This window comes from Mercenaria mercenaria, chromosome 12 (assembly GCF_021730395.1).
Source record: "Mercenaria mercenaria strain notata chromosome 12, MADL_Memer_1, whole genome shotgun sequence".
NCBI classification, from domain to species: Eukaryota; Metazoa; Mollusca; class Bivalvia; order Venerida; family Veneridae; genus Mercenaria; species Mercenaria mercenaria.
In genome coordinates this window covers 54470645-54537550 of record NC_069372.1, presented here as the reverse complement: position 1 = coordinate 54537550, position 66906 = coordinate 54470645, and the positions used below count along the sequence as shown (strand labels likewise).

The following is a 66906-nucleotide window of genomic DNA, read 5'->3' as shown; positions in this document are numbered from 1 at the left end:
GTGAAAAATGATGAAAATAAATCACAAAGATTTGAGACTTTGAACAAGTTCCTAGGGATGTAGATGTTTCTCTAAATTAAGCTATGGAACTAGAAGAAAGCCGAAAGAATCGTCGGAAAGAACACCTGTTCCTGGACACAGCTATGGAACCAGAAAGGCTACTAGGAAGTTCTCAACTACAAAGTCTAATGGTCACACATATGTAAATGAAAATATAAGCAAACACAATAGGTTGACTTTGACAAGTAAAAAAAAAACAAGAAGGAATATCCAGCAGGGAAAGCCACGTTTCTTAAACGCAGCCTCCCCTTACGTAGACCTACCATGCGGAAGCGCGCGCACACACGCACACGCAAAGCAAAGCAAACACACAAGGACAAAACGAACAAATAAAGGAACACAGTTGGACACAGCCTTCGAACAGTCAGTGGCAAAACCACCACTGGGGAGCTAAAACCGGTTAATGGTGCACCTAACCTCACTTTTACCCCCACCATGTTCCAAAGTCACAGGACAATGTAAATAAAAGTTATCTCCGCCAGGTGAAACCTTAACATACGCAAAAGCTTGTAAATTTTAACTTAGAACAAATGGTCAAAATCCCTACTAGAGATAAGAATGTCCTTGATCTTTTCCTCACTAATAATCCCTCAGCTGGCCACAATATCCAAACACTCCCACCCCTTGGGTCATCAGATCACGAAGTTGTATTTCACGAACTAAATATTAAAAGGGGATATCCTGTTCAGGCATAGAGACCGGTTACATCATGCAATAAGGCTGATTGGACAAATTTCAAGAGAGACATGAAGATGTACTCTGATAAATTTATTCAATTAGACCATGCTGATCCAAACACCTCTTGGGACAGCCTGAAAGCCGAAATAAACAGGTTATCATCTATCCATATACCCAGTAGGTTATGCAAGTCACGTGCTGACCTCCCTTGGATATCACAGGGCATCGTCGGGGACATTAGAAAAGGGATTAACTTTATTCCAAACTTAAAAGGTCAACCTCCAAAGACCCCACTAAAGTCCAAAAGTTTAAAGCCCTCAGGTCTAGCATCCGGAAACAAATCAGAAGTGCTTATTGGTCATACCTCGAATCCATAATTTTTACAGACAACTCTGGTGAAGGTCAAAAGAAAAAGTGCTACTCTTTTATTAAGCACAACAAAACTGAAAACTTTGGTACAGCCCCACTTAGTAGCAATGGTCAGATACATTCAGACCCAGTCATCAGTTTGAATCTGTTTTTTTTCACGTCCACAACCACTCAGCCTTGAGCAACTAGCGAAAAGTGCAGCCTCTACTCCTACCCGTCCACCTATGTCTCCAATAAGTATAAGTGTCGAAGGTGTAGACAAACTACTACTAGGTTTAACCCTCATAAGGCATCTGGGCCAGATGAAATCTCACCTAGGTTACTAAAAGAACTACATAATGAAATTGCCCCTCTACTAACGGTCATCTTCCAACGGTCACTTGAAACTAGCATTATTCCGAACGACTGGAAACATGCGGTCATAGCACCAAGAAATAGCAGATAATCTGGAAAAAGGTCAACAAACTGATGTAATTATTATGGATTTTAGTAAAGCCTTCGACAAAGTAGATCATCATAAATTAATTCACAAACTCAAATACCTAGGTATCGATAATAAGGTCACGACATAGATTAAGTCATTTCTCAGTAACAGATCTCAGCAAGTCCTTGTTGAGGGTAAAGTCTCTGAAAGGTTACCTGTCCTATCAGGGGTCCCCCAGGGCTCAGTCCTTGGCCCCATGCCTATATTTCGCCTACATAAATGACTTGCCCAATAGTATCAAAAGATAATAGGTAAGGGTAGATTTCTTGGATGCACAAAGCACCAAAAACACAGCTCCAGAGCCACGCATTTACATAGTAGGCCCACAACAAAAAGAAGCTGTAATGGAAAAATATTTCAGACGGGTTGCTTCAAACATCCAACAAGTACATATTAATATAAGCTAAATATTGATAAAGGGGAAGGAAATGGTAAGGGGCGAAAAAGTTGAGCCCGTCTCTTTGCTGATGACACCATTGTCTACCTTACCATCAAATCTAAATCCCCTGCAGAAAGCTTACAGTAAGACCTCTACTGTTTAAAAAAATTGGAAGAAGAATGGTCAATGGAATTTAATCCCGATAAATGTGAAGTTCTAAGAATACATCGTAAAAGAAATCCTGTTATATATCCTTACACCCTACATAACGTCCAACTTCAGTCCACAGACCATGCAAAATATATTTGTGTTACCCTAAATGATAACTTGACCTGGTCAAATCACATAAATAACATACCATTCAAGGCCAGTAATACCCTTCGCTTCATCAAAAGGAACGTAAAGACTACCAGGTTAAAGAAATGGCTAACAAAACCTATGTCCGCCCCCAGGTCGAATACTGTTCCACGGCCTGGCACCCCTGGCAAAAATATCTCACTTATAAAGTGGAAAGGGTACAAAGATCTGCAGACCACTATGTTTTTAATGACTACCAGTATACCAGTAGTGTCTCAGATATGTTATCAGAACTGAATTGGAAGACCCTAGAACAAAGAAGAAATCATTTCTCCCTGGTTTTTTTCTATAAGATAAGAAACAAATTAGTGGCAGTGGACCTTTGTCATCTCACACAGACACGAAATCTAAACTTCTTAATTCCACAGTCCGAAACATTGTACCATGCAAATTCCTTTTCCCCCAGGACTATCAGACTATGGAACAGTTTACCAACATATATCCAGTCCATGGCAGACCCAATTTGCAGACATTTGTCAGCGGGCTGGACTCGCAGTCTCTCTAAATACTATAATCTGCTGCTTTTAACTGTGATACTTTGGGTCTTTTATCTTTTTAACTTTGCACATAACATTTTTACTAAAACACTGTTTCCTGACAGCGCCTGCCAGACATAATAGCACGATTGTTCGGCATTAGATAGTTGAAGTTAAGTTGAAGTTGAAGCAACAGAAGGCATGTAGTGTAAAACACAAAAAATGCTCTAACTTGTATATCTATATAAATGCAATCCTTAAGAACCTAAAACGTGCGTACTCAATGCTCTTGCAGAAGAAAGAGAAACTAGGGAAACACCCTTAAGGGCCCAACGAAACAGACCAGGAGATAGAAATCAAAATAGCGCAGTCATGATGGGATTTTAAGAACTACCTATCATAGAGACCTCCACCTGTTCCGTCAGACACAGTCAAAAAGGAAAGCTTAGCGTCCAACTGTAAAAGGGCTGTTTGTGTGTCTCTTTTTTTTCTACATGTATTAAATATATTAATTCCAATATAAAGATTCAGAATCTATACTACGTAAAACTCTGAGCAGAGTTCAACGTTGGTGATCCTCACTTTAAAATGAAATATCACCGGAAGTGCAAGAGATCGCTGGGTCCTGCAATATACCGCTAAGGACCACTAAGGACCGCTAAGGACCACTAAGGAGGTACAAAGGACCACTAAAGATCTTTTAGTGAGCACTAAGGGTTGACTTAGGGTTCAGTAAGCACCCTTAAGAAAAATCTAAGGAATAAATCGTAAAATAAAAAAGATATGAGTAAATTATTTCAGGCAGTTTTCCCATTAAAGACCTCTAAGGAGGCACTATGGGCCACTAAGGACTATTACAGATGCACTTTGGACAAATTACGGGCAATTATGATAATAATTATTGAAAGCAGTGCCAATATATTGTATTTAATTTTAAAGTTTAAATTTTAATTATAAGATAAGCACGGCTAGCTAACTGAGTGCTTATGTGTCATGAATAAATATACATTTTAATTGTATCACATAACAACATATAAAAAATTTGTAACTTTATTGTCATCAATTTACAATCATAAAATCTTATTTAACCTTATTTATTGATATAATAATATATTGATATAATGCAACTTAACAAATTCATATACTAAATGTCATATTAAGAAATCAGATAAATATTTACAGAACAATAAAGCACACAATTGCATTGCTTATGAAAAGTTCTATATACATACATACTAATCAATAAAGTCATTGAAAATTTTAATTAACCTTATTTATTGATATTATTTACCTTGATATAATGTACCTTAACAAATTCATATACTATATGTGATATAAAAAAATCAGATAAGTATTTACAGAACAATAAAATACACAATTGCATTACTTTCAAAAGTTCTATATACAAACATACTAATCACTAAAGTCATTGAATATTTTCATTTATTGATAACCTTATTTATTGATATTATGTACCTTAACAAATTGATATATTAAATGTCATATCAAGAAATCACGGGGCCTCCGTGGCCGAGTGGTTAGAGTCGTTGACTTCAAACCATTTGCCCCTCATCGATGTGGGTTCGAAACCTCATTTGGGGCGTAGAATTCTTCACGTGAGGAAGCCATCCAGCTGGCTTACGGAAGGTCGGTGGTTCTACCCAGGTGCCCGCTCGTGATGAAATAGTGCACGGAGGGGCACCTGGGGTCTTCCTCCACCATTAAAGCTGGAAAGTCACCATATGACCTAAAATTGTGTCGGTGCGACGTTAAACCCAACAAAATAAATAAAACAAGAAATCAGATATATATTTACAGCATATTAAACACACAATTGCATTGCTTATGAAAAGTTATATATACAAACATGCTAATCACTGAAGTCATTGATAATTTTAATTAACCTTACTTTAATTTTGTACCTTAACAAATTTATATACTTTATTATATATCATTTCAAGAAATTAAATATATATTTACAGAAAAGTAAAACACATATTTGTATTGTTTATATATATACAGACATACTAAACACATGGCACTGCACATTTAGTTAAACACATGGCAATGTTTGTGATTGTTATTATTTCCTGAAAGGAAGTGAAACTTGCTTTGCTTGACAAAGCATGAAGTCTGTTGTTTCCAACAGAATCAGTACACAAGTTCACTTCCTTTGTGTAAATGTTCTTGTCACTTTGGCACGGCTTTTTTGACCTGGTTTCTTAGCGACTGCTGGGGTCTGACTGATTGAATATGTACCATCAGTGATACAATTCTTGACAGTAGTTCCATTTTTGAAGTGGCATTTAGAAATTTCATTTAATATGCTTTTTTTTTCAGTATCTGACTTTGATCGCAACACCCCTTCGGTTAATCTGAACTTAGTGAATTTGGGATGTAGTGAATAATTCCCAGTTCCGTAAAGCGCACGTCTTACATCCACATGCTGAACCCTGACAGCATCATGTAGTTTCTCGACAAGAACAACCGTTTTTTGGGGTTTCCAGTCTGTGGAGATTTTCAGCCTATGGTTGATTGACTCTGTGTTATTATTTGTCCACAGCTGATCATTCTGATTAACACAATGTTCTGAAAAAACATTTTCAACAAATTTCTCATAATACTCTAAAAAGTCTAGATGGTCTTTCAAGGACTCTTTTAATTCGACATTTCTATCATCGAATATTGCGCAACAATTGCCTTTTGTGTGTTTGGTACAGAGCCTACGTTTGGCTTCTGGAAAGGTTTGATCAATGGCATTGGTCATAGCTTTTTCATCATCTGTTCCGATCAACATTTCAACATTCTTAAGCTCAATGTCTAAAATACCACGAAGATAGGAAAAGAACCTGTAATACGTTTTTGTTTTGCCATCCCAGTGCAGCATGAGTGGACCTATCATAATTGGGGGCTCACCTGTTTCTTTGCTTACAACTCTGGCTTTTGCATACTAACAATGTCACATAACACCGGCCAAGCAAGAATGTTCTGTTAATACCCACAACACCCCCATTTGACTTGATGAAAGATCTTAGATCGGCCAACTGTTCTTCGGTACAACAAAATATGAGAGGTTGATCACTGTCCCTTGAGTGTATAATTTCACTGACAAATTCATGACCATTTAAAGACTTTATAATTTATAAAATTTTATCTGCAGCATTTTTTGCTTTTTTCTTACTACCTACAGATTTTGATTTTAAATACCGACACTGGCGCAAATGCTTTGGATAGAGAGTTGAGTTGTCAAGTTTTGTTAATTTAGTATAAGCATTAAATTGCTTATCATGCTTAACTGCTTCTTTAATTAGTTTGATAGCTTCAGGGTGTGTACGTTTGTAAGGCTGTTCATTTGTTTTTTGAATTTCCATGAACTTTTCCATATTCTGAGTCTCCATTTGTTCCCTGATTTTCAACAACCATCACATACTTTCTTGTGTCAAGTGCTGCAGGTAAGTTCTCAAACCAACTTACACGTTTCTTAAAGTCTTCATTTTCTTTTAAGACAGTATAGTACCTGTGAAGAGTCACAATGTTACCTAAATGTGGTTGCGGATTCAATGAGGTTTTAACAACTTTCCCTTTCACCTGTTTCTCAACACTTACAATACCATCTTTGACATGAACAAATTTAATGTTTGTTTGACCATTTTCAAGTTCTTCCAAAAGAAAGTTTGTCTTACAAGTTCTAGATTTCCTACTATTCCAAACCCCACAGTCATCATAGTAATTTGCTTTTGTCCCCGACAAGTTACTTTTAATGTTCTCTTCACCATCAACTAGAACAAATCCCTTGTCTTTATTTCCTCTAGGAACAGACAACACAGCTGTTATGTCGCCATGAATTATGTTCAGTAGATCTTCAACCGACATGAACTTTCCATTTGGTAACAGTCGCATTGATTGATTACGTTGTCTTTAAACACTTTCTTTTTCATTCAAATCATCAATTTCACAATTTGATCCTATATCACTTATTTCACATTGATTGATTTCTTCTGTATTCATTTCAGACTCACTTTCACTTTTTTCACACAGATTTACAGACTGATATGATTCAGATGTTGAATTAAGGGGTGTGTCACTTTCACTTTGTTCACACTGATTTACAGACTGATTTGATTCAGATGTTGAATTAAGGGGTGTGGCACTTTTAAATTCACTTTCACTAGATTCACAATTTGTATTGTTATCTATTGTTACAAAGTCAGGTAGATCGTTGATACAGATAAGAAATAAGAGAGGCCCGAGGACCGAACCCTGGGGAACACCTGAGGAGACTGGTGTGGTGCCTGATGTGGACCCGTTTACTACCACTGACTGTGACCTGTTATCAAGGAAAGCTTTAATCCATTTAAGAGTTTGACCCCTTACACCATAGAAATGCAGCTTGTAGAGTAGTTTTTCATGGTTGACCATATCAAACGCCTTTGAAAAGTCAAGGAGTATGAGGTCAACTTGACTATTGAAGGATATCTTCTACTAACATTAGTTACTGAGTTTGACAAGACCTCTTTTCTCGGAAACCATGCTGCAATTCATAGAACATATTGTTCTTTGTGAAGTGTTTTGTTATGCTAGAGGATACAATATGTTCCAGGGTTTTACACAAGATACAGGTAAGAGTTCTTGATATTGGGCGATAGTTGGCTGGGTCTGACCTAGAGCCTTTCTTAAAGATGGGAGCGACATTCGCCATTTTCCATATATCTTTTCGATACCTTGTGTTGAAATTTCAATATCAGGCATAGGTTTGTGTGGGCTGTACGTTTCTTTTCTGGGATCTCTTTACCTGTATCTGCGATATCCTGGACCTTCATATCAGCCAAAGATTTCAGAGAGAGAGGAGAGTTTGAAGTAAAAACTGACTGAAATTGCTTATTGAGTACTGTGGCTTTGTCAGGGTCCTGTGTGTGAAGTTTGTTGTCATGTTTGAGTGTGTCAATGCCAGTGGAATCTTGTTTTGAGTGCTTGAAAAGGCTGTATAATTTCTTGGTATTTGGTCTGTTATGTTGTGCTTGCATTTGATCAGTTTCGACGTTCACATTAAGGATGTCTTCAAGGTACTCTTCATGTGCTAATTTGGTTTCTTTCCTACATTAATGTTTGAGACTAAGGTAAGTTTCCTTGGGAATTTTGTTTGTCTTATATTTCCTAAAGGCTTTATCCCTTTAACAACTTAGTTCAAAACACTAATTCGTTGGTAAAGTTTAATGCATATAAAAAGAATTTTGTACATTTGAATTAAATATTTAAAGATGAAATGTTCTTGTGAAAGATGGGCACTGGATATCTTTAATGAGAATTAAAGGGGGGTAATCAGTGTGTCCATTTCGCAAAATTGACTCCATTTCGCTTAACGGCATGCGTGAAGATAGCCGCAACAACAACAACCACATCCAATTTTCTGGACACAAAAAGAGACATGGAATGCGATATTTCAGAAGTTAAAGAAGAAATTGTGCCTGTAAGTAAATTGCATAGCAGTTAATATAATCTTGTCTCAGCGTTCTTACAGATCTATGTATGGGTTCAGTGGAAACAGGCTGATTCGGACCGTGGCTGATTCGGACCATGGCTGATTCGGACCAAATTTTTTGGCTGATTCGGACCACATACTTTGAATAAAAGTAGATAATGACCATATATTTTGGCTGATTCAGACCTCAAACTTTTAATTAACAGTCAATAATGACCATGAATTTAGGATGGTTCAGTAATTTTCAGAAAATAATGTTGATTATAGCGTTATATTGAGGTTTAACTTGAAAAAAGGACATTAAATATACACAGTACAAGCGGGCAAGAAGTTTTGACAAACTAAAATGCATCATTTATGCGTTTAAATAAGGACTTTAATTATTCTTTGCATTAGACATTAAACTTAATACTCATAAATTTTATTTTTACTCATGACATCAGTGTCAGGAAAACTTAGACAATTTGGGCCGAATAAGCAAAGTAAATTTGGTCCGAATAAGCCATGGTCCGAGTCAGCCTGTATTCAGGTTCAGTATGCGAATCATCGATTAAGAAATTGTTTGCCTGAGGAAGTACCGGACGCCAAGCCTGCATTCTGTTTGGATAAAAGTGAAACGCTTAATGAACGTTATAAATTTTGCTCAAATTTGATTAAAATTCGCATCCACTCGGCCATGATCTTTTGCCGAAATTTCGACTTTTTGCTGCAGTATGGGACGGAATAGCTCAGTGGTTTGAACGCTGGCTTTCCAATCCAGAGGTCCGAGTTTGATCCCCGACAGATGCCTTAGGAATTTTCAGAAATGCTTTTCAGTGTTTCCCACCCAACTAGAGGTGTTCTGGTCAGAAACCTAGGCAATCCTCACGTGTACTGGTGCTATACACTGGGCACGTTAAAGAACCAATGGGTCTATTAAAAAAGAGCGAAGGTGATAGATGGTGAATGATTCATTGATTACGCATCGCATCAGTGGGGTTCTCCTACAAAGGAAGGAAAGGATTAATACATATATACATAATATGTCCCTAGAACAGTCAGGGGTGTAACTGTTTTAAGTTATGTAACCTATTTCAGTTACTTTTTCAAGCATTTCTTAACCTGCATTAGTTATAAAATAAAGTTAACTCAGGTAAGTTATTCAAAAAAAAGTCTTTTTGCTGTTCTCACAAAATGACCTTTAAAGTGAAATTAGTAGCAAACTGTGGCTAATCAAATTCTCTTTTAGTCTGATCATGACCTGATCAGCATAATGGGATGTTAAGAGTTTTATAGCTTTAAAACTTTTGCGTAAACCTTTATCAGCCTTGCGTAAAATTTTTTATAGCATAGCTGGAAAGATAAAATTCAAGGACTCAGGAAGTAACTGCATTAGTCTCATTCAAAATGAGGAATTGGCAAAGGAGGGCTTTGTAATATTTTATGATAACTGAAACAAGTTATGAAAATATAAGCAATAACTCAAATGAGTTATTAACTGCAATAACTTGAAACAGTTACACCCCTGACTGCAGAATTACTAGAATAATAGTGAATTTAGCCTTGTCCGCTTCTAAGTCACAGTTTTCATCCGATCTTCACCAAACTTGCTGACAATATTTGTGGGCATAATATCTTGGCCAAGTTAGATAACCAGCCAAATCGCCCCAGACACTCCTGGATTATGTCCCTTGAATTACTTAAAAAACAGCAAATTTAGCCTGGACCACTCTCTAAGTCAAAGAGTTTTCATCTGATCTTCAAACTTGCTGACAGTGTTTGTGGATATAATATTGTGGCCAAGTTTGATAACCAGGCTTATCGCCCCAAGTACTCCTCGATTATGGCCTTTTAATTACTCTAAAACTGTGAATTTACTATTATTTAGCCTTGTCTGCTCTCTAAGTCAAATATTTTTCATCCAGTCTTCACCAAACTTCCTGACAATGTTTGGGTATAATATCTCAGCCAAGTACGATAACCACCATGATCGCTCCAGACACTCTTGGATTATGCCCCTTGAATCAGGCCAACTTCGTGTATTTTGTGACAGTCTGGCACTCCTGTTACACTTGGTGTGAAGATGCCAGGAGATGCTATATGTTCATACTGGTGGTCATTTAGCAAATTAAGAAAACAATTTTACCAGTTTGGTAGGCCTTCCTTTCTATACATGTTACCCTGATTAAAAAAGTCATGAATTCAGCTATTTATCCCACGTTGAAGGCGGAGGGATATGGTTTTGGCATTGTCCATCCGTCCAGAGCCTTATCTAGGAAGTGGTTTTAAATATTTTATTTATTATAAAACTTCATATATACTTGTTCACCACTATAGAGAAATGCAGCCTGTTAAGTTTCAGTCAGATAGCCCAAACACCAGAGTGCTGGCCCATAATAGTTTCTAGTTTTAAATATTATAGGGTACTGTATGGTAAATATGGCGATTTCTGCTTCATAACTTGTGACATACTTGTATTTAAATGTAAAACTTAAATTGAATTTAAATTACCATAATGTGGTAGTGCACATACAGTTTCGTCAGGATCTCTTCAGTTACTTCAGAGTTATTGCCCTTTAATTGTTGAATAATCCACATATTTGTTTATAACAAACCAACCAATTTGTAGCACTTCATTAAACTTTTTTCAGTTTTTTCCATGGACATTATTTTATTTTCATTTATTATTAACACAACTTTGTGAAGATGTGTACCTAGCCATCCCCAGTATTTTTTCATTCTTTTTTTTTCTAATTTGTCAAAACCTTCATAAATATTTAACAAGACGTCATGTGAAGTTGTAACCATTGTATATAGTCTCGCCTATTTGAAATATGCATTTATACTTTTTACAGGTCACCTATAAGGCATGTCTTGTCGATGGAAAAAAAAACTCTGATTATAGTCATATGTTAATTTGGAACAATGACTTTATGGAGTGACTTTTATTTTAAGGAAAAACTATCCATTTGATTTGTTTCTAGCTTTTATTTCTATTGTCTGTTTTCAGGTAGCAGAAGAAAGCTCAAACATCCAATTGTGTTTTAGGTCACTTGAAGAAGCAAATGCGTATATAAGAAACTATGAGATATCTTCAAACAACAAGTTCGTTGTAATCAGGAGACGTTCTATTGTTCAGTCAGGTAAAAATATGTTTTATGTCTGTTCTATGCAACATTTTAACCCTTATTATGCTGGACTTGATTGGTTCTGCCTTTGCAGCCCGTAGATCTTGATCAGCTTGCACATCCATACACACCATTTGGTCAATATTTATTTGGTAAGTTAATGGGACTGTCCAAATTGAAAGATCAGCAAATTCATTTTTAGACGGGAAAGGGTTCATGCTGTGTGCATTTTATACACAGGATAAATCTGGAGGGAATTCATGTTAGATTGTCCTGTAGAAAGGTTAAAAAGCTGCTTAAACAGTATGTTTTACCCACAACTACATGTTGTATTTCAGTTACATAATTGTCATAAGAAAAACATTTTTTTAATAACTTAATTTTTTGTTAATGCCTATTGCTTGGTTTTGAAAAATATTTGCCTCTTTTTGCCTATGCACAGTGAAACATTACAAATTATTATCCCCCGCCGATGAAATCGGGAGGGGGGTATTGAAATGGCGTTGTCCCTCCGTCAGTCCGTCAGTCAGTCCGTCCGTCCGTCCGCAGCCATTTTTCAGTAACTACTTGGTAGAATTTCATGAAACTTGAAATAAACATGAACCAACATACTGCGATGATGCCCGTCAAGTTTTTTTTTTGATTGGTCAATTTCCCTCAGAGTTATTGCCCTTGATTTAATAAAAAATGTCTGTCTGCAGCCATTTCTCAGTAACTAACAGGTAGAATTTCATCAAATTTGAAATAGACATGAACCAAGATACTGCGCTGATGCCCGTCAAGTTTTTTTTTTGATAGGTCAATTTCCGTCAGAGTTATTGCCCTTGATTTAATGAAAAATGTCCGTCTGCAGCCATTTCTCAGTAACTAGCAGGTAGAATTTCATCAAACTTGAAATAGACATGAACCAAGATACTGCGACGATGCCCTTCAAGTTTTTTCGATTGTCAATTTTTCCATTTAGTTATTGCCCTTTAATTGTTTTAAAAATCCACAGATCGTACATAACAAACCAACCAATTGGAAGAATTTTCATTAAACTTCTTCCATTCTTTTCCATGCACATTTATTATAAACATGTGATGTTGTGTACCTACACCTGGTCACCACCTTACATTGGTCACCCCGCTCCCTCTCACCCCCGCTCCCCCCCCCCCCCCACCCTAATTTTTTTTTTTTTTTTTCATTTTTTCGTTTTCTACCAATATCTATAATCACATGTAAACTGTATGTATCCTCAACCCCCCCCCCCCCACCCAAACAAACCAACTCATTTTTCTTTTAATTTGATTTGACTAATGAAAATTAATTTGCTTCTTGGTAACATTCTTAACTTTTTGCAGGATATATTTTTTTGCCGTTCCTCAACTCTGACCCTTTCGGCCGGGGATTCCAATTCATCGAATTTGCTTGTTAAACTGAGCTTGGCGGTCGGTTGGTTGGTCGGTCCGTTGGTTTTCATGGTTTTCAGATGATAACTCATGAAGGGCTTGACCGATTTAAATAAATTTTGGTACACAGGTGTAACATCAGAAAATACAGGTCAAGTACGACTTTGAGGACTGTAGGTCAAAGGTCAAGGTCAAAGTGACCCTAAACAGTTAAACGGTTTCCGGATGATAACATGAGAACGCTTGGGCCTAGGATCATAAATTTTGGTACACAGGTGTAACATCATAAAATACAGGTGAAGTATGACTTTGAGGACTGTAGGTCAAAGGTCATGGTCACAGTGACTCAGAACATTTAATAGTTTCCAGATGATAACTTGAGAACGCTTGGGCCTAGGATAATAAATTTTGGTACACAGGTGTAACATCAGAAAATACAGGTCAGGTTTTACTTTGAGGTCAGTAGGTCAAAGACCAAGGTTATAGTGACTTGGAACAGTTGAATGGTTTCTCGATGATGACTTGAGAAGCTTGGGTCTAGGATCATAAATTTTTGTACACAGGTGTAATATACAGGTGTGATAAAATACAGGTCAAGTTCGACTTTCAGACTAGAAGGTCAATGGTTAAAGGTCCAATACTAAGGAAAGTGAACATTTTAATTTCTTTTAAAAAGCACAGAAACTATTTCATTTTATTGGAAAATGAAAGTTGGTATGTAGAAATTCGAAATAAATCGCAGTATATGTACAATTATTTTTCTATGAAGTATGAAGAAAGTTAAAAAGACCTGGGGGGTCATTCTGTCGATTCATTGAAATTTCAACATAATACACATACATTTCTTTGAGTTCCAAAGACCTTCTGTAAATTTTGACCTGCCAATCTTCATTATTTAGTGTCTTGCAGAAGTCTATGCACTGGCAATGAAAAAAATTGCCAACTCACTTTCCCTTAGTAATGGACCTTTAAGGTCACAATAATATGAAACAGTTACACATTTTACGAATGATAACTTGAGAACGCTTGGGCCTAGGATAATGAAAATTGATAGGGAGGTTGGATATGACCAGCAGATGACCCCTATTGATTTTGAGGTCAGTAGGTCACAGGTCAAGGTCACAGTGACCCAGAACATTTTACTGGTTTTCGGACAATAACTTCAAAACCCTTGGGACTAGGATCACAAAACTTTATAGGGAGGCTGGTCATGACCAGCAGATGACCTGTATTGATTTTGAGTTCCAAAGGTAAAAGGTCATAGTGACCCAGAACATTTAAACCTTTTTCGGACAATAACTTGAGAATGCTTGGGCTGATGACCATGAAACTTCATAGGGAGGTTGATCATGACTAGCAAATGACCTCTATTGATTTTGAGGTCAGTAGGTCAAAGGTCAAGCAAGTTCAGCTTTGACACTGGCTTAGTTCTGTCACAATGCCATATTGTGGGGGTATAATTCGTCACTCCTGTGACAACTCTATTTTGTGATGGAATATATCCTAGGTGTATAAAACTGGGTTAGAGACCATTCTCTAAAGCATGTGAATTTGATTGATTGACTGACTTTAGCTCATTTCTGAAATTGACCAATGGCAAAGTTGCGTTTAGACTTATCTCAGAACTGAGTTATATATTTGGCCCTTATTTTTTGCTTTCAGATTTAACATCGTTAGATAAGCACCGTCTTTACTTTGATCTACTGTCTGTGTTTGGAGAGAAATCTTATGCCCTCAGTGATGGGATACCATTTGCAAATTTGGGATACGAGTACAGAAACTGTCAATATGGACATTACAGAGAGAAAAATCGCAACAATCGCAAAAATCGAGAGGTAATGAAAACTTTTGCTAGCTAGCGAGGTAAGGTCTGCATGTAAAATTCTAGACTAACAATCAAGCATTTTGAATTCAGTGTAGTATGACAGTTGCAGAAGACAGTGGCAAACATCAGTTGATATAAGAATTGTTTAAGCTCAGTGACTGTTGAGGAAATGAAATGTTTGATTAACCCATGCCCAACACTGCTCCAAGTTATAATTAGACCAGAATTTGCACTTCCTGATTGTGAAGTTTGCATACAGTGTCACTGTCAGAATTATTTCATTCACTCACATGTTTGAAAATCTTCATTTATTTTGAAGATCTTTGTGTAAATCCACTTACTGTATTTCTTTATTCTGTAATGCTGAGGGCATCAATGGACATAATTCTATTTTTAACTATTTCAGTTTCGTTTATTTTGTGTTTCTTGGTAATGTTTAGTAGTACCCATCCTGTACCACTACCCCGCCCCTCTTGTTACTTTTGTATCTCCAACCAAAGGTAATATAGAAGTTTACTTTATCTTGCATTGTCAGCAGGTCAATGTTACCAAACGGTGACAGGATATGGAGGCACCAGTATCTATTGGACACATATCTGGCTACTCAGAGAATCATAATTGATTGTATATGAGCCACGGCATGAGAAAACCAACATAGCGTGTTTGCGACCAGCATGGAACCAGACCAGCCTGCGCATCCGCGCAGTCTTGTCAGGATCCATGCTGTTCGCTGATGGTTTCTCTAATTGCAATGGGCTTTGAAAGCAAACAGCATGGATCCTGACCAGACTGTGCAGATGCACAGGCTGGTCTGGATCCATGCTGCTCGCAAACATACTATGTTGGTTTTCTCATGGCGTGGCTCATATTATAAATCTTTTTCTACTAAGGATGAGGCTGCGCTGAGGATGGGTATTATCAGGAAGAAAAGGAAAGTAGGACCTTCTAAGAAATTAGGCTGTCCTGCCGCTTTGAGAATTAAGACAGTTCTGAAATTCCCAGACTTTTATGTAAGTATTTGCTATTGTTATGAAATCATGAAATTTTGATTTGACTGATTCAGGTGCCAGCTTATGTCTGTCATAATGTTCTGGTGGTTTTTCCTAATTTCGAAAGATGCCCTAAAGCTCTCAATATTCCTATATTTTCCTATATTTTGAACAACATTCATTACCTTTTAGACATTAAGTTAATTGAAAATAGCATAATTTACAAATTTTGGTGTCCACAAATTTTTTTGGTGGAGTATTAGAAGTTGAAGTTGCCCTTGTCCATTTGTCAATCTGTATGAATTTTGTGTCATGCATATTGAAAAAAAAGTATTTGACTCAAGAGTCATTAAACCTCCCAAAATTGTCATTCAGCATGTGTAGGTGTGCTTCTGATTTTTCAGTTGGATTGCACTCAACCAGACCAGAGGTTTGGCCTTTGACTTAGTACAAAATATGCATAAAAAGGGCCAAAAATTTGCATTGCTTGTATCTAAAGTGTATCTTACCTAGGATTATGATACATTATTGGAATATTATTCTCAGTCAAATTCTGTATGTGAGTTTGTGCACATAGGGATTTGTTTTAGACTTCACATAGTCAGACCAGAGTTATGGTCCTTGACGTAATCAAAAATATGCATAAATGGGCAATAAAGTTTGTGCCGAATATTTCTTAAAAGTTAATTGGCCTAAGGTCATGAAACATAAATTGAGAATGCATGTATTATTCAGCATAAGCAGTTGAGCACCTGGAAGTTTATTAGCCCACCATCATCAGATGGTGGGCTATTCAAATCACTCTGCGTCCGTGGTCAGTCGTCCATCCCTTAACAATTTCTCGTTATCGCATCTCCTCAGAAACTACCAGGGGGATTTTGACCAAACTTTGTCAGAATGATGTATTGGTACCCTAGTTGTGTCCCCCTGAAAATCAGACTGGTTCAACAATTTTTTATTGAGTTATGGCCCTTTGTTTATTTCTATGATTTACATAGATTTAAAAAGGGAAAAACTTTGAAAATCTTCTTGTCCAAAACCACAGAGCCTAGGGCTTTGATATTTACTATGAAGCATCATCTAGTGGTCCTCTACCAAGATGATTCCAATTATTTCCCTGGGGTCTAATATGGCCCCGCCCCGGGGGTCACATGGTTTATATAGACTTATATGGGGAAAAACTTTTAAAAACCTCTTGTTCAAAACCACAGGGCCTACGGTTTTGATATTTTGTATGTGACATCATCTAGTGATCTTCTACTAAGATTGTTCAAATTATCCCCCTAGGGTCAAATATGGCCCCGTCCGGGGGTCACATGGTTTACATAGACTTATATAGGGAAAAACTTTGAAAATCTTCTTGTCCAAACTACAAAGCCTAGGGCTTTGGCATTTGTAATGTAGCATCATCTAGTGGTTCTCTACCAAGTTTGTTCAAATTATCCCCCTAGGGTCAAATATGGCCCCGCACTGGGGGTCACATGGTTCATATAGACTTATATAGGGAAAAGCTTTTATAATCTTCTTGTCAATAACCTACAACATTCAAATTTGGACCACATGTATGGTTTTGAGTGGCAAGATGAACCTTGACATGAGTTGACCTTGATTTTGACCTAGTGACCTACTTTCACATTTCTGTAGCTACAGCCTTCAAATTTGGACCACATGCATAGTTTCGTGCACTGAAAAAAACTTTGACATTGACATTGACCTAGTGACCTACTTTCACATTTTTGAAGGTACAGGCTTCAAATTTGGACCACATGCATAGCTTTTTGTACCAAAATGAACTTTGACCTTCAAGATTGACCTAGTGACCTACTTTCACATTTCTGTAGCTACAGGCTTCAAATTTAGACCACATGCATAGGATTGTGTACCGAAACAAACTTTGACCTTGACATTGACCTAGTGACCTACTTTCACATTTTTGAAGGTACAGGCTTTAAATTTGGACCACATGCATAGATTTGTGTTCTGAAGTGTAATTTGACCTTGATTTTGACCTAGTGACCTACTTTCAAATTTCTCAAACTACAGCCTTCAGACTTGATGCACGTGCATAGTTTTGTGTACAAAGAACTTTGTCCATGAAATTGATCTAGTGACCTACTTTAACATTTCTCAAGCTACAGCTATCGAATTTGGACCACATGCACAGTGTTGTGTATGGAAATGAAATTTGACCTTGAGCTAGTCAATAAGTCTTGAAATTTGGAACACTCAAAAATGGCACATTGGTGGGCACCAAGATCACTCTGTGATCTCTTGTTTGTGATGTCTCTTGGTCAGACAAGAGTTATTTCCTTTCATTTATTCAGAAATAGGCATAAATGGCTTGCAAGTTTCTATCGCATGTATCTCAAGAAGTATTTCACTTACGTGTTGAGTTAAGAAATAAAAAATGATATTATGTAGCAAGTTGTGCTCATTGTGTTTTGGTTGGAATTTCACTCAGCAAGATCAGAGTTCTAGTCCTTGTCTTTGTGGAAAATTTGCATTTAATGCTTAAAAGTTTGTATTGTATATAAAAATAAATGACCTAGACCCATGGAATCATATAGGAATAATATTCAGTATGTGAATTTGTGCATTCCGTTCACAATTTCCTTGTGAACACGATAGAGACCACATTTTGTATTTGATTTTAATCAAACTTGCACACAACTTGTATGGGCATAATACCTTGGTTCCTTTTGAAAACTGATGGGTTTCAGAGTTAAGGCCCCTTAAAGGGCCAAAATTTGCCATTTTTGGCTTGTGAACATGATAGAGACCACATTTTGCAATCAACTTTTAATAAAACTTGCATACAACTTGTATTGGCATAATATCTCAATTCCTTTCGAAAACTGGCCTGATCCCAACATGGGTTCCAGAGTTATGGCCCTTTAAAGAGCAAAAATTTGCTATGTTTTTGCTTGTGAACATGATAGATACAACATTTTGCAATCAACTTTAATCAAACTTGCACACAACTTGTATTGGCATAGTATCTCGGTTCCTTTCAATAACTGGCCATATTCTGTCATGGGTTCCAGAGATATGACCCCTTAAAGGACCAGAATTTGTTATTTTTGGCTTTTGAACATGATAGAGACCACATTTTGCAATCAACTTTAATCAAACTTGCAGACAACTTGTATTGGCATAGTATCTAGCTTCCTGTCAAAAACTGGCCAGATCCCTCTGTGGGTTCCAGAGTTATGGCCCCTTAAAGGTCCAGAATTTTCTATTACGGCTTTTGCAGCCATATAGAGACTTCATTTATGGTTTGATTTGATACAAACTTGCAAAATATCTTCAACAACAATAAATCTTGGATTCCATGGTGAATGTGTTAGAACTAATCATAGGTTCCAGAGTTATTTTATATCTGATTACCTCCCCTGATTTTAATCAAAATGGATTTATATCAGTAAGTACTTGTAGGACTCATTTGAAATTTCATTATTGTCATTAGTTAGTCTGAGACATTCAGGGTAGATAAGTATGGAATAATTTTATGTCAAATTACCTCCCGTTATTTCAAACAAAAATGGGTATACCTCCATAACTAATGAAGATTCTGATCTGAAATTTCATTTATGCCATCAGATTGACTTGGACAGTCAATGAAGATACATATTTACTGAATTTATGACAAATTAACTCCCTTTATTTTTTATGTAAATGAATATGACTAGCTTCTGAGATTGGTTTGAAACCATATTTATGTCTTCCATGGTAAGAAATAGTCATGTTAGATAACTTTCGATTGAATGTTTATGGATATGAATACTTTCCTGATATATTGTTGTGAAGGCTTGTACTCTGTATCATCTATATGCATATACCAATGCATGATTACCTCCCCTGATTTTAATAAAAATGGATTTATCTCAGTAAGTTTTTATATGACACATTTGAAATTTCATAATGGTCATAAGTTGGACTGAGACAATCATGGTAGATAACTACGGACTGATTTTATGTCAAATTACCTCTCTTTGTTTCAAATTAAATTAGGTGTATCTCAGTAACCAATGAAGATACTGATTTGAAATGTCATTTATGCTATCAGATGGACTCGGACAACCAGGGTAGACAACTTTTGACTGAATTTATGGCAAATTACCTCCCTTTTTATTTAAATGAATATACTTCAACAGCATCTAATGAGATTGATTTTAAATGTCAAGAGAAAATTTTTGTCCTGATTATATTTAGTGTGTATGCCTATGTGATCTATGTCAAAACTTGATCAGCAATGGTGCTCAGGTGAGCAATATAGGGCCATCATGGCCCTCTTGTTTATTATTTTACAATGTTGTGATTTACAGCTGGACGAAAAGCAATTGAAATCACAATATGCCAGAAAATCCTGTCTTGAGAAGTTGAGGACTGGTTTCTGTGAGGAAACAAAAAGATACATTGTGGTGTATGTTATTATAGACACTAACCACAATCATGTCCCGAAACCTGAAATTCCACGACTTAGAGACAAGACAGTCACTCACAAAATTGATAAAGGTTGCAACAGGATACAAGATGTAAGTATTTTGTTCTACTGATAAAATTTACTCTGTTAATATGTTGCAACAGAATACGACATGTAAGTCTGTTTTTTTGCTGCAACAAAATGTTTGCAACATGATGCCACCTGTAAGTTTATTATCCTCGCCGATGAAATCGGGAGGGGGTATTGAAATGGCATTGTCAATCCGTCTGTGCGTCCGTCCGCAGCCATTTCTCAGTAACTAGCTGGTAGAATTTCATGAAACTTGAAATAAACATCATATTGCGATGATGCCTGTCAAGTTTTTTTTTTGATTGGTCAATTTCCCTTAGAGTTATTGCCCTTGATTTAATGAAAAATGCCAAAAAATGTCCGTCCACTGCCATTTCTCAGTAACTATCAGGTACAATTTCATAAAACTTGAAATAAACATGCACTAACATATTGCGATAATGCCTGTCAAGTTTTTTTTTTTGATTGGTCAATTTCCCTTAGAGTTATTGCCCTTGATTTAATGAAAAATCCACGTCTGAAGCCATTTCTCAGTAATAAGCTGTAGGAAGTTCAAGATAACTTGAAATAAATATGAAACTACATACTTCGATGATGCCTGTCATTTTTTTTTTCAATTGGTCAATTTTTCTTAGGTTATTGCCCTTTAATTGTTTAAAAATCTACAGATTTGTGCATAACAAACCAACCAATTGGTAGAATTTCATTAATCTTCTTTCATTCTTTTCCATGAAAATTTGAAAATTTATTATAAACATGTGAAGTTCTGTACCCACACCTGGTCACCACCTTGCCTTGGTCACTCCCCCCCCCCCCCCCCCCCCCCCCCCCCCCCCCCCCCGCCAAAAAAAAAAAAAAAACAATTAAAAAAAAATCATTATTTTTAATTTTCCATCAATATTTATAATCAACATGTGAAATTTTGGACCCTCACCTGGTCACCCCCGCTGTCTTTGCCGCCCCCCCCAAGATAAACATTCATTCTGTTAAAATGATTTTGACTAATGAATTTATTTGCTTCTTAGTAACAGCCTTAAATTCTTGCCGGATATATTTTTTGGCCATTCCTCACCACAAGCCCTATCGGCAGGGGATATCAATTCATCGAATTTGCTTGTTGTTCTACTGATAAAACTTGCAATTAGATTTTAGATATAATTGAAACTTCACACAAGTGATCAGTAACAACAGTAGTTGTGCATGGGGCATAATAGGTTCTTCCAGAAAAAAAAAAAACAGTTCTGGGACTTTTTTTGTTTGTTACTTTACTAAATACATAGACACAATCTTGTGCGCATCATCTCTCCTCATCCCCTTGACACAACTTAATTAAACTTCATACAAGTGATCAGTAACAACAGTAGTTGTGCATGGGGCATGTTAGGTTCTTTCAGAAAAAAATTGCAGAGTTATTGTACCCCCCGACAACAAAGTTGTAAAGGGGGGTATACTGGTTTCAGGTTGTCCATCTGTCCATAGACACAATCTTGTGCGCTCCATCTCTCCTCATCCCCTTGACACAATTTAATGAAACTTCACACAAGTGATCAGTAACAACAGTAGTTGTGCATGGGGCATGTTAGGTTCTTTCAGAAAAAAAAATTGCAGAGTTACGGGACTTTGTTTTTTGTTACTATACTATATACATAGACACAATCTTGTGCGCTCCATCACTCCTCATCCCCTTGACACAATTTAATGAAACTTCACACAAGTGATCAGTAACAACAGTAGTTTTGCACGGGGCATGTTAGGTTCTTTCAGAAAAAAAAATTGCAGAGTTACAGGGCTTTGTTTTTTGTTACTATACTATATACATAGACACAATCTTGTGCGCACCATCTCTTCTTATCTCCTTGACACAATTTAATGGAACTTCACACAAGTGATCAGTAACAACAGTAGTTGTGCACGGGGCATGTTAGGTTCTTTCAACAACAAAAATTGCAGAGTTATGGGACTTTGTTTCATGTTAACATACTATGTACATACAGTCTGCATATGCAATCTTGTGCGCGCCTAATCTTCCGAACCCTTGCACATAATTTAATGAAACTTCACACAAGTGATCAGTACCAACCCTAGTTGTGCATGGTGCATGTTACGTTCTTTTAGATAAATATTCTGCATAGTTATGGGACTTTTTGATGCCCCCGAAGGGAGGCATATAGTTTTTGAACCGTCTGTCCGTCTGTCAGTCTGTCCGCAATTTTCGTGTCCGGTCCATATCTTTGTCATCGATGGATGGATTTTCAAATAACTTGGCATGAATGTGTACCACAGTAAGACGACGTGTCATGCGCAAGACCCAGGTCTGTAGCTCAAAGGTCAAGGTCACACTTAGACATTAAAGGATAGTGCATTGATGGGCGTGTCCGGTCCATATCTTTGTCATCGATGGATGGATTTTCAAATAACTTGGCATGAATGTGTACCACAGTAAGACGACGTGTCGCGCGCAAGACCCAGGTCCATAGCTCAAAGGTCAAGGTCACACTTAGACATTAAAGGATAGTGCATTGATGGGCGTGTCCGGTCCATATCTTTGTCAACCATGGATGGATTTTCAAATAACTTGGCATGAATGTGTACCACAGTAAGACGACGTGTCGCGCTCAAGACCCAGGTCCGTAGCTCAAAGGTCAAGGTCACACTTAGACGTTAAAGGTCATTTTTCATGATAGTGCATTGATGGGTGTGTCCGGTCCATATCTTTGTCATTCATGCATGGATTTTAAAATAACTACGCATGAATGTGTGGCACAATAAGACGACGTGTCGCGCGCAAGACCCAGCTCCATAGGTCAAAGGTCCTAAACTCTAACATCGGCCATAACTACTCATTCAAAGTGCCATCGGGGGCATATGTCATCCTATGGAGACAGCTCTTGTTTTTGCTACTATACTGTATACATACAGTCTGTATACATACAGTCCACATAATTATGCAATCTTGTGTGTGTCCAATTGCAATGTACTGTGTCAGTGCATGAGGGGGGTACATTCATCACCTTTAGTGATAGTTCTAGTTTGACTTTGTTTTTTGGTAACATACTATGTACACACAGTCTGTGAATGCAATCTTATGCACGCCTAATCTTCCAAATCCTTGCACACAACTTAATGAAACTTCACACAAGTGATCAGTTCCAAACCTAGTTTTGCATGGTGTTAGGTTTTTTTTAGATAAATATTTTGCAGAGTTATGGTACTTTTATGTTTTGTTTTGTTTTTGTTACATGTACTATACAGTACACAAAAAGTCTATATACATACAATCCACATAATTATGCAATCTTGTGCGTGTCAAATTGCAAGGTACTGTGTCAATGCGTGTGTGGGGGTGGAGGTGGGGGGTGTACATTCATCACCTTTAGTGATAGCTCAAGTTTTGTTTACAAGGCTGCAGTTTGATACCACATCTACAATTGGTGATGACACATAAATCTGTTATGATCAACATTTGCATTATATTGCAACAGAATACATGAAAGACTGTTGTTCAGTTGCCAAAGGTTGTAGTAGGGTACAGATAAAGTTTGCAACACTTGACAAGGATTGCTTCAAGTCTGTAGGTTTCCATTCTCATCTGACAGTGGCTTGAAATAATCCTGAGACATACCTCCAGTTTCTTTCTTTCATTTATTTTGTGAGCATTCACATTTAAATAACTGTCAGATGTTGTTAAAGCAAATCAATAAAACAGTGTTTTCCTTATTTCATAGCAGCCTGATTGAACTTATGGGCAACAGTCGAGAATATTGCTGGTTAGCAAGGGATAGCAATGTCAAATATTGTCCGCAGTCTGTAAAGATTTCCTGCAAAGATTTGTTATCATAAATCTTTGTCAGAATATTTTTCTTCATGAAATATAGAAGATTCAAGCTGGATTACCTGAGGTCAAAACTAGGTCAAGTAAAGAGAAACCATGTTTTGACTTTTGACTTTTCTTTCATAAAACTTCTTGCAGAATGTGTTTCTGTATGAACTCAAGATTAAGTTCAAAACTGCTTTACCAGGGGTCAAGAATTAGGTTAACACTGTATTTAGCAGTTTGGACTATATGTTCATATATAAGTTTCAGATCTAGTTCTTTACATTTTTAAACCAGTTTCAGTTGATTATGAAAGACCTTTCAGAAATTATTTTCATATTGGTTTGCACTGATCTTTTCTAACCAGGATCCTATCCCACCATTTGGACGTGGGCCAGTGTTGAAAAGGTCAGCCAGTTTGATGGGGAAAGATCTGTCTGACTTGGCATTACAGTTTAAGATTGCCCAAGAACTTCCTACACAGCTTGCTCGACCGAAGACTTACCTGGGACTGGACAGTATGGACACTCATCAGTTGTTGACTCTGTACCATGAGATCACTGGAAAAGTTCCAAATGATATGTTTGTTGCAGCGAATAAAGAGTTTACTAGAGAAAACTTCCTGCTGTTGCTTCATCTATGTATAGTATTTGCAAATGCTGCCAGTGATGAACAGGTATGAAATAGTTTATTTGTACAAATTTAATGTGCCATAAGTAGATATCTCCCTTGTTGATATATTTCCACTGTTAGAACTTGATTGTACAAATTTATTTTTGCAGTAAGGGGTTATCTCTGGCCTCCAGATTTTGGCTATAAATGATCTTTCTTGAAATTGAATTTTGGTCATATTATAAACTATAGGATATGGGTTGTTGTTTCTAAACTATAAAGAATGCCAAAGCAAGAATGAACAGATGTCCCCCCTTGGGAATCAAACCCGTGCGGCTGCAGTTAATCCTTTCCGAGGTCTTTACCAATACCACCATGCAGGCTAATGTCTTCCACGTGTTAAATATAGATATTTATAATTAAGGCAATTTACCTCGAGTAAAGCATTACAAATTCCTTTCATTTTCATGGTAAAAATGAGTAAAAACAAATATTTCTAATGTGTTTCCATAACATACAATCTCAAGGTTGCCACCTACCTTGAAACGTCAGGGAAAATTGATTTTTTTTTCAAGGTTAGTGAGTTGTCAGGAAAATCTTGATAATGGTTAGTGAAAAATGAAATTTTAGAAAAGTCCGGGAAAAATGAAATTCTGGGTCGATGTTTAAAATGTTCAGTGGCTATGCCAGTTTTCAAGCAGTGTTATTAAACACATTTTGGAGTAATTGTGTATAAACATAATTTAACCCTTATCCTGCTAAATTTCTAAAATGGACTTGCCCATCTTTCAATTTGGACAGTACCATTAACAATTAAAAGGGGTGCTTACCAAAACGATACTGACTGAATGGCAGAGGGTGCAGACCATGATCAGACTGCACAGATGTGCAAGCTGATCTTGGTCAGCACTGGTCATAAAGGCAGAATCACTTGCCGCCAGCAGGCTAAGGGTTAAATATGTGTGAATCAATTTCGTTTTTATGGTAACTTTGAAATATTGCGGACTGAAGGGTGGATAGGACAGCTGTAGGGGAGGAGGAGGCCAAAAAATATTGTAGCATTGGTCAGTGAAAAGTATAGTTTAGTCAGGAAAAAGTCAAGAGAATTTCTTTTTTTCTCAACTAAGTGGCAACTCTGAATCTGTCAGTAATCAAGTTTCAAAGCATTCCTAAGAAATAAAGGGTTAATTTCCTGATACCTGTTTCTTTTTAGCTCGACTATTCGAAGAATAGGGGAGCTATCCTGCTCGCCCTGGCGTCGGAGTGAGCGTCACACAAATGTTAAAGTTTGTGTACCACCCCAAATATTTTCAAAGTCCATTGAGGTATTGCTTTGATATTTTGCATACTTTTTTACCATCATGACCCCAGTCTGTAAAAAGGAGGAGGCAACTCTATCAAGCATTTTGACTGAATTATGGCCGCTTTTCGACTTAGAATATGCTTATTGTAATGTTAAAGTTTTTCTCATAGCTTATATTATACTATCAAGCACTGAGAATAGTTGAGCGTGCTGTCAACTGACAGCTCTTGTTCTTTTTTGTTGTCGTATGATCCGGAGGCCAGCGCCTTAAATATATTTTCACTGTCAACTGGATTTCACAAATTTAGTCTGCCATAACTTTGTCTGTCAGCATCCTTGTATCTCTCTAAAGCTTATTCAGATGGTTCAGTATGGCTCCTTTTAGGGACCTCCAGAGCTAGGAATAAACTTTAATACAACTTTTTACAAACCAAATGATAGATCTTCAGGAAAATTGTTCTGTAGCATCCTAGTATGGCCCTTTCTTCTCCAGAACCATTTTATAGGTCTTTATCAAACTTGATCTGTTATAAGACTGTAGCATCATTTTAAGATCCTCTTCCTAAGTTTGCTCAAATGGGGGCACTTGGCCCTTTTAAGAGGCTGCCAGATCTAAATTGAAAAAATGTTCAAACAGCTTCTTATGATCTGGATCTTTATAAAACTTGGTATCTAGCATCCTCGTAAAGTTCCCTCTCAGATTTGTTCAGATGGTTGAGTTTTGCCGCAACAAAAACAACTTATATCAGGTGACTTTACTTAGGACCATCATTGCCCTTCTTGTTTTTAGTATCTAAGTTTAGCTTCAGGTAGTATTATTCCAAAAAAAATGCTGCAGTTGATCTTCCTTTAAGGTAGTTTTGTATGTTTGATAAACCGGGAGTGACGGCATAACATCATTTTTCCCGAAAATATAGAATAAAGTCTGGATTTGCGTACAGAGATAAAAATCATTCTATGAATTAATGACAACCTGTGAGAAAATTTATTTCAGGGGCACTGTTACTATATTTCTAAAGTTAAAATATTATATTAAAACATCTGACATGTTAAAGACCTGCTCCAGTCCTACCTTTTAACCTTAAATTGTTACTGAAAAAGCATGAAAATCCTGACTATGAACAGTGACACCAGTCAAAATAGATTCTATTTTATATAAAATTCTATATAAAATACCATTGGTTTTGCATGCTAAAGTGAGGCTTGTGGCTGTTAACTGTTACCTAATAATGGCCTATTGTAATCATGGGTTGCATACACACAATAGAATTTGAATAGCTGCGGAGGACGGCTTTAAATAATTAAAAATATTAAAATTATCTATAAATTTGTGGTTCACTTTTAAGTATGGTTAAATATCTAAAAAATAAGCAGACAGAACTATACATTTTATTTCACCACATGATAGATCATATGTTTATTTATGACTGTGAAAAGTTTCATTAAGATCTACATTGCAGAAAAATTTCTGTTCGCGAAAATATGATGAAAGTTGTAATTTTCCAATAGAATGTTCCTATTTCCAGACTCATCCAAGTGTAAGGATCAAGGGAACAGAGAATGATTTCACTCCTGTTGAATGTTTTGAAGCAGACTGCGCCATCACGGACTTACACATGCACTGTCCATTCTGCCCAAGGACAGACTCATACTCAGATGTTGCTCTCCTGAAGGCTCATTATACCAAGCAGCATATCAACAAAGCTTTGGAATTTTCTGGTATACATTTAATGTTGTTAATTGTGTATTTCTTGTGCCCCGCTTGGCACCTGGTGTCTTCTTTCGACCGAAAAAAATCTGGAAAGTAATCGTAAAACTAGAATTGTGTTAATGTGTCTTGAAATCCTAGAAAATGGATAACACTTGCTAGAACTTAATGTAATCTAGAATTTTAGCAGACCATTTCTGAGAAAGTTGATAGGGTGGTTGGTCATAACCAGCAGATGACAGATGACCCCTATTGATTTTGAAGTCAGTAGGTCAAAGTTCAAGGTCACAGAGACCCAGAACAGTTAAACAGTTTCCAGATGATAACTCAAGAACGCTTGGGCCTAGGATCATGAAAGTTAATAGGATGCTTGGTCATGACCAGCAGATGACCCCTATTGATTTTAAGATCAGTAGGTCAAAGGTCAAGGTCACAGTGACCAGGAACAGTTCAGTGGTTTCCAGATGATACCTCAATAACGCATGGGCCTAGGATCATGAAAGTTGATAGGGAGGTTGGTCATGACCAGCAGATGACCCCTATTGATTTTGAGGTCAGAGGGTCAGAGGGCCAAAGGTCAAGGACACAGTGACCGGGATTAGTAAAAACGTTTTCAGATTATAATTCAAGAATGCTTGGGCCTAGGATCATGAAAGTTAATAGAGAGGTTGGTCATGACCAGCAAAGATCCCATTTTGATTTTGAGGCCAGTAGGTCAAAGGTCAAGGTCACAGTGACCTACAACAGTTAAAATGTGTCCAGACGATAACTTAGAATGCCATGGCCTGGGATCGTGAAACTTAATAGGGAGGTTTATCATGACCAGCAGATGACCCCTATTGATTTTGAGGCCAATAGGTCAAAGGTCAAGGTCACTTTGACCAAGAACAGTAGAACTTTTTTGTACAGTAACCAAACAATTTATGCTCTTTGTGCAATTACTGAATGCTTCAAGGGGAGCATTTGGTGTTCTACAAGCTTTTGTTCTAATGAAAATAGAATAATATATATATATATATATATATACCAGGGATTGACAAATTTACTAGTAGGCTCATAAATACACTTGGATTACAGCTCTTTGTGAATGGGACTTGCAGTAGTACTTGGTTGCAGGATGAGTGGTTTTTTAACCAAAAATGCATTAATGCAACTATGGAGCTACAAAAAAGTGAGATTTTAAAGATCTAAAACGAAATTTGAGTTGCTGCTCTCAACTTTAAAATTTGACCTGTTCTGTTATGTATCACACAATGATCACATCAGCTAGATGTTGAGCAGTCCAGACCAAGATTCCAGTTTGTACAGTTTCCAGTGAACTTGCTGTCAATAAAAATTGTTTTTCCTTCAGTGATTTTCAGGACAAATACAAATTGTAGCAGGACGAGTTCAAATTCTAGGCAGCTCATCCTGTAGGATGACTTGCTTTCAAAGAATTACATACAGCAGAGCTGTGTAGGTCATTACATTTAGTTGGAATAGTCATTTGAAAATGGCTTTAGGGGGCATTCATATCTGAGTGCTGATGTTGCTGAATTTGAATTGGCCGATTTAAATATAGCAACATTAACACTCTGATATGGCATCCCCCTAATGCTTCACCACCGTGTGCTTGAAATCTTGCTTGGAGTGCAGAATTCTTTCATGTGAGGAAGCCATCCAGCTAGCTTGAGGAAGGTTGATGGTTCTACCCAGGTGCATGCCCATGCCTAAAATAATGCTCAATTTCTCCACTATGTAATGCTTGAAAGTTATTATATAAGACAAAATTGTGTTAATTAACATAAAAAAATATCAGTTACATTAATTTTAAGGTAGAGATATCAGGAGTGTTTTTATTTTTTGTTAACGTTAAGAACAAAGTTGAGGTACTTTGATTTGAAGTTGTAAAGTTGTTATACCGGGTAAGATAATTTGCTGTTTGGCCAGTGATCATATTTTATGGTGAAAGATGATTTTTCTTTCCTTCCAGGTTTAAAAATACTTCGTTGCTATGATACTTGTGAAGTTGTTACTAGACATACAGATTGTAAGACTTTCAAGGGAGGTCACTGGCACTGTTACAATTGTACCAGTGCTAATGGAGGGCGCGTTGAATGTTTAGATCACTTCAAGAGACACCTGAGTGCCTATGCATGTAGTTTCCAAATACGTGTTGCAAAGGTAGGACATTTTTCAAAGTACCAGATGTACAGGTTGGAGTATGTTTAAAAGAACAATGTTGCATAGTTAGGACATATTGCAGAAGTAGGGAATTTTTCAAAGTACATGTTGTGCAAGAATATTTTTTTTTCAAGTACATGTTATACAGCTAGGATATGTTTCAAAATATGATGTACAGGTAAGATATATTGCTAAGTACATGTTGCAAAGGTTGGAACATGGTTCAAGGTACATGTTGCATGAGTAAGACATGTTTCATAGTGTTTGTTGCACGGGAAAGATATCTCTTTCTTGTCATTTTGAACTAAGGTTTTAGAAAAATTGAAATTGCACCTACTGGCCATTTCCAGATTGTATGCATATAGTGGCAAAATTATATTTTCGTTAGAAAAGAATAAACAGTGTTATTCACATCAAAAATGAAATATACACAATTGAAAATGGTGGCAGATAGTTTGCTCGTATAAAATCGGTGAGATTTTTTTAAAAGCTTTTGGCTTGTAAGAAAAAAAGGTTAACCATTATTAGCTAAAGTTTTCCCATATAAGTTTTGAGAGGAGGTCTTTCCATCCTGAATTTCTGCCAGGAAACCATAATATTTCCACAGGAGATGAGGTATTGCCAGGATATGGAAAAAATGACTTGATACTAATGCAGATGTAACCTGTGACCATTCCTCATCTTCAGACATCACCTAACCTCAGTTTGACCTTGACCTTGACCTCATTTTTGACTTAGACATTTTTGGTTAAGGTTTTGTATGTAAGCTGGTATCTCAGTACATCACTTATTATTTACTGTGATAAACTGACCTACATTGCACAGGTTCCATAACTCTATTTTGCTTTTTTACAAAATTATGGCCCTTTTTCGACTTTTCAGTTTTTGGTTAAGTTTTTATATGTAAGCAGGTATTTCAGTATCCACTTACGGGAAAGGATTGAAACATCACACACTTTCCATTTTTTTTTTTTTTACAAAATTATGCCCCTTTTTCAACTTTTGTATTCATTCAGTTGACAAGGCTGTTGAATAGTTGAGCATTGCTGTCCTCCGACAGCTCTTGTTTTTTTTCAAAATTATGCCCTTTTTTCGACTTAGCAGTTTTTGGTTAAGTTTTTGTATGTAAGCTGGTCTCTCAGTATCCACAAATGGGAAAGGATTGAAACTCCACACACTTGTGCACTGTCATGATATGACATGCAGTGCAAAGGGTCAATAACTCTACTTCGCATTTTTCAATATTATGCCCCTTTTTCGACTTAGGAGTTTTTGGTTAAATTCTTATATGTAAGCTGGTATCTCGGTACCCACTAATGGGAATAGATTGAAACTTCACACACCTGTCCACTGTCACGAGCTGATAAGCACTATGATGGTTCCATAAACCTGGTTTTTTTTTTTACTAAATTATGCCCCTTTTTTAGCTCGACTATTCGAAGAATAGGGGAGCTATCCTATTTGCCCCGGCGTCGGCCTTAGCGTGAGCGTTAGCGTCACACAAATGTTAAAGTTTGCGTACCACTCCAAAAATTTTCAAAGTCCATCAAGATATTGCTTTCATATTTTGCATATTTGTTTACCATCATGACCCCAGTGTGTAAAAAGGAGGAGGCAACTATGAAGCATTTTGACTGAATTATTGCCCCTTTTCGACTTAGAATATGCTTATTGTAATGTTAAAGTTTTACTCATAGCTTATATTATACTATCAAGCACTGAGAATAGTCGAGCTTGCTGTCAACTGACAGCTCTTGTTGACTTTTGTATCCATATTCGGTTGACAAGGCTATTGAATAGGCGAGCATTGCTGTCCTCCGACAGCTCTTGTTCTTAATATTGTCAATGATGGATGCAATACCTTAAATGTAGTCCTACCTCAGCAGTCAAACCTTTACCCTTTATGGTTAGTTCTTTTCTTTTTCAGGATGTTAATCCAGGCTGTTCTTCATTTGGTACAGTTATACATGAAATTGAAAATGCTGATGCCAGTCTCCATATGGAAACTTCTGCTGCTACCAGCTCACTACAGTATAGTCCATCAAGTATGTCTTCCATTTGTTATGCTGAACTTTCCAGATTTTCATCATGCAGAAGGATAAATAGCCCCAAGTTAGCAATTGTGTTATCCCTGGGTCTGTAGTCCATTGTTGTTGGGGAGAGTGGGAGGAGCATATAGTGGACCCCTGTCCGTGTGTGTGTTTGTTTATTTGTGTGTTCGGGAAAGGGTGGTGTTCGTGTCTGGGCCATAACTTTGACATGCATGGTCAAATTTCAGAATAATTTGATACAAATGATAAGCCTGGATAGACGATTTGTCGTGAGCAATAACCATTTCACTAGCTCTAAGGTCAAGGTCATAGTCCTTCGATGACCCAATTTTCAATAGATATATACTGATAATGTGGTCTTGTGTCAGGTCCGTAACTTTGACATGCATGGTCCAATTCCAAAATTATTTGACACAAATAATAAGCATGGATAGACGATATGTTGTGCGCAAAAACCATTTCACTAGCTTAAAGGTCAAGGTCACAGTCCTTCGTTTCTTAGCCAATTTTCACTACATATACAGATTATAAAATTTTCTGGTTTCCCTACAATATATTTTTTTTTTAATCCCCCGCAATGGCGGAGGGATTATAGGAATGGTCTGCGTCCTTCCGTCCGTCCTTCCTTCTGTCCTTCCATCTGTCCGTCCGTAACAAAATCGTGTCCGGTCCATATCTCCTTAACCCCTTGAAGGATTTTCATGAAACTTGGGTCAAATGATCACCTCATCAAGACGATATGCAGAACCCATGAGTCAGCCTTGTCGGTTCAAGGTCAAGGTCACAACTCAAGGTCAAAGGTTTGAGCCTGCCATTTTGTGTCTCCGCTCTATATCTCATAAACCCCTTGAAGGAATTGTATAAAACTTGGGTCAAATGATCACCTCATTAAGACGATGTGTAGAACCCATGAGTCAGCCATGCTGGCGCAAGGTCAAGGTCACAACTTAGGGTCAAAGGTTTTGAGTCTTTCATTTTGTGTCCGCTCTGTATCTTCTAAACTCCTTGAAGCATTTTCATGAAACTTGGGTCAAATGATCACCTCATCAAGACGATGTGCAGAACCCATAGGTCAGCCTTGTTGGCTCAAGGTCAAGGTAACAACTCAAGGTCAAAGGTTTGAGCCTTCCATTTTGTGTCCATTCTATATCTCCTAAACCCCTTGAAGGAATTTTATCAAACTTGGGTCAAATGATCACCTCATCAAGACGATGTGCAGAATCCATGAGTCAGTCATGCTGGCTCAAGGTCAAGGTCACAACTGAAGGTCAAGGTTTGAGCCTTCCATTTTGTGTCCACTCTATATCTCCTAAACCCCTTGAAGGATTTTCATCAAACTTGGGTCAAATGATCACCACATCAAGAACTCATGAGTCAGCCATGTCAACTCAAGGTCAAGGTCACAACTGAAGGTCAAAGGTTTCAGCTCTGTATCTCCTAAACCCCTTGAAGGATTTTCATGAAACTTGGGTCAAATGATCCCCTCATCAAGACGTTGTGCAGAATTCATGAGTCAGCCATGTCAGGGTCAAGGTCACAGCTAAAATCAAAGGTTTACCCTTTCACTATCCATAGCAGTGGCGGGGGATTTAGCTGTCTTTCAGACTGCCTTGTTGTAAATAAAAAGGGCCAAGGGTCTTTTTAGTTTATGAGCAGTACCTCGCCTGTGACCTTTCTCACGTTGCAGGGGCATCCGTGTCTGTGACACATTTCTAGTTATCCCCGCCGTGGCGGAGGGATTAATGGGAATGGTCTGGTCTGTCCTTCCGCACGTCACGTCCTTTCCGTCCTTCCGTCCGTAACAAATCTGTCGGTATAATCTCCTAAACCCTGAAGGATTTTCATGAAACTTGGGTCAAATGATCACCTCATCAAGCGATGTGCAGAACCATGAGTCAGCCTTGTCGTTTCAGGTCAAGGTCACAACTCAAGGTCAAAGTTGAGCTGCCTTTGTGTCCGTCTATATCTCCTAACCACTTGAAGGAATTTTATAAAATTGGGTCAAATGATACTGATCAGCGATGTGCGACTGAGAGCGCGCAGGCGTACACTCAGTCAGTTGACTTCATTGTGTCTATTAACCTGAGATTTAAACTGGTCAATGTCTCACAGAAGGCGACCATGGCTCAGCGGTCAGGTCAGTCACATAGTCAAAGGTTTGAGCCTCATTTGTTCCGCTCTATTCCTAACCTGAAGATTTAACTTGTCACGTCATTCAGATGTGAGACTTTGTCGCTTGTCAAGGTAGGTCACTGAGTCAAATGTTGACTTTTTGTGCTTGTATCAAACCTTGAGATTATAAAACTGGTAGTTACTCTGAACGATGGCAGATTGAGTAACGCAGAGCAAGGTCAACAAGGGTAGTGAGCTCCTGGCACTTTCTACCTGAGATTCACATGGGTCAATCACATCAGAACTCTGATGCTGTCACTCAAGGTCAGCACATGAGTCAAGTTAGCTCTGTATTCTAACCTGAGATTTGAATGTAGACTTCAAACGTGCGATCGCTGCGTAAGCAGTCAGCTAATCAGTACCCTTCACTTCCACGTGGCAGGGGATTAGTGTCTTCAGACTGCTTGTTACTAGTTTCAACGAAAACCTGAGTTATAGATTGGGGTATGTCGTTGGTCGGGCGGGCGGGCGCGTCAAACTGGTGTTTCTGGTCAATAACTTTTGTTTCTGTAAAGATATTTGAATAAATTGGTATGTATGTAGCTTATATCAAGACAAAGGCTGGGATTGATTTTGGGGTTTCTGGGGTCAAGGTCAAGGTCACTGTTACTTAAAATAGAAAAACGGTTTCCGGTCAATAACTTAGGAATGAGCTATCATGATGAAACTTGGTGTATAGAAAACTTATATAAAGTTGTAGCTTGGGATTCATTTTGGGGTTTCTGGGATCAAGGTCAAGGTCATTGTTACTAAAAATAGGGTTAGGTTAGGGTTAGGGTTAATGTTAGGGTTAGGGTTGTGCTTTAAAGTGGTGCACTGTGATTCAGTATACTTTTTTATTCTTATGAAAAGTGTTGAAAACCTGGTTTCGTGGCATTGCCGCGTTTCTTGTTTGTTTGTTTTTTCAGTGTAATCAGAAATGTTTTCCTCAGTAAAATCTTGAATTTTAAACTAGGTCATCTTTGATCAAAAACTAGGTCACTAGGTCATATTGTAGAAAAATTTAGTAAACACCACGATGCTGCTAGTTCTCCTTGGTCATAATAAATTTTTATCAGGATATTTGTCTCCATGAAATTAAGGTCATATTTAAAACTGGGTTTTCGGTGAGGTCTTAAATTAGATTATTACGAAAAAAATTCTTGTTAACATCTAGATGGCACATTTTCTACTTGATTATCATAAAACTTTCTCAGTATATTGTCTCAGATAAATATACTGGGTTTCCTGAGGTCTTAAAGTAGGTCACTAGGTCAAAGAACACTCTTGTTTAGACGCTAGAGGTCAGATTTCCTTTTTTATCTTCATACAACTTTGTTGAAATGTTTGTCTATGTGAAACCTGTGTCAAGTTTTAAACTAGGTTATATTTATAATTTTAAAAACTAGGTCATACTGTAAAATAATGGAAAACAATGTTAACAATCCCTAAGCCACATACTTATACCTGATCCTCATGAAATTTTGTGAGAACTAAGTCACTAGTTCAAATCAAGTGGTAGCAATCAATACCACATTTTACCTATCTTCAGAGACTCTTTCAAAGTGTTTGTTTCAAATGTAGGAGAAATTTGTAACTTGGTCACTTGAGTAAAAATTCAGGTCACCAGATTAAATGATTGAAAAACTTTGTAAATGTTATCTCTGATTTACAGAAAACATGGCCAGGATGTTTGTTTTAATAAAATCTAGGCTAAAGGTTATTTTGGGTAAAAACTCTTTCAGGGGAGTGATAAGGGCCTTAGGGCCTTTGACAGTATGATCTACATGTGCAGTTGTTACTGTAGTTACTCTTGTCTGATTTTAGTGCATTAGAAGGGACCTAGTTGTCTCTTTGTGTATTCAGACTTGATAGAGTGGATACGTGGGTAAAAGTACTGAATCAAGCAGAGCTCAAACCAAGAAAGATGAGGGGAAAGTAATCTGAAGCCAATAAACTGCTGACATGGAAGTCACTCTTGGCTAACTGGTCAAAGGTCTTACCTCTTATTAGTTATTATATTGTCTAGACGTAATGTTGAATTGTGTCAGATTTTAATGAAACATGCTTTTCCATTACAGAGCAAGTAATTGGGCAGAGCCCTTCAAAGAGACGATATGTAGATACAGGTCTTGGAGTACATGATACTCTTAACAATTCTGTATTATATGTAGAAGAAGATGAACTTGGAAACGTTTTGTCCACCTACACAGCTCAGGTTTATATTATCTACTTTTGTCTGTGTTTTCATTTGCATATATAGTGTTATTTTTAGAGTGCCCTCCTGTCGTTGATCTCTGCTAAATCTCGCCCTTTATCCTGTGGACATGCCTTGCCGATTTATATGATATACTGATACTGTGTGCTTTCATTCAGTCTGTTATAAAATTATTAAACATATATACTAACTTTCATAGTTTGACAAAGTCTGTGCTTGATAAAGAATCTGAAGTTACAAAATTTTCCCTTTCAGTATCATACAGTGCTAGATCTAAGTTCACTGTAATCAAACTTTACTTAGGTTTCTAATCAATTCAGGTTAGTTTCATGAACACATAAATTTCAGAAAAAGAGGTCTCAGTGGCTAAGTGGTTAAAGTCTCTGATTTTGAATCACTTCCCTCAAACTTTTGTGGGTCGCAATGTGCTAATGCTGTGTAGCTGGCTTGTGAAAGGTGGGTGGTTCTACCCAGGTGCCCATCCATGTATGAAATTATGCTGGTGAGATAACCCATATTGTGTTGGTTAGGCTTAAGTTTGGATAAAACCAAACAATAATTATTATTAAGAGTCAGTGGGCAGATGATTGCTAAAACTGAGGACACATTCCATGATTTGAGTTGCTTTGTGTGTTTTGGTGCGTCAGTGTCTAAATCACTGGCTCAAAGGTTACAAAACACAGATTTAAAACCAGGCGCCATATAACCTATACTGTGTTGGTGCGCCATAAAACCCAAATCAATCAATCAGATTTAAAACCAGTCTGTGAATGTAAACTTATGGTTTGTTTCAAAATTGTGTTCAGTCAGATGCTGGAGTATGTAATTGGTTTTATATTCCAATAATGTTTCCAGGAAATCCCAACAGCTGGAGAGGAGAGCGTTGTAGTTACATACAACGACAGACCTGATGTTAATCAGCTGAAATCAAGGATTCGTGAACTTGAAATACAGAACAGACAATTGAAGAGAGATAATTCTGTTCAAAAATCACTAATTGATTTTCTTCAAAAGCAGGTTCGTATAGTTTGTGTGTATAAACATTTCTGTGTTATATGCTTAAAATGCTATTGTCCGTAAGTATAGACGTATAGACCTGGCACTCATCGATGTAGCTATTGAAAAGCCAATTATATACCATCATGTATCATGTGCAGATATAGCTGTGCGGACAAAGCATATTGCCAGTAAACTCAGGGTTGAGTGTTCGAGCCCTCTTCTGACCAAATGTGTTTTTTTTGGTTTTTTATCTGAAAGGATTGCACATATCATGATTTTTGGGAAAGCCGCTATCGTCACAGTTCTTCTCGTACATAAAACGGTTGCAGTCGTCAGTCTGTCGCAATTTGTGTCGGTCCTATCTTGATCGATGATGGATTTCAAATAACTTGGCATGATGTGTACCAGTAGAGACGTGTCGGGCAAGACCCAGGTCGTAGCTAAGGTCAGGTCACATGAGAATTAAAGGTAGTGATTGATGGGCGTTCGGTCATATCTTGCATCGTGGATGGATTTCAAATCTGCATGAATGTGTCACAGTAAGGAGTGTCGCGCACAGCCCAGGTCGTAGTCAAAGGTCAGGTCAACTTGACGTTAAGGTATTTTTGATAGTGCATTGTGGGTGTGTCGGTCATATCTTTGCATTCATGTGATTTTAATAAAACTACATGATGTAAGTGTGAACAGTAAAACAACGTGTGCTGTGAAGCCCGTTCCATATCAAAGGTCCTAATTAACATCGGCCTTAAACTTATTCTTCAACAGGCCATCGGGGGTCATCGTGTCATCCTATGGGAAGTTTTTTTTTTGGGTTTTTTATCTGTAAAAGACGGAAACTTGTCACACTTATCGGCGAAATGCTCTGCTATCGGTCACCATTCTTCTACGTACATAAAACCGTTCTACAAAATGTCGTTTAAAATCTTCAGGACCGTTCAAGCATTCATTCATTCAACGGACAATTCAAAGAACTATTGTTAGCGACACAGAATGCAATGTTTCATGAAATATATATACTCATAGATACAAATACAAACACATAGCCCGCCCACTTAGCTCAGTAGGTAGAGCGTTGGTCTACGGATCGCGGGGTCGTGAGTTCGATCCTCGGGCAGGGCGTATGTTCTCTGTGACTATTTGATAAACGACATTGTGTCTGAAATCATTAGTCCTCCACCTCTGATTCATGTGGAGAAGTTGGCAGTTACTTGCGGAGAACAGGTTTGTACTGGTACAGAATCCAGGAACACTGGTTAGGTTAATTGCCCGCCGTTACATGACTGAAATACTGTTGAAAACGGCGTTAAACCCAAAACAAAAAAAACAAACAAATATGAACACAAGGATTTATATTTTAAAAAATGGTTAGAAAAGAATTCGAACCCATGGTAACGTGTTTTCAAGTCGGAGAGCTTACCACTACACCACTGTTCCGTTGGTTCTCTAAATTGATTATTTTGATAAATGTAGATATTTTCAGGACACAAATACCAGTTAAAATTATAAAAACGTCCGAAAATATTGGCGAAGATTAATGAGTGCCAGGTCAATACTTACGGACAATACACACTCATAAACAAATAAGTAAACATAGTATGAGTATGTTATGCAAATAGGTTCTAATAAAATAACAATTAAAATGTTTTCAGCTCACCTGTCACATAGTGACAAGGTGAGCTTTTGTGATCACCCATCATCCGTCCGTGCATCCATGCGTGCGTGCGTCAACAATTCCTTGTCTGCACGATAGTGGTTTCATTTATGATTTTATTTTAACCAAACTTGCACACAACTTGTATCACCATAAGACCTCGGTTCCTGTCTTGAACTGGCCAGATCCCATTATGGGTTCCAGAGTTATGGCCCCTGAAAGGGCTAAAATTAGCTATTTTGACCTTGGCTGCACAATAGCAGCTTTATTTATGATTTGATTTTTACCAAACTGGCACACAACTTGTATCACCATAAGATCTTGGTTCCATTCTTGAACTGGCCGGATTCCATTATGGGTTCCAGATAGTGATGGGCAAATCGGTTAGTTTTGCCAACCGATTAATCGGCATAATCGGACAAGCCAACTGATTCTATTAATCGGATATAATCGGATAATCGGTTACACTAGTTGCATATTTATAAGTTCACCTCACAATGTATGTTTTATGTCATTACTTAAGAAATGAACCTCACAGACATCAAATATCCCATTTCTATTGTATCCCTTCATAAATATGAGTAAGTTAACAGCATAAAAGTAAAATATTTGTGAAGATAGTAACCTTCAAATCAGGTACTGTCTTAATTTCACCAGAGACTTATCCAGTGATATTATGTTATTAAATTAAAATTATTTGGAGCAAAAAAGTATTAACAATTTATCAGTTCTTAGTTAACGACTGGAATGATTTCAATCCCACAAAATCAAAAACTGAAAATACTTTTGCTAATATGCTTGCCTAAGTCTTACGTTATGCTATGCACATTGCCATACTTATGTCAAGAGTTTAGGCTGATGTTTTTCCTGGCGTAATTTTGTAAAAGCCATATATCTTCCAAAATCTGGGCGATCACAGATGACATCAATTTTTTTTTGACACTTTGGAGGAAGCCATTTTTATGTAGAGTAGTTTCCCTTGGCATAATTGCCCCAAAGAACCGTAAATACCAGAAAGAAAAAGGTCAGAAACAAATCAAGTATCCGTTAGGGTGACAAGTAATTAATCGGTCAGGGAAAAGTTAAGTCGGCGATCGCGCTAATGAATGCAACGCCGACGATTATTCGATTGTCGCCGATTGTCGACCCATCACTAGTTCCAGAGTTATGGCCCCTTAGAGGGCCAGAATTAGCTATTTTGATCATGTCTGCACAATAGCAGCTTCATTTATGATTTGAATTTAACCAAACTTGCACACAACTTATATCACCATAAAATCTTGGTTCCTTTCTTGAACTGGCGAGATTCCATTATGGGTTCCAGAGTGATGGCCCCTGAAAGGGCCAAAATTAGCTATTTTGACCTTGTCTGCACAATAGCAGCTTCATTTCTGATTTGATTTTAACCAAACTTGCACACAACTTGTATCACCACGAGATCTTGCTTCCTTTCTTCAACTGGCCAGATTCCGTCATGGGTTCCAGAGTTATGGCCCCTTAAAGGTCCAGAATTGTTTATTTTGGCTTTTGCAGCCATATAGAGACTTCATTTATGGTTTTATTGTACCCCCCGACAACAAAGTTGTAAGGGGGGGTATACTGGTTTCAGGTTGTCTGTCTGTCTGTCTGTCTGTCCGTCTGGCCGTCTGTCCCTAGACGCAATCTTGTGCGCACCATCTCTCCTTATCCCCTTGACAGAATTTAATGAAACTTCACACAAGTGATCAGTAACAACAGTAGTTGTGCATGGGGCATGTTAGGTTCTTTTAGAAAAAAAATTTGCAGAGTTATGGGACTTTGTTTTTTTGTTACTATACTATATACATAGACACAATCTTGTGCGCACCATCTCTCCTCATCCCCTTGACACAATTTAATGAAACTTCACACAAGTGATCAGTACCAACAGTTGTTGTGCATGGGGCATGTTAGGTTCTTTTAGAAAAAAAAATTGCAGAGTTATGGGACTTTGTTTTTTTTGTTACTATACTATATACATAGACACAATCTTGTGCGCACCATCTCTCCTCATCCCCTTGACACAATTTAATGAAACTTCACACAAGTGATCAGTAACAACAGTAGTTGTGCATGGGGCATGTTAGGTTCTTTCAGAAAAAAAATTTGCAGAGTTATGGGACTTTGTTTTTTTGTTACTATACTATATACATAGACACAATCTTGTGCACACCATCTCTCCTCATCCCCTTGACACAATTTAATGAAACTTCACACAAGTGATCAGTAACAACAGTAGTTGTGCATGGGGCATGTTAGGTTCTTTCAGCGACAAAAATTGCAGAGTTATGGGACTTTGTTTTTTGTTAACATACTATGTACATACAGTCTGCATATGCAATCTTGTGCATGCCTAATCTACCAAACCCTTACACACAATTTAATGAAACTTCACACAAGTGATCAGTACCAACCCTAGTTGTGCATGATGCATGTTACATTCTTTTAGATAAATATTCTGCATAGTTATGGGACTTTGTTTTTTGTTACTATACTGTATACATACAGTCTATATACATACAGTCCACATAATTATGCAATCTTGTGTGCGTCAAATTGCAATGTACTGTGTCAGTGCATGCGGGGGGTACATTCATCACCTTTAGTGATAGCTCTAGTTTGATACAGACTTACAAAATGTCTTCAATAACAATAAATCTTGGATTCCATGACAAATCAGATCCAATCGTAGGTTCCAGAGTTATTTTATATCTGATTACCTCCCCTGATTGTAATCAAAATGGATTTATATCAGTAAGTCCTAAATAGGACTTATTTGAAATTTCATTATTGTTATTAGTTGGACAGAGACACTCAGGGTAGATAACTATGGACTGGTTTTATGTCAAATTACCTCCCTTTATTTCAAATTAAAATGGGTATATATCCATAACTAATGAAGATACTGATCTAAAATTTCATTTATGTCAACAGATTTATTTGGCAGATCCTTCTTTTGTTCACTTACAATATTTATTTTTTAATTACACCATTTTACGTTACTATAAATATCTTTTTTATAGTAACATTTTTATTATTGGCCATAGGGAAAAACCGAGACCACTTTTCTGTGGTACAACATGGATGGTACCTCCAATTTTTAGGTGTATTTTGACATATCTATACCTTGAAAGAATTATTTTTTCTTTTTGGTTAAATTTCTTCCCTTTGTTGTTCCTGTCCTTTGGACTTTGATATTTTACTGAGGACCTTCTTGTCCTCAAGTGCAATGATAACAGGTGAGCGATATAGGGCCATCATGGCCCTCTTGTTTTTTACTGTTACCAGATATAACATTGAATTGCAATTGCAGCTCTATAAACAAACTGCTAGTTTGTTTATTTATTTATCCAAGTAAAATGATTTTTTTGAGGATTTTCTGCATATAAACTAATATCAAATAGTAAAATATTCTTTAAAGATATATGTGAAACTGTTCCATATTTGAAAATAGTAACAATCATGGAAACATATAATCAACATATTTGTATATATAAACAACACTCTGTTTGTTAGGTTTAGGATAGTACACACTTATTAAATACATGTATAGCTAAGTATAATATAAATATGTATTATTATACCTCACTTTTTTCTACAATGGTAAAATCCCAATACCCGAAAAAGAGATATTTTGACTATCAGAGATAGACAGAGAGACAGTGACTGTCAGGTCATGTGACCGTGCTGATATTTTTAATGTCGTATAAGGGCAAATAACTGCTTCAGTCTTTTAGCCAAAATGATTGCCTCCCTTATACACAATGACATATTGTAATGACGTCACTATTCAATGTGTACACAGGTAATTACCGCGCTAAAGATGAAACTGTTGATTTAAATGAATTAACAACATTTTTAAAACTTTTTATGTGCTTAATTTTGTTCGGTATAATAAAATAAATATCATATGATAGCGTGTGTGACATTGATATTGTCAACCCTCGAAATAGAATGTCACCACAGCTTTCGCCTCGGGTGACATTCTGCCCTCGGGGTTGACAATATCAGTGTCACATACGCTGCCATATGATATTTATATACTATCACTTAAAGCTTAATTTTTTAGCAAAAGACTGTTTTACATGCCAGTTGATTGTGAAAGATTTGGATTAGATACATGTATCTTTGAAAGAGCTTGATTTTTAAAACTCTGCATTACTATGTCAAGATACATGTAATAAAATTTACCGGACTGTTTAATATGTCTGCTAATAAGCATGTATACACTGTTATCTTTGGTGAAATGTTAATACTGAGTGTAAATTAATGTAAAAAAAAATATATCAGTTAATTGTATTAATTGGCATTTTATAGAATTCCGATGAGGCAGAAACACATAAACTTGAAAAAGAAAGGCTGTTGGCTGAAAATGCACTGCTGAAAGGTGAAACTTTTACAGAAGATTCTTGCAAGGCTGACAATGGCGAAGAAGCAGCAGGGAGTTTTCTAAGTTCAGGATTATTATCATCAAGAACATGCCAGAAAAAGTTTCAAACTAAGAACAAGGAATCATCAGTGAAACATTCTGATCCTGTTAACAAAGTTAGTGATCAACTTTCAGGTCTGAAAAAAGAAATTGAAGATTTGAAGAGTGCACTACATGGGAATCTTAGTACTGGTATGAACTTCGGTACAAAGCCTGTTGCACAGAACACCCCTATTTATTTTATACCAGATCAAAGGATGATGTTGCCATATCAATATAGTATGATTCCTCAAAATGTAACAGGCTTGGCAAATACAAATCCTCAGAATGCATGTAAAAATGTGAAAACATTTTATAATACAACAGCTGTTAGCTTGTCGTCCTCAGATACCCCGGAGAAAATTCAAGATGCATTTCCTGTCACTACTGTTGCACCTACTACAGTATTACCAGACACTGAAACAACCCTTGCAAGTTCAGTCAGTACTGAAAAACCAAGCACAAGTTCCACTGAAGCAACAAAATCTGATCAAGAGTTGAAAGAGACAGACTCTTCTGATGCCAGTTTAGATAATACAAAAAATTCTAGTGCTGAATCACTGGAAACAGAAGTGCAAGGTACCACAGATGCCTCAGAAACTGCTGCTGATGCATCTGTTTTACATGATGCAGATAGAATTGATGCAACTGTAGAGGATACGGAAACATTTAGGACTGATTCAGGGGATATGGAAATAGGGGATGACCCTGAAATTTCTGAAACAGATGTTAGTTCAGCCCCTGCTGTAACCATCCCAGTTGAATCTGATGCAACTGATACAAGTTTGAACAACTCTGAATTGTCCAGTGCAGGTGTACAAGCTTCAGATACACCAGAAACATCTTCAGCAGGTATTATTTCATCAGATAAAGACACATTCAATGGAGAGGAAATGTTTATTGCAACTGTACTAAGAACTGAAGAATCTACAGCTTCAGAGAATGAAAAGAAAGATAGCCTGAATTCAGTAAACATTGCAACAACTGATAATGCTATTCAAAGTACAAGAGTAGGGTCATTGAGCACGGAAACAAGAAATACTGGTTCAAGTTTTGGTGTTAATGATAAGGGCATTGGAGCAAGTGATTCAAGTGCATCTAGTAGTTCTAGTGTTACAACAAACGTGCAAAACATGCTTCAGCCCACTGTTGGTTTGCAGAATATAGTACCAGTGATGTTATTCCCAAACCAGAATTTCATAAACCCATTTATACAGCCTCAGAAACTTCCAGGCTTTGTCAACACGTTACCACTGAACCCTCTTCAAGGTACAGGAGTAGCAAATTCCTTAATTTTGAATTCACCACAGAATGCACCCGCTTCACAAAATACGGGTCCATTTGTGATGGTACAAAGTCAAAATGGTGCATTTTGGATCCCACAGAATAGGATTAGTGGTTTGGATAAAGTTCCTGGACTGATAACTTCTACAGACATTAATCCTTTAAACACGCAGGAGCAGACATCTGTTACAGATTTAGTGAATACTGATACTACTGTTAAAGACCTCTTAAAAACTGGGATTTATAGTAAAAAGTCAGTGATTACTGGGACTGTTGATAAAGACTTAGTGAATAATGAAACTAAAAGCAAAGTAATAAACAGAGGTTCTATTGATGACAGGAAATCTGACTTAAAAAGTTCTGTGGCTACCAAAACAGCTGATGAAGTTCCTTTGAAGACAGTGAAGATCATTACAAGAACATTGGCGAAAGAAACAAATAAAAAAGGTTCACTGACTTCGACTGACCAACAATGTCCACCTAACAGCAGTTTAGTTAATACTAAAACACCGGAAAGAGAATCAAAGACTTCTGAACAACCAAATCAAGGACCAGTAAACACCAGGTCATCAACGAAAGAACATGTAAAGACTAAAATAACAAATATTAGACTAGTGAATACCAGATCATCGAGTAAAGGATCTTCGAATACAGAAACACCAGTAAAAAGTCCATTGATTACCAGATCATCAAATAAAGGATCTGAGAGCACGGGAGCACTAAACAAAGGGCAGGTGAATACCAGATCATCAAGTGATGCATCAACAGAGGAAAAGTCAATTACTCTACATTCAATATCAGTTTTTGACAAATCCGGAGGTGAAGCAGCATTGGGTTCAGTAAATACAGAAACAGCTGCCTCGCTACAGTCAAACAAGAAGAGTGTTATTGTCTTGAAAGTTAAAGGGAATTTGAGCAAAAAGTCTTTGTCTGACTTTCTGAAGAAAAACCAAAAAAGTCTCAAGAATGTGAACAAAATGAGTCAACATTAAATGGAAAGTGAATAGTTCAAGTTCTGTTCAACTGTATCTGTTTACAGAAACCTACATCTGTTGAATAGACATAATTTGGGTTTGTTGACAGTGCCAGTAACGCATTTCAGTCTTGTTTTCAGCAATGGATATTAGGTAAATTAAGAAAATGCTTACCTAAGCAGCATACAGTTTACTATTATTACAATATCTGATATGCTTTACATGGGTCAGATGGCACAAGATAATGTTTTTATTGAATAGTCTTGAACATTGTTTTCTTGTCATTCACTGTTTCTGCATCATTTTAAATGTTATGTAATGTTACGTTTTTATAATTTGTATGATTTGTCTTGAAGTAAAAGCCTTTTAGAAGATGGTTTGTTATAGGTATTCTTTATAGCATAATCAGAAAAGTTCAGTGTACAAGTATTGAACTATACGACAAAAATATCGATGGTTTTTGCTGGAAAGTGTTATACATATGAAGTTCCACTCTGATAAATTTAACAAAAATTAACGATACCAGAAAACATGAACAAATTACATATTATAAAGTGTTAACCTGTTGGAGCTTTTTCTTAATCCATATTTATTAGGGGGGTATATAGGAGTGAGCTTGTCGGTTGGTCTGTTGGTTTCCAAGGTTTCCGGACAATAACTCATGAAAGCCTTGCATCATAATAATAATCTTTGGTGCCCGCGTGTAACATTATGAAATATGCTTCAAGTTTGATTTTGAGGTCAAAAGTCAAGGTCAGATTATCCCGGAACAAACGGTTTCCGGATGATAACTTGAGAATGGTTGGACCTAGGATCATAAATTTTGGTAAACAGTGAAAAATCCAAAAATACATGTCAAGTTCGACTTTGAGGTCAGTAGGTCAAGGTCACAATGACCCGAAACAAACAGTTTTTGGGTGGTTACTTTAGAACGCTTGGGCCTAGGATTATGAAAATTGTTAGAGAGGTTGATCATGACCAGCAGATGACCCCTATTGATTTTGAGGTCAAAGGTCAAGGTCACAGTAACCCAGACCAGTTAAACCATTTCTATACCATAACCTGAGAATTTTTAGGCCTAGGCTCACAAAACGTAATAGGAAGGTTGGTCATGACCAGCAAATGACACATTGATTTTGAGGTTCGACTTACTGTGTTGGTGCGCCGTAAAACCCAAATAAATAAATGTGGTTCGACTTTGACATTGCCTTCTGTGACAAGGCCTTATTGTGGGGTTATAATTCGTCAGCCCTGTGACAGCTCTAGATATTACAGAGGACCAGTTATTGCAAAGCTTTGGGGAACATGAGGTTATTGTATTTTCACATGTACTATATTGAGCGTAGTGCGATGTAAACGCAAGGGTAATAGTTTTGTATGCACATAGCTTTGTTATTGCAGGGATGAGGACGAATTAATTAAAAACACAAAGATAGTTTTATCAGTATTGATTCTGAATAATAAAGTAGACGAACTCATTCCGGTGTAAAAGACAATCATGAACTTTTACATTGTATTAAACATTTCTGTTGCACTTTACACACCTAACTGTTGAATCGATTTTAACCTAATAAAGTTAGAATGGCTTAACTGTACATATACAATGTGCAAAAAATTAATTATTTTTAAAATAGACAATTACTGATATTAATTTAGTGTTTTCCTGATCACAAGAAAGTTCAGTCGTGTCCAGGTCAATATCAAATCTTTGCCAACTACATGTGTATTTCACATATTATTACGACATGCAGGAAGAAATGCACTCAAAGAAGTAGTGGAAGTTAGATTCGAGTCTTCCATATATTAGGTGGATGTATTTCTTAGGAGAAGGTGATAATTAAATGAGCTGCATTTAGTGCGAAGTTCATGACTGTGTTTGGGGTGCTCTGTGCTTCCAGGAAATCTACCCTTACCTTTTTATTATGGAGCACATGGAGTTGCTTGTCGCCAAAGTAATATGACGGCGTGCTGTTTATTTTTATAGATTATTTTTTTAACGGAGGAAAAGGTTTGAGTTGCGGATTACTTGTGCTCGTAGGAATTAATGCTATTAAGTTGTTCCAGAATTTCTATTGACTTTTCTCGGCTGTAACGTGAATCATCGTGGTCAGAGACAAAAGAGGGTAGGTAGGCACTTCATAAAGAACATAGTCTTTGTTTTTATCGTCTGTCTGATACGGGCTGTAAAGACTGGCTCTTTATGGAGGCAAGTTGAAAAAACGAAAGAGCCAGTGATGCTTCCGAGGCGGCGTTAATGACCGGAACTACTAGAGAAATGTAAACAAAGACGTAGGACGAGTTCTTTTTATGCCACCGAAGGGAGGCATATTAGTTTTCAACTGTCCGTCCATTCGTCACAACATTAACTTTTTGCATGAAGGCACTATACTCGCGAACCACTGCACCCAGGACCTTCAAACCACATGCTGATAGTACATATTGAGTACACCACCCCTACTGACTGGGGTCACCAGGTCAAAGGTACATGAAAACACATGCATTTATCGTCCTCCTATTGTCAGTATGGCCACCAGAGAACTTGATAACAGCTGAAAGAATTACCAGGTACCATTTAGTTAGACTTCACGACAGTCGGCATCCTTGTACCTTGTATAACCATATTATCACCGTTCCCCACCCACTATTTTTGAAATGGTCTCTACCTAGCATTTTAGCTGCACAGGCACGGTACCCATGGAAGGTGCAACACTTCGATATAACAGCTGATAGCTCTTCATATAGAAGAAGTCTTCTTCTCCAGAGTGGGATTGAACCAAACCCAGGCCCAAGGAAACCAAATTTCCCATGTGCAATCTGCTCCAAAGCTTGTAAGACCAACTGTATTGCTTGCGACGATTGCGACCAATGGCTGCATAAGACCTGTATTGGCATCACCACTGCTGAACTCAGAGAGCTTGATAACAGTAAAGATACATGGACCTGTCCAACATGCTCCAAGCCAAATAACTCGAGTATACTCTACACTGTTCCTGACTCCAATTTAGATGATGAGGCAAACATTTCAAGAAATCCTACTTTATTTGACAGCGTTTCTGATATCACTCAATCTACGAGAGCAAGCACTACATCCGAACACGATCTTTCATCTACATTTGACAGCTTCAAGTTCAACACCAGTGGAGTTTTTCATACATCATCTCCCAAACCCACATCTAATATAAACTGTCTAAACCCTAAGAAACCAACTCAAAAGAAGAATCTAAGAATATTGAACATAAACTGTCAGAGTCTACGTCGTAAAGGCAAACAGCTTGAAGCAATCATCGAAGATACAGACCCAGATATCGTCATCTGCACCGAAACATGGCTAGACCCCGACATCAAGTCATCAGAAATACTACCCTTTCAGTTGGAGTATGACATGTTCCGTCGGGACCGACCTGACAGCCCACACGGGGGTGTTCTTATCGCATCAAAGAGACACCTTCAGCTTGGCCAGATCACCAAAAGCAAACAATCTGAACTTATCAGTGCCTCATTCACTGCAGACAAGAAGAAAATTACAGTTGCGGCTTTTTACAGACCACCCAACAAAACAGATGAGGACTATATTTCATCACTTAAGGACGATTTTCTTCAGTTAGTGAAAAAGAACAAAAGAAACATCCTCATAGTAGCTGGAGACTTCAACCTTCCAGACATAGACTGGAAAAACCTTGGCATATGCGGTAACCAGTATCCATCAAGAGTCAACCAAGCATTCCTGAATATCATATCCGATTACAACTTCGAACAAATTGTAGACTTTCCAACAAGAAAACAGAATACTCTAGACCTTATACTCACCACACACCCAAGCTTCCAACTACGATGTAAGCCCATACCCTCTATTGGCAACAGTGACCACGACATCGTCCTGTTTGACACAACTATTAATGCCAGAAGACCCAAACCACCAAGAAGGAAGATATTTTTATGGAAAAAGGCAGATTTTGAGGGTATCCGGGATGACTTATCAGATCTAACTGCCATAGTTGACAATAACAACTCCAACATAGAAGAACTTTGGCTCAAACTGAAAACATTCATCCATCGAGAAACGAGTACCAACCAAGCAATCATCATCGAGATAAACCAACCCATGGATGAATACAGAAATTAAGCGGCTTATCCGAAGAAAGCAGAGAGCCTAAAAAAAGTAAGAAGAACAAGCCAAAAGAGAGATATTGACAGATACAAGAGACTACAGAAAGAAGTTCAGTACCAGATCCGTAGGGCCAACAAGAATTACCTGCTAGACACAGTTAGCCACGACTTCAAGGACAACTCTAAGAAGTTCTGGGCCTATGTGAAAGGTAAAAGACAGGAAAGTACTGGTGTAGCACCCTTAAAGAACAAGGATGGTTTTCTACAGAGTGGCAATGAAGCAAGGGCTAACATCCTGAACGACCAGTTTGTCTCTGCCTTCACCCGAGAAGATACTACCAATCTTCCTGACATGGGAACAAGCAAGACACCATCAATGCCAAACATCATTGTTAATTGGAAGGGCGTTCACAAGCTACTCATGAACCTACAGACCAGGAAAGCCACCGGTCCTGATGAAATTCCATCTTATCCTGAAGGCTAAGCTATTCCAACTTTCTCTTGACCTTGGTGAAGTACCGCAAGACTGGCGTGAGGCCTCAGTAGTGCCACTTTTCAAGAAAGGCGACCGTCACCAGGCAGCTAATTACAGACCGGTGTCCTTGACGTCTATAACGTGCAAGCTCCTGGAGCACATAGTTCACAGCAGCATTATGCAGCACTTTGACAAGTTCCACGTCCTGAAAGACAACCAACATGGCTTCCGCAAGCGGCGCTCCTGTGAAACTCAACTAATTACTACCATCCAGGAAATTGCCTCAAATACAGCTAAAGGGAAACAAGTAGACGTTATTCTACTAGACTTTGCCAAAGCATTTGAAAAAGACCCCCACGCCCGGGGGACAAGCTTGACCACTACGGTGTTAGAGGAAATGCGAAGAGATGGTTTCACTCCTTCTTAACCAACCGCAAACAACAAGTTGTCCTTGATGGTGCCAAGTCAGGAACAGCAGACGTCCTATCCGGCGTTCCACAGGAAACTGTCCTGGGTCCATTGCTGTTTTTAGCATTCATCAATGACCTACCCGATGTTGTCAAGTCATCTTCTACCAAGTTATTTGCCGATGACAGTGCAGTCTACAAGGTGATCGAGAACGACAGTGACAGAGAACTTCTCCAAAAGGACCTATCTGCACTGGAAACATGGGAAGAAAGATGGCAGATGAGCTTCAACCCTACTAAGTGCACTGTCATCAGAATCGCCCCTCGTAACCGAAGGAAGGTAGACACCAACTACAGTCTCCACGGCCATACTCTTGAAGTAGTTGACGGCGGCAAATATCTTGGAGTGACTATCACAGAGGATCTTACCTGGGATAAGCACATAGAAACAACCACAAGCAAGGCCAGTCGGACTTTAGGATTCCTGCGAAGAAACCTGAGGGAATGCACGCCACCAGTCAAGGAAGCTTCCTACAAGGCCATGGTTCGACCCTCCCTAGAGTATGCTGCCACTGTGTGGGATCCGTACCAGCACAAGCACATCTCAGCACTTGAACAGGTCCAGCGTAGAGCAGCCCGCTTTGTTTTCAACGATTATTCTACTAAGACCCCAGGATGCGTCTCACAGATGATTAAAGACCTCAACTGGGAGTCCCTAGAACAGCGTAGGAAACATAGCAGACTGGTCATGATGTACAAGATACGCAACAACCTTGTAGACATACAGGCTGATGGGATACTCAAGGAAAGCGACTCGCGTACAAGAGGGCAGCACAGGCTATTCCAGGAACGGATCATCGACCAGGCGCTGGCAAATTCCTTCTTTCCAAGGACAGTTCGAGATTGGAATCTCCTCCCAGCCAGCACGATATCTGCGCCCTCTCTGGATGCCTTCAGGTCACTCCTCGCGGGGTAACCTGACACTTCATCGGATATGACACCGTAAATAGTTTTACCATTTTAACTGGGAAGTTTTTAGTTTTTGAGACTAAGCACGCCACCACTCATGCCTAGTCATGTTGAGCTTTAAACGTTCTAGAAAGATCCCAGCTCATTATAAGGAAGAAGAAGAAGAAGGTACAGGCGCTGCGGGGGCATTTGTCACCATTAGTGACAGCTCTTGTTTTTACTTTCTGTAACAAAAAAGTCCTTATTTTAAAAAATGGGATAATGCCATTCCACTCAGAATTGGTTAAACGACTAAAGAGCGGATGCATTTCTTGCCGTGAGAACTTTTTGTGAAATAGGATCGAATTAAACCGAAAGTGGACCTACGTCTATGTATTTCGTCCTGATTTACACAAATAATAGATTCAGTCATTGTTCGTATGTTGGATGATCCTAGATCAGGTGTTTCTCTATTACCGTCAACAATATTTGCTCGCGTCTGGAAACAGTCGTATTGAAGGTTAGCTTTTTCAAAATCACAGAAAGCGGTTTGATGTATGCTTGAATTATATAGTTGAGAAAATAGAGTTACTGGCTGTATTGGAGTTGAAATAATTAAGCGTTACCCACCACTGTTTAAGGAAACAGTGTCATTTTCAGTCTGTCAAGGTTTTAAGAAGTATTCAAAATTGGCTGCATATGAGCATTACTGTTTTAATTCAGAGTTGCCCAAATTTCTGCCAGTGGTTTGAAGAGTCGAGTCTTTTTTTATGCCCCCGAAGGGAGGCATATAGTTTTTGAACCGTCTGTCTGTCGGTCTGTCGATCTGTCCGCATTTTTCGTGTTCGGTCCATATCTTTGTCGTCGATGGATGGATTTTCAGATAACTTGGCATGAATGTGTACCACAGTAAGAAGACGTGTTGCGCGCAAGACCCAGGTCCGTAGCTCAAAGGTCAAGGTCATACTTAGATGTTAAAGGTCTTTTTTCATGATAGTGCATTGATGGGCGTGTCCGGTCCATATCTTTGTCATTCATGCATGGATTTTCAAATAACTTGGCATGAATGTGTACCACAGTAAGATGACGTGTCGTGCGCAAGACCCAGGTCCGTAGCTCAAAGGTCAAGGTCATACTTAGATGTTAAAGGTCTTTTTTCATGATAGTGCATTGATGGGCGTGTCCGGTCCATATCTTTGTCATTCATGCATGGATTTTAAAATAACTACGCATAGATGTGTGACACAGTAAGACGACGTGTCGCGCGCAAGACCCAGCTCTGTAGGTCAAAGGTCCTAAACTCGAACATCGGCCATAACTATTCATTTAAAGTGCCATCGGGGGCATGTGTCATCCTATGGAGACAGCTCTTGTTTTTTTTTTCCATTTCTGTATGCCCGCTTCCGTTTTCTTATTTTATTGATAGGGACGAACATCAAAGGGTCTTATTTTAACATTTTTTTTTTTAAACTTTTTTTTTCATATACAGAGGGATACTTGTTTGTTCTTGTTACGATATTGACACGAGAAACTTACACTGTCAGATTTTAACCTTTTGTAATACTAGTGATTAAAACGCAGTTTTAAACGGCATAAATGTCCTCCACCTCTGATTAATGTGGGGAAGTTGGCAGTTACTTGCGGAGAACAGGTCACACAGTTGAAATAAATAAAACGAAGAAATGAGATCTTAATTATTGATTAATCGCAGTTTCCTTTGAGAGTACATGCACTTTATAAATATTCTGTAAAACGAACCCTTGGAAGCATAGAATGCAACCCAAAAAGAATAATAGCAGATTGGTTTGATTGAGTCTGTTCATAAGCGAGTTAATTTTCATTAAATCACAAAGTGCTTGCCCACAGTCAAAATTTATCTTTCACTGAAAAGCGTAATTTGTAGATATTTTTTGTTCTTTGTCTTGTTTTACAAAAAAGTGATCTTTGTATACTAGACTTTCAAAACACTCCAGGTGGCATTTGTCTTGGACAATAATAAACAGAACAGAACTTTATTTCAGTAACTTAAGCCTATACGTATACAGAATCTCGTTACAGGCACAACTTAAAATACAGTTTAACAATTTTTGGTCACATGACAAACTCAAGTAGAGAAAAAAACCATATAAACTTACACATGTATTAAGAACACCGATAGAGTCAATTGAACTGCGGGTTTTACAGTGACTTGTGTACATGGTAACAGAAGGAAATGTATTAGTAACTCAGCCCCTTAGGCTTATAAGACACTTTTTCTTTTGTTTACGCCTTATAGCTAAAATACATATTGCCCTAAAGAGGTGAATTCATTTCCTACTTTCATAAGTTCTCCAATGAAAGGTGTATCAATTTGTTATAAGATTGTGTCTGGTCTGGAAAAATGAAAAAGAAACTGCAAAAGAATGTGCATGATGGCAAGGACAAAAGAAAAGCTACTTGAAAGTAACATCATAAATGACCCCGGCAATTCTTTATGCCATCTAGCTAAGAAGCCAGTACCGGTTCTTCCCGTGAAAGACAGACGGCTTCGCGTGTATCAGTGTTACAGGCCTACACCGGACACGTTAAAAGAACCAGGCAGTCTATTCGCAGAGCTTAGAGAAGTTAACCAGGCAGTCTATTCGCAAAGAGCTTGGTGAAGTTAGCCGGACAGGTCTGTATTTCTCTATCTGTTCTCTGGACTTTGTCTCACTCTGTCCGTCTGGTCAGCAGTGTCTGTACTAGTAGATGATGAATGTGGCGCCCTGAGAGGCTGCTTTTGCGCGATGTAGTGTTTATCATGAAAAGGGCGCTTTATAAATCTGGTAAAAAATAAACCAGAATATTTTATAGCATGAATAAATGAACAAAATTGTTAAACGTCTTACGATGAATGCAGTACTATTATCATGTAAAGGCTAAGATTTACAACGATCGTATTTGAGTTTACTGAAGTGTGTAGTCATAAAACACGGCACACATTTTAACAGGGGTATTTTCTTCACAAAGTTTTAAGTTGATCAATCGCGTGTGCGGAATATATAAAGTGTTCTAAAGGATTTGGGACAATAATGCTGGACGAAGTAAATATTTTTTTTTAAATTTTTCATTTAGATGTTATAAATACTACAATTTTTGTTATCAAATACAGTAGCAGTAATTAAGATAACATAAGATAAAAATTGTACATACAATTGTAAAAATACATAAATACAAAAAAAGCTACACGTTTATTTGGCCCCTTGATTTTTTTAACACTGTCAAATGTAACTTGATTAAATATATATCAATAGTTATGACAGACATTCAGTGTATGTTAAAGCGTATATTCAAACAAAAGTGTAGGTGTGTCTAGCTTTGATTCCATGTCTAGTATAAGGTAAATGTACCGCTTATTGTGTGTTTCCTGTTTTTCAGTTACCATGTATATATTATATTCACTACTACCTTATCCAACGCGACAAAACGATACTTAGTTTTATTTTCTTTATAATATGGCGACTTTTCAGCTCTGATGGTGGAGGAAGACCCCAGGTGCCACTCCGTGCATTATTTCATCATAGACAGGCACCTTGGTAGAACCACCGACCTTCCGTAAGCCAGCTGGATGGCCTCCTCACATGAAAAATTAAACGCCCCGAGTGAGGCTCGAACCCACATCGGTGAGGGGCAAGTGATTTCAAGTCAGCGACTTTAACCACTTGGCCTAGGAAGCCCCGCAAAAAGAAAACTATCAGCGCGACAAATGAAACATAAAATGCGAAAAAATGTTGGGGTTTTTTTTCGCACTGGCATGTGTATCATCAACAAACGTTTCATATTTGCATGTTTGCACAGGGATCCGGACATTGCCACCCCCTCCACCCGACATCTGCCCTCAAATGAACTGGAAGATGGTATGTCTATTCCAAAAATAAGATTTTGGGGGCAAATGTCCTTTCTACCATTTCAACTGAGGAGCAAATATCCAGCGGTCTTTTTTTCATTTTGGGTCTAATGTCCTACAACCATTGGTGCACTCACCAAAACGAAATATTTTTATACCAGATTTATAGAAATGAGATGTTTTGAGATGATGCATTGGAGTGCATGCGATATTTCCAGTTTTCCCGTTCAGTGTAATGAAACATTTTGAATATCTTGTGGCCGGTACCAAAACTTTAAACTATAGTGGTGGATGGTCTTCTGTAGAAAACGACAATATTTAAAACAGTAAAATTTAGCTTTATCAAAGCTAAAGGGAAAATAACTATGTATTGTAACTCTGTCTGCTGGGTGTTTTTGTATCATTTAAGACTTTGCGAAAATGTTCAGAATTGGCTTAAAATTAGAAAGTTAATGTCTTAATATTTGATTTTTGCTTCCTTGGCAACAAACAGAAACACAATGATGGGTTTAATCTTTTTAATGAAAAACAAAGTGCTTTGAACAAATTAGCAATGTACTGTACGAGTATTTCTTCAACCAACCCTTCGAAACCGCATCACCACAGCGGCCATCAACCCTTATTTCATTTCAATAACAAATCAGCAACAAATTCAACCATTATGCCGCTGACGTCATATATCTGTATTCATTCATGTCATGTCACTAAGTCATAAATCTGTATAAAAACAATCACCATACTATCCATGATAAGATTAAGAAAAAAACTGCTTTAAAACAGTTAGTAAATAAAGTTATGGCATAGATCTGTATTTCCTCAACAAGCCACCGCGGCGACACACTTCTCTCACAGCATTGCGAGCCAAGTTCAGACCATCAACACTGCATGTCAACAGTCACCATCTATGTTACCAGTCAACAGTCACCATCTATGTTACCAGTAAACAGTAACCATCTATGTTACTAGTAAACAGTCACCATCTATGTTACCAGTAAACAGTCACCATCTATGTTACCAGTAAACAGTAACCATCTATGTTACCAGTAAACAGTCACCATCTATGTTACCAGTAAACAGTCACCATCTATGTTACCAGTAAACAGTCACCATCTATGTTACCAGTAAACAGTCACCATCTATGTTACCAGTTAACAGTAACCATCTATGTTACCAGTAAACAGTCACCATCTATGTTACCAGTCAACAGTCACCATCTATGTTACCAGTAAACAGTCACCATCTATGTTACCAGTAAACAGTCACCATCTTTAAAACCATCAGTAAAACAAACTACCGAAAGTAGTAAATGAATTCAGGTGAAATAAGATACTAGTATAACAAATACACTTTAGTTTCTCAACCCATCACCGCCGCGACCATCATCCGTGTCCCTTAATGTGTTTCTAAGTGACTGTGCTTACTTTCTGAATTTACTGCTGCTTGTGCTTACTTGATAAAAACTTTAACATTTCCTAGACATTGTGAAATTAATCTAATTAACTATTCTTTACCTTTCACTCGATATTAATCTTCAACTCTTAGAAATAATTTTATAATAAAACCAAAGTATTAAATTTATTCAATATTTAAATGAAAAGTTTAAGGGTGTGTGGAATCCTCAAGAATAACAGAATTAATGTGATATCAACTGTATACGTTCATTGTAAAAATATGAAAACCTGATATGCGCTATCGAGGTAAAATATAATGCCTTTATGATCCTTTTTATTTTTTAAACACTACCATTGGTATGAACGATACAACGCGTATGAAAGCCATTCTCTTTGTAATGCTTAAATGTCCCAGCGTAACACAAAGCTGTAGCTCAAACTAATGTATTTAAAACTTTATATCTAACCATAGATAAATGAATAAAGATGTTACCCTTTGAACAACATTATGGAATCATTTTAAGTGTCCGAATACGATATGTCCCCCCTTTTCTCCGACACATCAAATTAATGCAAATCTATTTTAATGCAGAAGTTAGAAGATCTTAATTAAAGGCGTATGCTAGAATTTCACCATTTTTCCCCAATAACAAATTTTGTTCATATTTCATATATTGTTAGTTCATTCTATAAGTAAGTTAAAAATAAAAATAAATATGGGGGTCACCGACTTCGTTTTCATTTTATTTCAGATTATAATACATGACCATGGTACAAGTGTATGTTGAAATCTAGAGCTGTCTGCCATAACATATAAGATCAAGGAATCAAATAAATGATACATGAAGTATAATTGCTAGTCAAATCTCATAAGACATGATTATTTCCCTTCAAAACAAAAAGAAATTTTAATAAAATTCAAGAAATAGCTGCATGACACTTGTGTGTTGTTGTTGTTTTCTAAGTCAAAAAAGCATCATAATTATGAAATATTGTATATTTCCTTTAGCAGTTAATATTTCCAAATCTACCTAAAGGAATTTGATTAAACTTGCAAGAATAGCAGAATATAATGTTTACTTTTGAAATATAAAAAGAAAAAGGGTGGTCACCGAATTAGATTTTTCACATTTTCATTTTGAATTATTGCCCCTTTATGATACTGGTTTGTGATCATGCAGAGAAATAAAAAAACCATTATAAATCCAAAGAAGTCATAAATACTGGTCAGACTCCACACGATTACAAATAAATATCCATAAAGAAACGTCAAATGGGTCAAATGTTACTCATAGCGAGCGTAGCTCGCCTTACGGCAATGTGTAAGCGAATATAACAAAGGTGTGCCGAATGGGGAAAAGTGATGTAGCTGAGAAATTTTCCTCTCGTCCGGGCGCCGCCATTTTGGATGCCGCCATTTTGTTCTAGATCTACTTCCGTCAAAGTCGGAAAAATTGTTGTTTTTTTTTTAATTTTATATTTGAGTTACAATCTCTATGTTCATTAGGTGTCTTTATTTTTAAAAAAGTTATGTTATGGAAATAATTTCAATTTTGCTTTTATTTTACAAAGTGCGTGTCCCTAGAGGACAGGTGCTCACAGGAAATGCTTTGTTGGCAGTGAATACAGAACTTCATTTGATTGCTGAATATTATCCATCACTCAAAAATAATGCAAGAAAGATTTCCAGTTGGTAGAAAAAAATATGATTTTCTTTTAAAAGATCAAGCATTGGCCAGAAAATGGGATAAAATATCATAAATAAGCATAAAGCCACAAGAACGCCACAAACAGGTAATGACGTCACCGTGACACCGGCTTTCCATAAATTTTGCAACGTATGATATTCGCTGTTACAGGTATAATGACACTAAATTTTTGTTTCTTTTCAAGTGAATAGGTTCTCGGAATTGTTTTAAGCAGTGTATTTAAGCCGTTTAAGCTACGCTCGCTCAGAGGCTTTGCCTTTTTCATATTAATTTTAAATTAGAGACTAAAATCTTTGGAAATATGTGAAACAGTGCGAGGAGATATCTACCTCGACACCGGTTTCAGCCGATGACACTGAAATGACAGAAACAAAAACACAAAACTTACGTTCAAAAATATCAGCGAGACAATTGTATGCTTTAATGTCAACATAAATTCATTATGAGACCTGTTATCTTTACAAATGCATTCATATGTACATGTAGCAAAAAACGTTCCCAACAAACTTCATCGGAGGTGTCCTTAAATAAATAAGCACAATAAGCTCGAACGTGACGGGACTGTGACAGTCTAACGTTATTACGCTGTCCCGAAACATACATCCTATTATTTGGATTTGTTTTGATCACGCATTAGAAATAAACACAGCGATTGACCATGCAACTTTACCGGAAACGGTGAGCCATGCGATTTCTGCCTTGTGAAAATTTAATCTTGCGTACGTTTTGATTGCGGATTTCCTTACAGAAATACTCAGAATAAGGACGTAACGGGACAGTGATAGTCAAAAGTTATCATGCCGTCCTGAAACGTACATACTATCTTTTCGACTAGTTTTGACCAAGCGTTGAAAATAAACTTTAATGGAAACGGTGTCGTAATCGGTGCGGCATGCGATTTCTGCCTCGTGAAACTTTTATCTCGCATACGCCTTTAATACAAAAAGGACAATAAACAACCTTCAGTCATAAATATCTCGTGTGTCCGTTGGCTGAGTAATACATGTACTTTGCTCAGAAAATTTTAATCGATTCGTTACCCTTTAAATCTCTTTAAATGTATGTACGGTATCTGAAAAGTCCTTCAGAACTACATGTCTATATGTTATTCATATCCTGCATAAAATTATGACGCTACTAACTACAAGGTATACAACACGGAACTAATATTCAGGTTAAATTACATTGCAATGTTTTTGTATTAGGAAAATTAGTTCAAACTTAATCAGACGGACAGGGACCAAGAAGCAAAATCAATTAAGAGGAAAGCTAATTAATGCTTTCACCAACGGCTGATATGACGAAATGTTTACAAACGAATGATACCCAAATGCACCATCATACGACTTCTATACTTTTTTGTATTATTCTGGTGAAATACACCTAGCCTAGCTATAATGTTTACCAATTTCCTCTGACGAAACCGTAAAACATGTATTTAAAAAAAAAGAAAGATGGAAACATTGACCGTGAAGGCTGCATACCTACAAGCACTTCATGACAAACATTTGAACATATAAATGATAAATGTTAAAAACATTTCATTAGCGAATGTATCGAAAAATTGAAAAATATAAAGATATTCATACAATCTAATGTCATCGATTTCTCAGCCTTTTTTATATATACCTGAATAAATGTCTTTCAAAGAAAACTGAGGTAAATCTTACTTAATGTAGAAAATCTTGCAGGTTTCTCGTGCAAAAACTTGAAACAAATCGTTATTGTTTTGAATATTTAGTCTTAATCCTTGTGCTTCTTAAATTGCAAACTTAAAAAAGCAATCTGACGAAAACTTTTCAAACGACTTTATTTCTGTTCACACTCTACACCAGCAAGATTAAAAAATTGATTAAAATCAAGTCATTCTAAAAAAATTTTAGCAAAGATCTTCACAAAGATATCAAGTGCATAATTAAAGGGAGGTAATTTTTACATCATACTTCAAAACATGCGGAAACGGGTTTGTGGGATTGGGTGGTCAAAAGATCCCTTTGTTTATAAAACAGTAAATCAAATTGTTCTCTTGTACTGTAGAACCTGATAGTAAATAAAAAAGTGTTTCTGTATGTCTGTCCGTAGAACTTAATGCTGGCTTTTTACAAAGGAGTAAAAAACTTATTTTTATAGCTCTTTGCCTTTTAGCTGAACAAGAGCTGTCCGTGAGACAGCCAGTGCTTGACTGTTCGAATCGTTGTCACAGAAGCAGGAATATTAATCTGATGTTAATATCAATAGAGTTTCAACCAAAACTTTAACCAGAAGTTATCTTAGTCCAAAAGTGGGCATAATTTGCCCAAAACACAAGAGTGTTGATGCAATCAACTAGTTTTATAACCCCAAAGACACATGTGAAGTTTCAATTTAATATCTGCATTTGTTTTGCAGACGCAAAACTTTAACCAGAATTTTCTAAGTCCAAAAGAGAGCATAATTTGCCCAAAACACATGGTCAGAGTTATGGGGCTTGACCCAGTGAGGCTGGTAATTTAACTAGAAAAAGAAAAAAAATAACTTCAAATCTATATGCCTTAAAGTAATAGCTATATGTACTTCCATGCAAAACTTTAACCAGGATTGTCTAAGTCTATAAGGGGGCTTAATGGCCAAAATTCAAGTCAGAGTTTTTGGAGTTGATGCTATCAACTAGTTTTATAACCCTGAAGACACATGTGAAGTTTCAATTCAATATCTGCATTAGTTTAGCTGATAGTATCTTGCATGCAAAACTTAAACCAGAATTCCAGTCCAAAAGGGGTCATGTTAAGCCCAAAAACATGTCAGAGTTATGGAACTTGACCCAGTGAGGTTGGTAATTGACATAAAAAAAAAAAAAAAAAAAAAAAAAGCTATATGTACTTGCACGCAAAACTTTAACCAGGATTTTCCAAGTCCAATAATTTAGCAAAATTGCAAGTCAGAGTTATGGGACTTGATGCTTTCACCAAGTTTCATAACCCCGATGACACATTTGAAGTTTCAATTCAATATCTGCATCAGTTATGGAGATAGGAACTTGCATGTAAACTTTTAATCAGAATTTTCTAAGTCCAAAAGGTGGCATAATTTGCCCAAAATACATGTCAGAGTTATGTTAATTAGCAGTCTAAATATTTCCAAGTTCAGCTTATAGCTGTAACAGGGATGTCTGTGTAAATCTAAATCATCAGATGTTTAGACTGAAAAAAGTATCTATTAACAAAGTAACAATTTGTTAGAGTGATATTATGTGTGATAATTTAATTTACATGACCGTCATTAAGAAGTACTATTTTTTATATAATAGTGGCTTTGCGATCAGCATGGATCCAGACCAGCCTGCGCATACAGTTTCTGTAATTGCAATAGACTTTGAAAGCGAACAGCATGGATCCTGACCAGACAGCGCGGATGCGCAGGCTGGTCTGGGTCCATGCTGGTCGCAAAGCCACTATGTTGGTTTTCTCGTGGCACGGCTCATATATCTTTGGGCAGACTTATAACAGCATTTTTAATTTTAAATCATGACTTTAAAAAACAAAATCTTTGATTTGCAGTTGTGGTGAGTTGGTGCTTGAAATGTAATAATAACCATAGTTATCATGCTTATGCTTATGCAATATTTCTAAAAAAAAATCCTTAATGGAAAGACAGCATTTGAGTTAATAAATATTCTGAATCAATACAACAACCATTTTATTAACATCTTAAGGTCATGCATGGCCCTCTTTAAAATTCCTGCAACTTCTAACATTGACTAGCTCCTAGACTCTGATATTTTTCTTTTATTTTTTGTTTTTGACGTTGTGAATATAACCAGTCTATATTATCCAAGGTCCAATATCAGTTCTCTGAGACAGTGTCTGTAAAACAGACTGGCATTAATTTTGTCACTATAACAGAAAACAAAAGTACATTTTGTAGATCGAAAACATCTGAAATTTTGTGACAAATTCTTTACTCTCAGTCTAGTGTCTAGTCCACCTCTAACCCCCTGATAACACTTACCAGTATGCTTGTTTAGATACTCGACATTTATTTTGAAAATTTTAACAAGTGACAAGTACTTCTCGTTCTTATATGTGAATCTTTGCTACAGAATTTCCAACATGTCGTTTATGTATTGAATAAAATTTACAAAACGACTATTTGGGGAAATAGAACTCATTCAAGAACATATCAGCAATGTACAGCACCCCGCACGCCCGTAGCAACGTCTCTATCATGCAAATATTAAATGAGTGTAATGTTCTAAACCTTAAAACATAGATGCTTATTGAAATAAAAAATGGAATCCTACACAAACGCGTACTTGTAATCTAAGAATACTTACACAAGAAAAACTATCATATAGCCTTGTGGATTCCACGGCTATATTTGCACGGACGTGATCGAATAATATGTCAGTGAATCAAACAACTTAAATACTAGTATATAGGACAATTTTTTTTCATTTTTGCCATATATTTATTATTCATTGTGTTGATAATGGAACTGTCTCAGTCAAAATAAGAAAAGTCATATTTGGAAAGTTATTATTTCGTACTTGTAACAGGAAAATTTTGGTATACTGGGTTAAAATCTATGATTTCCTCCACCCTTTTACACACACGCACACCTATTTCAGCTGGATTTTTACTTGAAAAAAATGCGCATAATTCCACTTTAAGTAAATAAGATGTGTACATTTTTTCCATTGTAGAAATGGTCTCATACGTTTTATATTTAAATTACCTGTTTAAAACATCTATAAATATCCGATATCTTATAAAACCTTAATTTCAAAGATTATATTACCTGTTTGTAAATACGCTTTATAGACACGACGACGAAGTTATACAACGTTAATGGCTTTGTGGTCGTGTCAAATGGAGGCAAATCCAGTTACATTCAACGACAAACCAAATCAGATTTTTTTGTTGGGTCGCCACACCGACACAATTATGGGTCATATGGTGACTTTCAAGACTTGGTGGTGGAGAAAGACCCAAGATGCCCTTTCGTGCATTATTTCATCACGAGCGGGCACCTGTGTAGACCACCGACCATCCGTAAGCCAGCTAGATGGCTTCCTCACACGAAGCATTCAACGCCCCGAGTGAGGCTCGAACCCACATAGGTGAGGGGCAAGTGATTTGAAGTCAGCGACATGAACCACTCGGCCACGGAGACCCCAAAACCAGATCAGATAGACACAAAACAACTGTCGAGCAAGTACATTGCAAAAACAAGGCTTATCCAATATAACGTTTACTTAACAGGTATTTTTCGAGGAATAGGTTTGCATGGTGCTTGTAGACCCAACAGAACGGGCAGAGCGTGCGAGGTTTTCAAATCTTCTCACAAGTCTATAAATATCCTGCAGACCTATTCCGAGAATGATATGACTAACCTACATGCTCCTTTATAAATTTTAAACAATAAAGGTTGGTTTGGGGTTCGGAAACGTTATGTATTTAGTAGTTAAACAAACGAATAAAAGAAGGAGAAATATAACGTGTGCTTAAAATTGTCGGGTGTTATTAATGTAATAAAATACCCAACTTACTACGCACCTGTAAATATGTTTCATGATAACCCGGGCTTGTATTCTCTTTCTGAGGTCAGGAATGTGTGTCTAGTCAGTTGTTAAACATGATTTCTCAGGATTTGACTCGGATGGCATATCTTTCTTTTTTTGGAAATCTTTGAAAAAAACTGTAAGTTTAGTTTTTTTTAGTTTACTATTTAAATGTATATTACCGGTAACTAAATTACAAGTATTATATTTCAAAAGTCCTTAAATAACATTCCTAAAGAATTTAAATGTTATACTTGGTTTTACATGTCGTTAAGATATACAAACAATGACGCTATGTTTTTTTTATGCCCCCACAATTATGTGGAGAGGGGACATATAGCGTTGCTGCTGTCCGTACGTCCGTATGTCCGAAATTTGTGTGTCCAACTCCTCCTACGCAATATGTCTGACTTGATTTGAACTTTCACAGATAAACAAGCTTGATTTGCAGATGACCATAAAGGAAGGTACTTTTGCTGGGACTATTTTTACCGCATGCAGTCATGGCCTTTGATAGTTCTGCTATATAGAATATAGAGAAAAATCTTGTGTGTCCAACTCTTCCCATACTATTAGCCTGATTTGCTTCAAACTTTCACAGCTGACCAAGCTTGATGTGCAGATGACCTTAAAGGAAGTAACTTTTGTTGTGACAATTTTACCGCAGTTATATGGCTCTTTGATAGTTTTGCTATATAGAACATTGAAAAAACAAACTCTTGTCTGTCCAACACGTAAAACACTATGCAAACGATATGCTTGAAAGTTTCACAGATGAAGGACCTTGATGTAAAGATGACCATAAATTAAGGACTTTGTTCTGTGGCCATTTCTTCTAAAATTATGGCCTTTTCTTTATAATATGTTTTCTTTATTTCACAAAACAGGCCATAGTAAACAATCTCAAGTGTGTTCGATTGCACAACCTTATCTGAATATAATTTGCTTCAAAATCCTTCATGTGAAGATAGTCTGTAATAACACCTTTTCTACGTATAGGATGGTGCAGTTTATAGGGGCATCCGTGTCCAATGGACACAATTCTAATTAAAAATGTGCTTTTCGATTCATAATTGTTGGTACATTGTCTACCAAATGCTTATGTAAACGCTTTGGACTTCGCTATAGCCTATGTTATTTCAATGTATTTTAAACATTAGGACATAGAAATGTGTTCCTCGTAATAACTGTAAAAGTAAAGTTGCTTGTTCCGCTTGAATATAGTCGACGAAAGTCCCCATCTGGAACTGGCGGAACAACTTATTTCCAGCTGAGCTATTTACTTGACCAGCATCCACTGAACACTAGTCGGGATATCAGTCTTGACCGAAAATCGAAACAGGATCGCTGGTATTGTAGTCTAACTTGCTAATCACTGCGTCACTGACTATCCTTTTGTTCACTCTAATCATTTTACTGTATATACAACAAACATATCTAAAAAATGGGACATTCTAAAGCGTTCCTTATAGCCGCTTGTTCGTTATAACCGTGTTTGTTATAGGTGATGTTTACTGGATATGTTCTGTTCTCTTTGAAAAGCAAAACTTTGAACAGTAAATAAACGTAATAATGTCTAAATATTTATTTTGATTTGGTATGGAGATTTTTGTTTAGAAAGCAAGTAATGTCATTTGTCAAATCCCCCACCCATCTCCACTACCTAAGAACTTGCTGTCTTTAAAGCGACTAACCCACACATTGTGAATTGTAATTTTTAAAATAATTTATCACCGAAAGGCTAAATACCGCCACTGTTTCATATATTTACATGAAACATAATGGTTGACCAGTTTATAGTTTCCAGAATTACGGGAACATTCGAATTTTTGCAGTTTTTCTCATGTACTTTTATAAAGCGTTACAACGCTTTATTTTGTAAACATTGATAAATATAGAACGAGACGCGACAGTACTTTTAGAAGCTATCATCACGTGGGCAGCAAATCAAAAGTGCGCATGTAGTTTGATGGGTCAATTTAATACATACTAGTCTACCGATTAGGGAAGTCAGCATGATTTACTTTGCCTTATTTGTGATCGTACCGAATAACACTATAAGGATCTTACATGCCTGCCTGTGTAAGACGAGGTTTTCCCTACCCGAGGGACAGTGTGGAATGGAAAACCGAGCGTTAGCGAAGTTTTTTATCCATGCTGTCCCGAGGGTAGGTAAAGCAGCTGTCTTACACAGGCAGACATGTTAGATCATTTTTCTTGCCTATCATGTTCAAAATAGATCGTAGAGACAAATAGGTTTGGGTATTTCCCGACATTATTTATAAAGTTTATGACGTCACAATGGTACCAGTACTATGTGACGTCATCTAAGTGCACGCTATTTTAGACAAGGTTTTTCCCTAGGGAAAGACAGGAATATCTGTGCCCGGCGCGTGCTCGGATAAATGTATACTTTCCCCGCTAGGTAGGCATAAGAATACCTAAATTACGGACCGTTCCATTTTTTTTATTATTCCATTATTAAACCTTTATCACGGAAACGGACATGGAAATGGAAATGTAAACGTATTCTGTACTTCATTCAAATTTGTTTTTTTTCTTTCTCAAACATGTTTTAAGAACTTGTTGTAGATCTAGTAATAATACATATGATTAAATAAAAGCGCATATTGAGATAAAAGTTTAGCCAAGTAAATTAGCGTGTTGTATAAACTTATCGAAAGCAGTCAATGCGGTAGAAAAATACAGATCTTTGACCTATGTGTTATTGTATGGGAAAGAGTAGGCTGTACTGAAACAATAAAAAGAAACACAAAGAATTGAAAAAAGAAATTAATATGAATAGAAATTACAATAAATAACCGAGGGTCGGTGTAGAAGTGAATCGGGTGGGGAAGGGGTTTATGGTCTGTGTGTTTTGAAGAATAAAATTTTATTTATTTTGTTGTCTCATGTTTTGGTGTTCAGGGTCAGTGGGTTGGAG

General features: G+C 37.2%; 1 protein-coding gene across 1 annotated transcript; it reads left to right on the top strand.

Moving 5' to 3' along the window:
- The first annotated feature begins 8176 nt into the window (after positions 1-8176).
- Positions 8177-45895, top strand: LOC123533369 (uncharacterized). Its single transcript, XM_053520099.1, has 12 exons — positions 8177-8270; positions 11272-11404; positions 14443-14615; positions 15496-15615; positions 19920-20129; positions 24289-24597; positions 27363-27555; positions 29517-29707; positions 31635-31752; positions 35991-36127; positions 36983-37144; positions 43113-45895. Exons 1-12 carry the CDS (start codon positions 8229-8231, stop codon positions 45537-45539), a joined length of 4215 nt encoding a protein of 1404 aa, XP_053376074.1. The 5' UTR covers positions 8177-8228; the 3' UTR covers positions 45540-45895.
- Positions 45896-66906: the final 21011 nt, after the last annotated feature.

Coding starts and splice junctions, on each gene's coding strand:
- LOC123533369 (XM_053520099.1), top strand. CDS start 8,229: ATGGAATGCGATATTTCAGAAGTTAAAGAAGAAATTGTGCCT. Junction 11,405..14,442: donor ACGTTCTATTGTTCAGTCAG/GTAAAAATATGT, acceptor TTTTGCTTTCAG/ATTTAACATCGTTAGATAAG. Junction 14,616..15,495: donor ACAATCGCAAAAATCGAGAG/GTAATGAAAACT, acceptor TTTTCTACTAAG/GATGAGGCTGCGCTGAGGAT.